Source organism: Clupea harengus, chromosome 1, assembly GCF_900700415.2.
Source record: "Clupea harengus chromosome 1, Ch_v2.0.2, whole genome shotgun sequence".
NCBI classification, from domain to species: domain Eukaryota; kingdom Metazoa; phylum Chordata; class Actinopteri; order Clupeiformes; family Clupeidae; genus Clupea; species Clupea harengus.
The window spans coordinates 27,861,478-27,933,288 of record NC_045152.1 but is presented as its reverse complement, the minus strand read 5'-3'; the positions used below and the strand labels follow the sequence as shown (position 1 = coordinate 27,933,288).

The following is a 71,811-nucleotide window of genomic DNA, read 5'->3' as shown; positions in this document are numbered from 1 at the left end:
TCTGGGCTTAGTGTATTGCAATAGATTTTAAGTTGAATCAACTTGGAATTTTAATGTTCATTGAACTTAATGCTTTAAGTGTAGTCACTATGCAAAGCAGTTGATATTGCAAAAGATTTTAAGTTAAATGTACTCAAGTTTTCATTAGACATTACTCAATGTTTTTTAGGCAACCACTTTCCTCAATTTTTTTAAGTAAACTCAACTTATTGGGGCTTACAGTGTACAAACACGACATGACTGTGCTGCGACATACAATAGGCTAGTCTGTGTCCTATTCCTGCAAATTCTACAAGTCCTCCTGGAACACCACAACTGTAATCATGGACGGATTAAGAAACGACGGGCCCCTGGGCCTGGAAATGTTAAAGGCCCCCCCTCCTTTGCGAAAAAAAAAATGATTGTGCGCCCGCAAAACACGCACGCACACACAAACACCATTAGGCGTATATATATATTTGACCAACAATGTGTTGAATTTAACGGTCGAACTGTAACATCCACCTTCGGTGCACTGCCCTGCTATTGTTTCTGACATTACATGTGACAGGGCAACAGCCGAGTGATTATTTTCCAAATTGAAACTGATTAAGACCTACCTGAGCTGCATGGGGCAGGAGAGGCTGAATGGGCTGGCTATCCTGTCCATTGAAAGAGCAAATCATGCATCACCACTTTTATGTTTGAAAGGCGTCGTTCGGCAGGTGTACTGTGCCTCTGGCTGCGCTCAGCTTGTAGGTCTTGACGGTCAGATTCTGCCCCTAAACTAGCTATATCGTATCGTCTCGTCACATGATCAAATAGAGACTTGACATTGGCGAACAAGATACATATTGTCCAGCAATCATCATTGCATATCTGTATATGACAAAAATAACAAATTAAATAAGAAATGATTCATTTAATTGAAACGGCTTTTTAATAGTTTCTATCGTGTAGGCCTATGTACGATAAGCATATAATTGTGTTATAGATTGCTACTGACGATTTCCCCCTAAAAATTATGAAAACCATGATAGAGACAGGTTTTCCATTTTGAGGGAATATATAGCATAAGGCATGGGTCGGCAACAGGCGGCCCGCGGGCAAATTGTGGCCCGCCAGTTCATTTTTTGAGCCCGTCAAATTATTCCGATCGTAACAGTTTTTTTTAAAGAGACAGTTTTTATACTACAACATTAATTCATGAAATAATACCCCGCTAATGGTTAGATTAACATTTTACTTTTATTTTGAAACCGGAAACTGGGTTTCCTGTCATTGACTTTTCTGAAGTTTTTTATCGCTAGATCTCACTACTGACAGATCGCCTGAGGAGAAACAGTGTGTTTTACAGTTATGGCTAGTAATCCTAAACGCCCGCGTCTATTCTCACTGGATGAGACAGTATTTATGTGCACCAACGATGACGAGCCACCACGTTTGGATGACAGACCATGTTGATGTCAAATTTCAAAAACGTATTAGAAATAGTAATATTATCTAGCATCCTCCTGTTTGTTCTGGCAAGGCAACCCTCTCGTAACGTCTTCGTATGGCTGTCACAGAGAAGTGTCGGTTGGTTTATAACTAGCATCTCTGAATTGACATCGGTAGATCAATGGAATTTAAATGGATCGTAAACCCATGACACTTTTGTTGGGGGACTTTTGAAGGACGTTCAATAAAGCGAATTTTAACGTTACCTCACTCATAGAAATGACAAGTCACTTTGTTACTACAAAGCAAGCACCGGTGTACGTCAGTGAGAGCTGTTTTTGTGCACCAATAATGACAACGCGGGTAATCGGCTGTGTTTTCTGTTTGTGGAAGTCAGAAAAAACATCTTTTAAAATTTGTATCGTCATCTCGTTTTGTAAGACTATTTTGCCAGCTAACCTGCTAGCTAGCTACCTTGTCTGAGGTAATGTTAGTCGATAGCGTGCTATTGAGTGCACCAGCCTCATCACTCCTTAAATTGAAGAGACATAGCCTGATCATTGACATTGTACCCTTTGCAAACCACAACAACTTTGTTGCAGATGAGACACATGGGCTTTCCATTAGTGAAGCCGGGTAAGATGAAGGCAAAGTTTAATAGGCTCTGTTGTCGTTGTCAACTTTCCTCTTCAGACCTTTTGACAAAGACATTGTATGCTAATTTCTCTCTGCACGCTATTTTCCCAAACAATAAACATTGTAAGGAGGTGCGTCAACCAACTATTTCGAAATAAAAGTAGTCTAAGATGGACTCTAAGTAGTAGCCTAGGTCTAATTAGGAGGCTCAATGTTGAAAAAACTTCGTCATTGCTATTATTCACAATAGGCAAGGCTATATTGACAGGGGGTTAAGACAGAGTTCGTTAAAATAATTAAATTATTCAAACAGACAACCAATGGGCTCATTCACATGGTTTATTATCATTAGTTATTTGTAGTAGACCTATCCATTCTCCACGTAGGCCTAGTTGTTGCGAGTGCACCTATCGCAGCGTCTTAATATGCAGTAACCCAGACTTTGGCCCGCCACCTAGTGGCGAGGAAAAATACTGGCCCGCGGCCCAAGTTACTTGCCGACCCCTGGCATAAGGGATAATCATTCTTGATCACTGTCACATTAAACTAGCGGCACTTTGACCTCCATATGTTCGGAAAAATTTAGAAAGCATGGTCTGCTTTGCTTATGAACCTTCCACGCTGGCTGCATTGTCTATAGGGCGTATTCACTCACGTGACCCCTATCCATAACAACAAGCTTTGGCGGCCATCTTGGGGTCCATGTACGGCATTGTTTTGCTGTGTTTTATGCCGCTCTGACCATCATATTGTGAAGGAGACACAATTTCAGTGCCTTGTAATTATGGTACTGTGCCTCATTGTTGGATGTGGGACTAGGACGGGTAAAGCGCACACACACCGCGAAAAGTTTAGGTTGTTTCGCGTCCCGCGTGTGATAACTAACCAGGGGGAACATGTGGAGGGACTAACATCTACTAGGCGCAGACAATGGATTTCTGCCATAAGTAGAGCGGATCTGACAGCGGAGAAGTTGGAGAATGAACGTGTGTGTGGTAAACACTTCGTGTCTGGACAGCCTAGCAAACAATGGGACCAGTTTAATGTCGATTGGGTACCTAGTCTCAACCTCGGGCACAGCAAGATAAAAGAGGCCGGAAGAGCCGAACGAGCCGAACGAACAGCTCGGCGCAGAAAACATCGTGAAGAACATCTCCAGCGTGATGTTGTCAAGAAAGTGAAAAGGTTAGAAAGTGAATCAAGGAAATGTGAGCTTGAAAATTCAGAAAAGCCTGTGTACGTGCCTGCTTCAAAGGTTCTCGCTGCTCCTGAGGAACAAGACAACGCTACTACTGGTACCAAAGAAACACGGACAACTTCACATCATGCAGAAAACCAGACTCCATCCAGTTGTACGGAACTCACAGGTACAAGCACTTCTGACAAATCTTCCCAGACATCTGAATTTAACTATCTGTTCAAGGAAAGCAAGATGCAGTCTTTTACTCAGGAGTATTTTTCAAACTGTCATGACAGTGATGACAAGGTACGATTTTACACAGGCTTGCCCAGTTTTGATACATTGAATACAGTTTTCAATTTGGTTGAGGCCCATGTGTCAAGGAGGGCCAAAACCTTAACACCATTTCAAGAGTTTGTGATGGTTCTCATGAAACTGAGGCTCAATGTGCCTCAGCAAGATCTGGCATATCGATTTGATGTCAGTCAGCCTACTGTCTCAAGGATTTTCTGGTCATGGATGATAGTGATGGATGCACGACTCTCACCCCTTCTCAAATGGCCTGAACGAGAGGAGATAATTCGGACAATGCCAGCATGTTTTGGTGACTTAGTCATGGCTGATCGTGGTTTCACAATTCAAGAGAGCCTTGCCCTACGCCAAGTGAAACTGGCCATTCCTACATTCACTCGTGGTAGCAAACAGCTTGACCCAGTTGACATCGAGCACACAAGAGGAATTGCCAATGTGAGGATACATGTTGAACGTGTGATTGGACAGTTGAAACAGAAGTACAAGATGTTACAGGAAACCTTGGAGATGGGTTATGTCAGCCTTACTGGTGGTTCCACAGAACCGATGGTAGACAGAATTATCAGAGTATGTGCTGTGTTAACAAACATGTGCCCATCAGTTGTCCCCTTAACTTGAATTGCAGATCCAACCATTACATGATAAGGACACTGTTTTTTATTTGATATACTGTTTTGAATTCATATTCATACTGTACAGATAAGGATAGTAATAGATATACTGTTTTTATAAACTATTTTTTATTTGATATACTGTTTTGATTTCATATTCATATTGTACAGATACAGATAGTAATAGATATACTGTTTTGATATACTATTTTTTATTTGATATACTGTTTTGAATTCATATTGTACAGATAAGGATAGTAAGATATACTGTTTTCTATTTCATATACTGTTTTGATTTCATATTCATACTGTACAGATAAGGATAGTAATAAATATACTGTTTTGATATACTGTTTTGAATTCATATTCATACTGTACAGAATAGCGCTAAATCAAGTTTTAGTGCAGATACTACCATACAAATTGTGACAGTGAGAATGCAGCAATGCATCTTGAATTCATTTCCATCTTTATCCAAATGACTTAGATCATTCATTGCCCCAAATAGTGATGGAATGGGGGTGAACGGGCACATGTTGACCCTTCATTTCTGTAGAGTTTTTTTGTAGTGCTTAGTCTTCAGGAACAAAACCTCACAACTCCAAGGTATGTGGGGAGGGGGGCACCTGCAGCACTGTATGACTTTATTTAGCCTTGCACTGTAAACAGGGGGAAGGACAGTAAAGGTTACTATGGTAACAAGAATTACAAACAACGACATTATCTCCAGGTTAACCTCAAATGTAAAATACAAAAACTTTCCCAACCACGACGTATTTCCCATCAAACAGTTTTCCCTTGACGCTTTGTACAAAGCCAGAGACGACGTAGTTGTAAGCCTGCAGACTTTTGTACGCCTTGAAACTTTCCTGTGTGTAAAAAATTGTCTCCAGTACTAAGTACGACGCAAGATCCATTGCCTCCACTGGCGGCAGGCGATCCGCGTCTAACTGCTCATCTTGAATCAAAAAAGGATCGATTCCAACCGCTGAAATCTTTCTTTGGTAACGCAGAAGGACATAAGGTTGCAAGCCTCTCGCATAATCAGACAGCGTACACGCTAGGTCAACTTCTTCTGACATTTAGTAAGTGGACCCCAAGATGGCGCCACGCGAGATGCTGACGTCACGTGAATACGCCCTATAGGAACAGAAAATCAACAGAGGCTGCATCAGGCATGGCCTAGCTTCTCCGTGTTCTTGAAAAACTGACAGTGGGAACACATATTCTTTTCCCTTTACATTACTCTTTGAGTCTAGCTTGTCAGGACAAGGCCCATTTGCACCTGACTCCTAGTTGAGCCACAGTAATGGCATCCTCCTCCTAAAATTCTCTCATTCTGAAACCAAACTGAAATAGGAGAGTGGTAAGTTTGTTCAGTTGCAGTGAAGCGCCCGGCAGTAGAAAACGGGTCATACACATACCTCATGAAAAGTAAAAGTCATCATTAAAAGTAAAAAACAAATAATGATAAAATAAATATTAATATGTATCTACTGATCTTTGCTTTAAATTCATTTTTTTGTATGATTCCGATCATTTTTATGATCAAAATCGCTGAATTTGACCATGTCCTGTTCAAACAGAGAGGCGACTCGCGAGGTGAGGCAGCGACGAGCTGCGCCTCATCTCAGATTGCGCAATCCCTCACACACTGGGTTGAGCGCATGACTTTTGCTTTCTCATTGTTTGTCATCACTGAAATATTTGTAGACACTTTTATTATATGTCGTTTGTATCCATATAATAGGTAATGTAATGTAATGTATTTCACGTATGTGAAGAAGCTATTTAGTCTTGCTGATCTGTCATAAAACCACAGTGAAAAAGCACATAGGGGAGGCAAACCTAACCTCTGCCTCAATGAAGGGGGTGTGCGATAGCCTGGAAAATGGACTTCCAATCCAGTGAAGTGATAGATAAATACATAATGGGAGACCAATGCCAGAGCTAAAAGGTTTGCTTCAAACGACAGGACAGAAGATAACTTTAGCAGCTAAACTCCGGACCAATCTCGGCTGACGGCCATGTCTTTTAAGTCAATGTAAATTTTTCGGCGTTTTCACGCTTAGATTTTTCAAAAGTTACCGAGAAAAAGATACTGTACTTATCCGATAACACAGTTATTGTAACCAGCATAAATAGTTGATGTGATTTGCGAGGCGTCTGTCAGCCAACTGTCTGACATTAGCACGTTAGCCTACGTTAGATAGTATAACGTTCTTGTAGCGTACCAACGTCTCACGTTACCGTAAATGCCATATTAAAAAGGCCGCTCGAAACCAACGCTTTCACCCGAAAGACATGTCTTGTAATACACCTGTCTATTACGGCATCGAGGCAGAAGACCCGAAATAAAAAGCGTGCCTGTCATGGTGACATGGAGTTGGCCAAACGAACAAGTTTGAAAAAAATATTCATGACAGCTTGCGTTTTCAGATTACTTGGAGGACCCCCCCCCTTAAAAATATTTTTATTGCAGATCTACACGAATCACACAAATGACCTATTTTGGATCAAAAACGGCGAATTTCGCCGAAAGGTGACGAGTTTGCACCCCTGCAATTAAAGCCATTAGCAAATGAACAAAATACACCTTTTTGAACCACAAATAAGAGATACATCACAGCGACTTCACGCAGAGGCTCTGGCTTAGGGGCCCTCTGAGCTCATGGGCCCCTGGGCCTGGGCCTGGTAGGCCCGTTCGTTAATCCATCCCTGACTGTAATGTGTAACCCACATCTAAACTTCACACTGACTTCAAACTCAGTAAGTAGCCTATTCTAGATTATTCTTCTATACAGTATGTAGGCTACATTATTTTAGATAGCTAGCTGCAAGCAGCTTCATTTACTTTAGAGCAGACATATGTGTGTTTGTTGATACTTGATATATTGAGTTGGGAGTGGGGTCTCCCACACTGTTTAATACACAGCCGGCACCTTTCCCCCTGTGTTTTGGGCTTTGGAAATTCGGAAAAAACGATGTGTCACTCTAATATCTTAGGGTACATTGTGCCAGATGTAAAATGTTATAAGAGAATTCGGTATTTAGCAGCTAAGTTATGCTAGCTCTCGTTACAGTCATTTTTTCATGTCCCCCCTCCAGGAATTACTCTCTGAAATGTTACCATGTGTTGTCCCCCCCTACAATGAAATGGGCTCTCCGCCCCTGGTGTTGGTGATTTGGTTGATTACATTACAGTTGATCATCTGTCCATCATCGTACAAAGCCCGCCTGACAATTTGATTGGTCCGAACAATTTTTTTGATTTTTGATAATTTCTCACCAACGGAGCAGTGCCAGACCGAACTTCCAGACCTCAAATGTTGTGGGCGGGGCTAAGTTCGGATGGTATCCAGGCTACATGGCTACAGTATCAGGTATTACATTTCGTCCCACCCAATCCTTCTACAATCACATTCATGTTCTTGAGTTTGCCTAAAACTATGAATGGACCTGTTAACAGGTAGGCTTATACCTTCTGCCTACCTGCACAGCGGAATACTGATTCAGAGGAATGAACGGACGTTTAGACGTTTGTCTCTTTAGCCATCAATGCGTGACATTATTTATTAAAAGTACAACATGCTGCTCTCCGTGAGAGTCAGGTAACAAGTAAATGAGAGAGGGTGAACATCCCCCTTTATAAGATCATCAGTCACACGTGACTGATGTCATATGAGGCGCAACAGTGCCTCCTGCTGGACAAATATAATTACATACATACATTCATACACTTATCCACTCTCAACAGGACCAACTGTGTGGGAGGGGAGATTACCATCCAGAATGTATTGTGAGATGCAGTTGAATATACAGTTATGTGCAAAAGAATAGCAGTCTCACATCACTAATGTGTTTAAGTACTGATTTTGGCAGAAATTATGATACAACATGGGAACTAATTAATGACTAGGTGCAGCAGAGCAATGGCCAAACAACAGACTTAACAGACATGACATGCATGCTGCTGATTCGGGGTAATTGACTAATTTAATGAAAGGTGTTCAAATGGGTGTGTTCAAATTAATAGCAGTGTGGAGTTCAATTAGGGAGGTCAATCAGTCGGTGAAGAAATGGTGTCAATAATGGCCCTTATTTAAGGAAGGAAGGCAGCAGGGGTTGTACCTGCTGCTTTTAGCCCTTGTCCAGTGGTAAAATGGGTCGGTCTAGACATTGCACTGAAGAGAAGAGAACTCTTATAAAAAAGTTGATTGGAGAGGGGAAAACTTATAAAGAAGTGGAGAAAATAATTGGCTGCTCAGCTAAAATGATCTCCAATGCTTTAAAATGGCAAAGAAAACCAGAAAAACGTGGGAGAAAAAGGAATACCACCATCCGCGTATATCGTAAAATAACAAGAATGGCAAAGAAACAACCAATGATCAGCTCCAGAGAGATCAAAGAAGATCTTCATTTGCCTGTGAGTACTTCAACGATCAGAAGACGCCTATGTGAAGCCAAACTATTTGCAAGAAACCCTCGTAAAGGACCACTGCTGAAAAAAAGACATGTATTGAAAAGGTTACAGTTTGCCAAAGAACACATTGACTGGCCGAAAGAGAAGTGGCGCAATGTTCTATGGACAGATGAGAGCAAGATTGTTCTTATTGGGTCTAAAGGCCGCAGACAGTTTGTGAGACGACCCCCAAACACTGAATACAAGCCACAGTACACTGAAGACTGTAAAACATGGAGGTGCGAGCATAATGGTTTGGGGATGTTTCTCATACTTTGGAGTGGGGCCCATTTATCGCATAACAGGCACCATGGACCAGTTTCAGTACGTTTAAATACTGGAAGAGGTCATGTTGCCTTATGCTGAGGAAGAAATGCCCTTAAAATGGGTGTTTCAGCAGGACAACGACCCCAAACACACCAGCAAGCGGGCAACATCCTGGTTCCAGACCAACAAAATTGATGTGATTAAGTGGCCAGCCCAATCCCCGGACCTCAATCCGATTGAGAATTTGTGGAGTGACCTGAAGAATGCAGTTTTTGATGCAAAACCCAAGAATGCAGAAGATCTGTGGAGTGTAGTCCAGTCAGCTTGGGCTGCAATTTCTGTTAGCAGGTGTCAAATGTTGACTCTATGCCAAACAGATGTAAAGCAGTGATAAAAAATAATGGTTACACAACTAAATATTAGTTCAGTGCTTAAAGTAGGGGCTAAATCTTCATTTAATTTTAAAGTTTATACTGTAAATATTCCAGTTCGTAAATGAAAATGCAGATACTGCTATTTTTTTGAACAGCCGAATAATCTTTTTCTTTATTTTCAGTTTAAAAAAAAAAAAAAGTTCATTTTTTCAATGTGGAATTGAATGTGTGCTGCTCCTAGTGCCTTTGTATGTATTGAAATAAATGCTATTAGGAACATGGAACTTTTTCTCTGTTGTTTTAAACACACTGCTATTATTTTGCACATAACTGTATTTATCAATAACAGTATATCAAGTAAGATGGGTTTTTTTTTTAATGAAATATGAAATATGCTAAGCATGCACTGTAAAAAATCAAACTATGGTTTGTTCAGTATAGTTGAAATTATTAGTTATAATAAAAACAAGAAAATTAATATTACTATGAATGTATGCAGAAATGCATGTTAGACCAACAAAATGCACCCTACTGATTGTAATGTTTTGCCCTCTGGCATACATAAACTTAACTTATATACTTTAGTATAAACTCAGGCTGACGACCGACTTCATTTCGTGCTGGTTTATTCACCGGGGTTTTTCCAACTGCCGTCAATACGTCATTCCTGAACGTACACCTTGGGCTACGGTGTGCACCGTGTGACAGTCACAACAGATATTACATCTCCCTTTTTCTAAAAAGTAAGTAAGGGATTGTCATCAACAGTTAACACACATTGACTCATTACATTCCATGAGATTATCAAATATAGCTATATACAGTATTACATTCACAGGGTACTAAAGGTAAGTATAAAACATTAATATTTCATTCCACATATTTCAGGAGGTAGCTGCAAGAACAAAACAGATTAGTGCAAACAGCTAAAAAGTGAGTAAGGGATTGTCATCAACAGTTAACACACATTGACTCATTATATTCCATGAGATTATCAAATATAGCTATATACAGTATTACATTCACAGGGTACTAAAGGTAAGTATAAAACATTCATATTTCATTCCACATATTCAGGGTTCCCACGCTTGCATTGAAAAAAAATTCCATGCTACCTCCTGATTTTCCAGGTACCATATCAAGTGATGATCTATAGGCCCCTGAAGCTTTCCGCCCCCATCCGCGCCCCCTCACAAACACACAACCCCCTAGCTAGGACACCTGACTACTTACTTGATTTAAAAGATGTGCCAGTCAAGTCTACATTGTAAATGCTTAGAGATTATGTCTTATTGATAATATCAATGCATGAAATAATGCAAAAAGCTGTAGATGAACAACAATGTATTGAACTGGAACTTTGAGACACATGAGCACTGGGATTGATATATGTTCTCTCAAAAATGTCTCACCCCAAATGTTCCTATTTAGTAGTATCATTTTTTATTTTTTTTTAAATGAAAAATCACAAAATAGCTAAAAATAGATATAAGAATGAATGTTAAATTGATCAAGACTAGACTGGTCATGTCAACTAGTATAGAAGTAATGTCACAGCCTAATGTGAAAATGTATTGGTAGTTAGCTAGCAATGCAAGCTAGCCAACACTAGCTAGTTAGTTAGCAAGCTGAATGTTGGTGTAGGTAGAGATAACGTATTTCCGGTGGGATCCGTACTGAAACCGGAAGTGGGTGCTTTACTCTGTTTGACTGGCTAATACCAGGACCTTTACTTTTTCGTAGAGAAATTGTGTCGATCGCCTGCCTTTTAAACAATCGTTTTTTGTATTTTTCTTTATTTCTGCGAAGTTATACGGCTCAATACTCAACTGACTTGTTAACCGAACTTTTACAAAGTCATACGACTAAACACACAAGTGATTGGCTGTTCAGATCAGATGACAAGTTTTAACCAACCAGAGACCGTAGTAAAGTTCCAACTTCCGGTTTCAAAACGGATCCCAGCGGAAATACGTTATCTCTACCTACAGTTGGCTAGCAAGATTGCACTGCATGTGCTTGCTAACCATCATTAATGAATCCAAATTAAAAACCTAAATGTGGTGAATAACACGGTTTTAGAAAAAGTCAATGAGTGAAATACATATGGGGATCAAACATAGTTCTAGTATTTTAAAAGCAAGGTAAAAATGACCTCAACAATTCTAGTGTAAGCTGCTAGCTAGCAAGTTGGAGCTAACTAGCTAGCTAGTTAGCAAGATTGAACTGCTTACTAACTAACGTTGATAACCCCAGGTTTACCACACAGTTAAAACACAGCTACTTACATTTGAGGATAAACTTGCATAAGAAATTTCACTGTAGATGTCAAGGCTCCCGTGTTGGCTGGGAAATGCATGTATTTGACCCTTCTATTGAGATTGCGAGTAACGTTTGTCGTTATTATTCCCGAAGTCCACCAATCCGAAACTATACTTTTAAAGTCCATATCACCAGGTTGCCTGCATCAAATTCCAACATACCAGATAGGATGCCAAGAGCATGCTCTACAACCTGGGATCATCCATTTCTATCTACAGTAAAAGCTGTTCACATGTAAAGGGTTTTTATAAACTCATCTTAATTCTGTGCTCAATAGTTTCATTTTAATACTATTTTACACATCATCCAATAAAATTTTCCAGGACAACTGTTTCAATTTCCATGTAAGTGTTCACTTTTGCTCAGTTTCCATGACTTTTCCAAACCTGGGAAATGAAAAAATAAATTCCATGTTTTCCATGGTTTCCAGGTACCGTGGGAACCCTGATATTTCAGGAGGTAGCTGCAAGAACAAAACAGATTAGTGCAAACAGCTAAAAAGTGAGTAAGGGATTGTCATCAACAGTTAACACACATTGACTAATAATATTCCATGAGATTATCAAATATAGCTATATACAGTATTACATTCACAGGGTACTAAAGGTAAGTATAAAACATTCATATTTCATTCCACATATTTCAGGAGGTAGCTGCAAGAACAAAACAGATTAGTGCAAACAGCTAAAAAGTGAGTAACTTCCTTTTTCTTTTCACAGGTCACATTTCAGGAACAGGTACGTATCTTTTCTTTTCACAGATCACATTGCAGGAACAGGGAAGTATTTTTTTTCACAGATCACATTGCAGGAACAGGAAAGTGTTTTCATTTCCTTTACATTTTTTTTTTTTTTTTACATTACAGGAACAGGTAAGTGAACACCTTTTTCTTTTTTTTACACGGAGGTGTTGCCGGTTGCGTCGGTAGGTTTGACCCTATTCGGTTAGGATGTGGTAGCTCCTGTCTGTGTGTGCAGGATGCATCACTGTTGCAGGTCTCCAGGATCCATCCTCCTGCCGGAAACGGATTGGTGCGCCTGTGGGCAGCTGGGGCAGGGGTTTGGCCGACCTGTTGTAGTATGCCTGCTGACGTTGTTGGCATACCTCTCTCCTTTCGTGTACAGCCTGTTGACTGGCGATCTGTGGCTGCAGGTGCTTGGCTGTTGCTGGCAGGATGGACCGCAGCCTCCTGCTCATCAGTAGCTGAGCTGGTGATTTCAGGTTGTCTACCGGCGTGTTGCGGTACTCCAGCAGGCTCAGGTATGGGTCTTTGTTCTCTGCTTTGGCTTTATCCAGGATGCTTTTGGCTGTCTGGACAGTTCTTTCCGCCAAACCGTTGCTCTGCGGGTAGTGGGGGCTTGTGGTGGTGTGAGTGAAACCCCATGACTCTGCAAAGAGACTAAACTCACCCGAGCTGTAGCACGGACCATTGTCGCTGATGATGGACTCGGGGATCCCGTGTCGAGCCATTGCTGCTTTCAGTTTCATGATGACAGCTGATGAGGTGCAACTGGAGAGCTTCTCCAGCTCGAAGAACCTGGAGTAGTAGTCTACGATGACAATGAAGTCCTGTGAGTTCCATGTGGATAGATCTGTGCCTATCACTTGCCACGGCCGCTCGGGTATGGCGCTGCTACAGCCTCTTCGATCTGCTTGCCCATGCCAGGCCAGAAGAGTAAGTCTTTTGCACGGTATTTGTTCTTTTCCATACCGCGGTGCCTGGCGTGTACGCGTCGTATCATGTCCTCCCAGAGCTTTTGGGGGACGATGATCCTCTCACCCTTAAACAACATGCCGTCCATCTGTGAGATTTTCTCTCTATGGTTCCAGTATTCCTGGATGCTTAGTGGGCACTGTTTCCTTGTGTCTGGCCAGCCAGTGAGTGTGGCTTTTCTTAGCGCGGCGAGCTGTGCATCTTGAGCAGTTTCATGTTTCATTTCTGTGAGCCTCATGTCGCTCACAGGCAAGCTGTTGAGAACCGTGTGTACTTGGGCCTCCATCCCTTCCTGCAGGGCACGGTCCTGGTATTCGATTGACTTACGTGAAAGCGTGTCGGCCACCGGTATCTCCTTACCAGGGCGGTGCAGGATGTCATATTTTTGTAGCTGGAGAATCATCCGCTGTAGACAGGGTGGTGCGGCCGCCAGCGGCTTCTTCATTATTGCCTCCAGGGCTTTTAATCTGATTCCACGATCACTCTCCTCCCGTACATGTGTAGCGCCCCCAGCCCATATATGTGGTACTGTCAGTGACGCCCTGAGTTCTTACTCTCTTATATGAATTCAATAACGTAATGTGAATTATGCTGTGAATATTATACCTGTACTGACTGCAATTCACCTTCTTGTAACCTAGACTAACTTCACTGTAATAAACCACTTAGTACAAAAAAATGCATAGAAACATGAATTTCCACCCTTAAGGTATAGTTTAGGTACTTGTATTGAAAATGAACAAGGCAGAGTATACAATAAAATACAATAGATACCACTGAATATAAAAATAAAAGTAGAATGCACTGTCATGAATTTAAATCAGATACCTTAACAAATGATAGCAGGTATCCTGCTTGTTTAACCAAACTGAACTGGTTACCTATAACCTCATACAAATCATACACAAGCACAGATTACATCAAACATTTAACTTATAGGGCCCATAAAGTGATAAACTAACCCGGCATATATCTATTTGAAAAACCCCAAACATGAATTGTTCCCGTTTCAGACCTGATGTTGTTGCTCGTGGGCGTTGTGGCCGTTAAAACGTAAATTGGCCTTTTCACGCAAAGCGCAGGAAAACAAAACCAGCTGGTAACTCACGAACGTGACGAGCTCCGGGCACAGAGGAATTCCGTGCACCGCCGTCAGTACCTGCAGCCAGACTCACGCGCTGTCCGCATGTGTGGCTTCTCTCCTGCTTGGCGATCCCGTGTCTCCTCGCACTGGCCGATAACAGTCCTCCCGTTCTGTCCACTCGCTGTACTTTCACTAGCCAGTTAGCACAAAACAGCAGGCTACAGCTAGCCAACTTCCCTATTGGTTTAAATATCATTTGACTGACAAAAGTCTATGAAAACTGTCCATAACTTCTCTTTGTAATTTATAATAGCCTACTTCCGTTGGTACACTATAAACTGGTTATCAGGCCGACAACCATACACATAACATACTAAAAAGGAATGGATATGGGTAGCAGTCTACTACGTGACCTTCTCTGTCGCTTGTCCGTAGCTCAAGAGAACGTGTATCTGTCGCTACACGATGGTAGTCCTTTGGGGGATAGTAGTCCCTGTCGCTACACGATGGTAGTCCTTTGGGGGATAGTAGTCCCTCACATTGCGCATGCTCAGACACAAACGGTTTACGGCATAAGGCTCAACATCAACATCAACATATCTGGCTTGTCTTAACGCATAATGTAGGTTTATTTAACGTAATATTTAATAATGTTGTAAACGGTTTAAACGTCAACATATGGGGCTTGTCTTAACGCATAATGTGGGTATATTTAATGTTATATTTAATTATGTTGTAAACGGCTAACAGCATAAGGCTCTACGTCAACATATGAAACGAAACTGGGGAGAGACCTTTTGATCCTCCACCTCATCTGTTTTGTCCACTGTGACAACATCTTCTTTGTTTTTAAATAAATGGTCATGTTTTCAAAAAACTGGCTTTCGTCGCTTTTCTCCATGATTGAAAACGGATCTGTCGTTGTGACGCATGCGCGCGCTGCTTCGCTGTCGACAGCAGTCGACTGTGTCGCAAAATGACGCATGCGCAATGTGAGGGACTACTATCCCCCAAAGGACTACCATCGTGTAGCGACAGTATCTCTTCCACCGGATTTTCCTCCATCCGTGAACTCTCACCTTCGCCACTGATTGGCCAATATGTTATAACAGAAATGAAATATTTTACCCACTTCATTATATTTAAACATAAGAATAGTATAAATTACGATCCTTTTTTAAATGAACATTTTACCTTATTATCAGAAAATAAAGCAAAAACAAATACATTGTCTGTCTGGTAAACAGACAGAAAAACCCAAAGGAAACTTAACCATGTATTTTCTACAGGGTTACACATGTATTCATGGAAGCGCTTGCATCCAAACACCACAGCGTAGAGCTCCTTCTCTATCTGTGCATAGTTTTCTTCTGTGCTTTTCAGTGATTTGGATGCGTATGCTATTGGTTTTCCTTCCTGGAGCATAACAGCCCCTAGGCCGCTTTTCGAGGAGTCGACTTGGAGTCGTAGCTCCTTTTGTGGGTCGAAGTACGACAGGACTGGGCCTGGGTGCTGTGTGATGAGGTTCTTCATGTCTTGGAATGCTTTATCATGGTTTGCGTCCCATGCAAACTCACTGTCTTGTTTCAGAAGCTGCCTGAGAGGTGAGTTTACCTGTGAGAGATGTGGAGCGAATCTGGAGAGGTAATTAATCATGCCGAGGACTGTCTCCAACTCTGCCTTGCTCTGCGGGGGTTGCAGAGCTCCCTGATCGCCTTCACCTTGTTAGGATCTGGTTTAATGCCGTCTCATGAAAGTGTGTGTCCGAAGTAGCTTACCTTGGTCAAGCCTATGCGGCACTTGTCAGGGTTGAGCCTCACCCCTCGCTCCCGTGTGCGGTCCAGCATCGCTTTGAGGCGCTGGTCATGTTCGGCCCTGGTCTGACCGAAGACCAGTACGTCGTCCACTATGGCCGTAACACCATCCAGCCCTTCATATGTTTCGTCCACGCGCCTCTGGAACTCGTCTTGGGCAGACACAATTCCAAATGGGAGTCTGAGAAAACGATATCTTCCGAAAACTGTGTTGAATGTTGTTAATAATGATGATTCAGTGCTAAGTTTAATGGCCCAATAGCCTGACCTTGCGTCTAATACACTAAAATATTGTGCTCCTGCAAGCTTTGTGGTGGCATCCTCCAGTGTAGGGAGGGGGTAGTGAGGTCGCTGTATTGCCTTGTTGAGAGCTCTGGGGTCTAAGCATACTCTGAGTTTTCCAGTCTTTGGTTTTTCAACTACGACAAGTGCATTCACCCATTCTGTGGGTTCTGTTACCTTGCATATGATGTTCTGTTTCTCCATGCTGTCGAGCTCATCCTTCAGTTTGCTGCGCAGGGCGATGGGGATCCTTCGTGGCGGGCATACCACTGGTGTTGCGTCAGTTGCAACTCGGCAGGTGCACACGCCTGGGAATTAACCTATCCCCTGGAACACTTCTGCGTACTCCGCCATTATGCTCTGTAAGGCAGCGTCTTTCGCCTCACTTACAGCCATCACTATTTTGACCACGTTCAGGTCACGGCATGTTTTCATGGCCATGACTGGTGGGGCGTTTGTGTCAATCACATAAAAGTCCAACATAAGTGCAATGTCCATGTATAAGCATCTGAGCTGGCACATACCTCTCACGCTCAGTGCTCTTCCACCATACTCTGTGAGTCTGTGTGCTGCTGGTTTCAGTGGCACATCCCTGAGCATTGCCTGAAACACGCTGGTGGGAATGGTGTTGGCTTGCGCCCCAGTGTCAAGCTTGAATTTCAGCTTTTGTGGAGGTGTGCCTATCCCCACCTCTACATAGGCCTGCTCATTGCTTTTCCCATTGTTCTCGACGGTGACGCTGTCTAGTTACAGCTCTGTCTGTTTGTTGCTCTTCCTCGTTTCTATTGAGATGTTATCAAAGTGCAGATCTGTTTCCTCCGTGAGGTCTTCTGCATTTTCTCCTACGGCATGCACTGTGCCACGTAATACCTCGTCGGTGCTTGCGAGCTAGATTTGCAAACTTTAGCAAAGTGGTTCAGCTTCTTGCATTTGATGCATTGCATGCCTTTAGCTGGGCAGATGTTATTAGCGCCGTGCAGCCCTCCACAGTAGCTACATGCCTTAGCGGCGCTGCTAATGTAACTTTCCCGCTTAAAATTAGCGTTCGGTGGCGTATGTGCTACGTCTCGTCTGTAGCTAGCGTTAGCTCTCCGGCTAATTTCGTGCACTGTTTCGTGTGCTTTGCTACTCTGGCCCAAAGACTTCAACTGCTGCTGGGCTAATTCGTGCGAACGAGCTATGTCTGGCTTTCTCCAGCGTCAGGTCAGCTCCCTGGCATAAAAGTTTTTCCCTTACCCGGGTCGAGTTGGTGGCGAACACGATGCGGTCCCTGACCATTTCATCACTAAAGTCATTAGGGTATACACAGTCTTTCACCAGTAGCTTCAACTCCGTTATAAATTGTTCAAAAGACTCACTTTCTCCTTGCATCTTTTCGTTGAAACGGTACCTCGCATAGATGGGGTTGGCTTTCGGTGTGATGTATGCCTTGTATCTATTGTAGTACGTGTCCAGCTTCTTGCCCTGATCCTCGGTGATTGTCCAAGTGTTGTAGACATCGCGCCCTTTTTCTCCTATCACAGCAGGAGGTAGCTGCACTTCTCTTCCTCGGTCTTCCTACGCAGGGGTCCCTTGAACATTAGCTCCGTCGTCTGCTGAAACCGTCGCCATGCCTCAGGTAAGTTGCTAGCTTCCCAATCCATCCTTGGAACTGCCACGCCATATGCATCCATTATGTTTTCTTTTTTTTTTTCTTTACGCGGTAAGTACTTTATCCTCTATGTCTGACACCATGTAATGTTTTGCCCTCTGGCATACATAAACTTAACCTATATACTTTAGTATAAACTCAGGCTGACGACCGACTTCATTTCGTGCTGGTTTATTCACCGGGGTTTTTCCAACTGCCGTCAATACGTCATTCCTGAACGTACACCTTGGGCTACGGTGTGCACCGTGTGACAAACAGTCACAACAGATATTACACTGATGTGTCAACATGCTTTGGAGAATAAGCTGAACTTAAAATGTGTCATTAGTAGAAAGCTGGGCGACGCACAGGGTTTCACTGATCTCTCAAAGGGGCTTCCTTCTCCTCGAAGATCTCTGCACATGGATCTCCCGCCTGGAAGTTTACAGATTTGACGACGTTCAAGCGTGGAAAAGTAAGTATTACTAGTGTTGAGTGTCGTTTTGACAATTTTATCTTAGTTATCAAGTGTTTTTGAAGAACTGAATGATTTTCACAAAACGCATTTTGGCTAAAATATTATTTCTTCAGATGTGCTAGTTCGAATAGCTCCGTCTGCTTTTGCAACGCCTCAATGTCAACGTCGCACCATGCTTCGGTCAATATAGCTTTTTCCACAATTTACCGTCGTTAAACAATTCTTTTCAGGGGATTTACTAGTGTAACAAGTTGGTGGCCTAACTGTGGTGTAAATAGGGTATGGGAATGCATGTCCATCAAGAACTAGAATAGCTAGCAGTTAACAGTAAAACCTGCTAAAGCTAAGGTTTCTCAGCTAACTTCCAACTAATTGTGTGTTATTGTATTAATTGTATTCGGTCTTAAAAAAATGTGTGTATCAGTCGGTTAAATTGAAGTAATTTTTTTTTGCATAATGTGGATACTTGTACAAACTCTTTGAATGTTACATTTATATGTTTCAGGTGAGAGAATTTAAGGGCGATTCTTCAACTACAGGCACTTTTGGCCTTGTGAAATTGAGGGCGGGAAAAGTGTTCAAATCAAAATTGTCACAGTCTAACAGGTTAATATAACTTGTCTATTTTTATGATCCATAAGAGAACGCACTAACATAACAACCCAAATTGATGTTTTTCTGACATTTTCCGACCCGCATTGAACAAATGTCATTTCCATCACATGTAAATATTTGATTATTATAAAAAAATAGTATGATATACATAATTTCTTAACAGTGTAAGACCACTTTCACACATAGTTTTACCAGTTTATACCTATATTGCAATTACTATACATTTGTGGATTAAGTAAATTAATTGTCATGAGGACCAAACACAAAGCGTACATCCACCAGTACCTGAAATATAATATTGGATTGGTTAGATACATTTCAGCAAATAACTACTTGTGTTATTACATTAAGTGGAACATTATCCCATAAACTATGCAGAAGTTTTTAATGAGTGATTATAATTTTGTAAATATTTTTAAAAAAGGTATGAGGTGGTGGAAATGACTGGGTGTTGTGGAAATGACTGGGTGTTGTGGAAATGACAATGAATGGACGTCCATGTAGAAAAACAGAAGACATTTATTTGAAACCTTCTGAAGCACACAATTCTATTTAACAATTGTCTCCTTCTTTTGCGTTGTTCTCGCTTTGACACATCTGCAATTGGCTTTACAACCCCTCTTTCTTTTTTCCTCAAGTATCTCTCCCTGTCTCTCTTCAGTCGCTCTTCATATTTGACAGGGTCTTCTTTTAGTCTGTCCCTATAAGCCTGAGATCTTTCTGCCGTTGACTTCCGCGGCATCTTAAAAATAGATGAAAATGCATTTCAACAAATATACATTTGAATAAATACATTAACATTGTACATTTCAATAAATAAATTACACATATGTAGCCACACAATCTATGAATTGCACCTTGTAAGCATAAATGTAATTTCCACCTCACCTTTGTCATTTCCACCCAAGAAGCTAATGTGTCGGAAATGACGGTGGTGGAAATGACAATCCTACAGTATTTTGTAAGAAAATCCAAATTAGCATCACAGATTAGCTATGAATTGGTATCTAGCATTTCATGCATGCAAAATACATCTATTTATGTTAAAAAATCTATTTATTTACCAACTCAATTGATGTAACGCCATTTTTGGAAATGACATACAATACAAATATTTTCATTTTAAGCAATATTTACCTTGACTTTTCTTCACAAGTTGGTGAAGAAATTCAAAATCTCCTCCATTTCAGACATGTGCTGTGATGTCACTGTTCATCTCCATAGAAACTACCCAAACAATCTTTCATTAAGACCTTTTAAAGAGACATTACAGTGTTGTGGTGGAAATGATGGCAATACTCTGGGACAACTACGTTTTGTATATAAAATCACAGTAATAGTTGTCTGACCTTAAATACCACAATTATGTTTTGATTTTTTTACTGATTCTTTATTCAGTCACATAAGAAAAAAAAAAGAAAAATCATTTTTTACACTTAATTTTCATTATTGAAGATCAGAAGTCTGGGTGTGGAACAAGCACAAACAGCAATATTTGCATCTATAACGAGGTTTAAAAAGGTGAAAAAATCATCGTAGACTACCGGTAAAAAGTCCCTAAAGTACTTTCATTGTAAAGTTAACTATGAAAGTGTGAATTTTCTAAAATGTAATGTTTTTCATGAAATATGATCAAAGGACATGAAAGTGCTCGTAGTCTAAGAATCGCCCTTAAACCCCGTGCATTGCAAGTTTTGCAGTTATTCTGCAGACCAAGACAGTCAGACACCATCAGCTTTACCACAGGAAACCTCAGCATTGGCCTTGTGTCCACTCTGACTGTGTGTGTGTCTTCAAAACCCAAGGAGCTTTAAGGTCACATCTTTCAAGATACCATCGCAAAGGTGCACCCATTAAGCATAAATCTAATTTTACATTCAAATGCGAATGTTGTGATTTTCAAGATGTTCTGAAAGAGATTTTTTAAAACATCTTGAAAACTATTCCATGTCCTTTTTTAGGTTGGGAGTTTAAAACAAACACATACTCAACATTCAGTTCACATAAAAGTAGAAAACACAAACAATACACATTGAAAGATTTTAGAACTGTGATTCAGCCTGTTGCAATTACTCGTGGTGACATTGCGTGTGAAAGTGTAGCCTCAACATCCTTTCAAGATGATTCAAGTTATGTGTTTGAAGAAGAAAGAGTAGATAATTTGGAGTATGAAACAATTGAACACAAAATTGCAAGTCTTTTTCTTTGTATGCAGACTGTTTTACATGTCTCAGGAAGTGCAGTTCAGAGAATAGTTGAGGAAATTCGTGATATATTGATATGCTCAAAATGCTATTGACTATGCTGTTGATATGCTATTTGTCAGGAAACTTTTCAGGAGATGGTGAGGAGACGACAGCTTGGCGGTAATGTAAGTTGCATGCATAGATGCAGACGCTTTGCAACATTACCTGTCGCGCGCTAATAGAAGTTAATAAGTTGCTAGTTAGCTAGACAACACTAGCTAGTTAGCTTGCATGCTACGTGACACCAGCGAAGTTGATGATCTCATTTGACGGGATGTGAAACGTTATGTAACGAGCCCACGCTATCTGTACATGGCTTACTTTTGCGTATATGGAATGTATATAGCTAAGCTAACTTGGCAATAACGTTACATACATTAGTCTAGAAATCCTAGAAGGGATGTTATTAAACTGTTAACAACAACAGTTAACCAACGTTAGCTTGCCAAGTTGCATTTCCAGAGTGTAGTTGTTCAAGTTCAAGGAAGTAGCCTACTGTTCAAGTATGAAAATTGTGACGTGAAAATATAAATAAATCTGCCATATTTGAAATCATTTCAATAGTGTTCATGAGTGAATGTCTATTTCTAAAATATGTCCCGTATCTACAGCAATAGCCTATCATAATAACAGATTAATTCTAGTACAGGAGAGACTTTTAAATAATTAAAAAGCAGAGGTGTATATATCGGTATCGGCCAAAATGAGCTTGTAAATATCGGCATATCGGATATCGGCTAAAATTCAATATCGTGCATCCCTACTACTGACCACAGAAGTTTGTATTTCAAACTAAATTTTCCTTTGATTGAGCCAGTGGAATATCTGTATAGACAAGGTAGTAGAAACACCTTTGTCTATGTACCATTGACGTCAGTGCTGGAAAACCTGTTGAGACGATTTGATTTTTCCGGTGCATTAGTTTTCAGACAAGAACACTCACCAGGTGTTTAGGTCTTACCAGGAGGGCCAGTACTTTAGGAGTAATGCTTGTCCTGATGAAGGTGTAGAAATCAGTCTAGCCCTGTACATCGATGAGTTCGAAGTGTGCAACCCTTTGGGCACATCACGAAAGATCCACAAAATAGTTGCAGTGTATTGGGTCATCCTAAATGTACCAACAAAGTTCAGGGCAGGTCTGACATCCATTCAGTTGCGAGTTTTAGGGAAAAGTGTTGACGTCAAGAAATTTGGCTATGAGAATTTTTTAGAGCCACTGATAAAGGATCTAAAGCATGTTGAGCAACATGGGGTGTTTGTGGAGGCTTTAAAGAGGTCTGTTGGAGCTAAGCTGTGCTGTGTCTGTGCAGATCATCTCGGCGCACATGGTTTAGCAGGGTTCCGAGAATGTTTCATTGTAGACAAGTTTTGTCGTTTCTGTTTGATCAGTCGCAGTCAAATTGCTACGGTCAAACCAAGTGAATTCCCTTTGAGCAGCACAGTACGTTTGTGGATGAGTTAAAGCAAAACCAAACTCTTAAGAGTGTAAATGGGGTAAAAAGAGAGTGTGTGTTAAGTCGTTTTTTTTGAAGGGGTTATTCCAGGGGATTTGGAATTTTGCCTCTCGGATTTCATTTGTAAAGGAGTTGTCACACTGGACAAGCTTAATCACAGCATTAGGTCATTCCCATACCAATACACAGACCAAGTCAATGTTACTAGCCTCAAGCCTAGGGGAACTTGGGCTAGTACAAACAGGTCCTTTACACTTAAGAAGTGAAGGACAAAAGCAGGTGTCAAAAGCATGGAGTTCCTTTATTAAATATCCATAAAAACAGGCTACAATAAAAGACAGGCTATCATCATCAGTTGCCCACAACCATGTGCAAATCACACTTTACAAACATCACTAAACACACGCACACAAACACCCTTCAACAAAGTAACACTTCAATAACCAGTCTGCTTGTTGTTAAAACATATATAGTTATTTGCAGCAGTTCAACTGAAAAGGAAAGGTTGGATTACCTTAAGAAGTGAAGGACAAAAGCAGGTGTCAAAAGCATGGAGTTCAAACACAAGCTCCCACATTCCTTCTCTTATCCCTGCCTTGCCGAGTGCCTTCAATGACCCCTCGCTGCTCCCTAGTGGACTGGAGTTAACCAGACCTGATTGAGTGCATGTGTGTCTGTGTGTGTATGTGTGTGCGGCACTACTGATAGCCCGTTACATCAACAAACCTAAGATCATCACTAAAGCAGCCCTTTCAAAGGGGTCTATTGGGTGAAATGGTCATGAGAATTGTGCGTTGCTGCGATTGCTTCCTCTCATGGTTGGTGGTGGTGTTCCAGAGAATGAACCGCCATGGGAAATATTAATGGATCTAAAGGAGATTGTTGAAATTGTTGTGTCTGACAAATTCACAGAGGAAACATTAAGCTACCTCGCATTCAAGTTATCAGATCATCACTTACTCCTTACAGCCACATTTCCTAGATTTGTCTTAAAACCGAAGCGTCATTTCATACAGCACTACCCACACCTCATTCGCTGTTATGGTCTATTGGTGGACCTCTGGACCATGAGGTTTGAGTCAAAGCAGTCTCTTCAAAAGAATATCATTGTGAAAATGATTGTGCGCTTGCAAAACGCACACACAAACACCATTAGGCGTATATATATTTTACCAACAATGTGTTGGATTTTACGGTCAAATAAGATACTAGCTATTGTATTGGGAAAGTAGACAGGTCAAAGTCTACTCTGTAACATCCACCTTCGTTGAGGTGTGCACTGCCCTGCTATTGTTTCTGACATTACATGTGACAGGGCAACAGCCGAGTGATCCTTTTCTAAATTGAAACTCATTAAGACCTACCTGAGGGGCAGCTTGGGGCAGGAGAGGCTGAATGGGCTGGCTACCCTGTCCATTGAAAAAGCAAATCATGCATCACCACTTTTATGTTTGAAAGGGGTAGTTCGGCTTGCAGGTGTGCTGTGCCTCTGGCTGTGCTCGGTCAGCTTGTCGGTCTTGACGTTCAGACAACAAGATACATATTACCCAGCAATCATCATTGCATATCTGTATATGACAAAAATAACAAAGAAAATATTGATAAATAAAGATTTAATCGATTTTTTTATATAGTTTCTATAGTTTATGTAGAATACGCATATAATTGTGTTATAGATTGTGAAGGGACCGGCATAGGTCATAAGAATATGCCATAGTCAATAATTCAATGATATTATACCTAGTTATAATTGTGACTTTTATTTGGATTTAACTAGCATGCAAACAGTTTCTGGGTGAATATACTCTTGGGCTGACCTGGGGAGTGAGGTGTGATATTAGACTCACCTCCCCCCCCCAGGTCGAGACAAAGAGCCCGGCACCCATGGCCCATTTGAATAGACGGTAACACCCCTAAACTCAGCTTTTAAGAGCAAATCCTACAAGGAATAGATCAGATATACTGAGGTGAAGTTCTGTGAGGGAGGGTGGATCCTCAGTCTCTGTCTCACAAGTGGTCGGCCGCCATTCTTCAAGAATAAACCTGAATCCTGACTGATCAAACCTAAGACTGAATCTTCAATATATGGTATAAAACTAATTACCATCAATTGCTACTGACGATTTCCCCCAAAAAATTATTAAAACCATGACTGAGACAGGTTTGCCATTTTGTGGGGAAATATAGCATAAGGTGTCATTAAGAATACAAAACAAACTCATCGTTGATCACAGTTGCATTAAACTAGCGACACTCTAACACTCTGACGGTCATATGTCCGAGCAAAGTAATAAGGCAGGGCCTACGAACCCTCCGCGCTGGCTGCATTGTCTATAGTTATGCCCCTGGCGCACCTGCACATTTTCTAACACAGCGCAGGTACACTCAATTAAAGCCAACAGCAAATTAACAAAATACACCTCTTTCAACCACAAATAAGAGATACATAACAGTGACTTCACGCAGAGGCTCTGGCTTAGGGGCCCCCTGAGCTCATGGGCCCCTGGGCCCGTTCGGTAATCCATCCCTGGCCAAGAGTACAGTACAATATATTACAAGCACCATTGATTTATGAGGATCAACCAGACAGATCAAAATGATCCTAGTCACATATCTGTTAAACTAATATGCCTGAATAAATGTTGTTTTGGGCTGTTTGATAAACATAGAATTATAACAAGTGATTAACCAAGTCAAAGACAAAGCAAAGCAAAACAAAACAAACATACAAACTGGATGTACTGGATCTGGAAACTGGCTGTAACTCGGAGCCTACGTAGAATATTTCCAGGGTTCAGAGAATATGACTCCATGATTTATACATTATTTCATAAAATAAATGGTACAAATGTCTGGTTCAAATATTATATTTGAGCCATGTGACCATAATGGCTCCTCATTTGTAAAACTCTGTAAAGTTCATGTGTTTCCCAAATATGCTGGCTTGTCTTCAAGCTGACAATATACATTATTAAAACTCTCAAAATGTAATTGAATTGTAATAGAAATACAATTACCATTTTTTATTAATGTGAAATTGTTAAAGAAAGTATTAGTATATTTTATCATGAATATCTTTTGTTTTAAGTTTTGTTCCAAAATGCTGTGTGCCCTGAGTTCTCCATGTAGATTGGACTTTGGAAGACAATTAGCAGAGTCAAGAATGTTAACCCAGAAACCTCACGTATATGTTTACATAAGATAAAGAGGGAATTGGGGGGTTGTGGAATGTCTTGTTGCTGGGCAGAAGTAAAGTTCAGCTAAAGTGCAGATATCCTAAAGTGTATCCCAGAATCCTGTCTGCCATCCTGTGTAAACATTAAGAGACAGAGTCAGGGTTGGGGGAAGGTAAACATTCTTATATCCTGGAACCAAGGACGGGATGGTACAAGATGGGAGTGTCATGTATGAACTGTGGACATTGCCTTTGCATAAAGTCTGTTACATGGTACCAGGGAAGTCAGTGATGGCTTGAACAGCGTTCTGAAACCACTGCATTCCTATTGTGTGAGTGTATGTTGATGAGCGGTCTGGAACCATTCACTCCTCTTCGCCAGAGTAAAAGTCAATTATTTATTATATTCTTGGTTGTGTGAGTCTTAATTCTGAGGTTAATACAGTCCTAAAAAGGGTGAAATAATTCCCTAACAGAAATGTATTACCTTATATATTATTCTACCTTGAATACATTTCACATTAATCTTTAAAGAGACAGTATGCAACAATTTGCCAACCTGCAACATCAGTACCAGTACCTTTTATCAGTACCAGTTTTTTCATGCCTTTTCAGTAGTTATATTGCTAGTTTAGTGCCTTAAAAAACTTCCCCAAATCCCTGCTGTATATATGTAAACATTTTTTGGGTTCCAATACAACATAATAAAACATATTTTGGGTATGGAAATCATGGTTCCAAAGACTACATGCCTGTAGAATAATCCATCCATCACCATTCAAAAGCAGGAGCTAAAGTGGAGATCATGGAGTGACGAAGGAATAACAACTATTGGGGATATTACTTCTGATACGAACGTAAAGCCTTTCAAACAATTGGTAATAGAATTCAATTGAACTAATAAGGAACTTTTTAGATACTTTCAACTGAAGAGAGGGATAACAGATAACTTTGAACTGTTATCCAGCTCTTCAGATGCTCCAGCTATTCAGAGACTATTCTTGAATCCAGACGAAAACAAGAAATGAATAGGGAAAGTGTATAAACACCTTGTTGAGGTACAGGAAAACAATTATTCATTGCAAAACATATATGAGGGTTGGAACAAAGATCTTAACATAACTAACTCTGACAGTATATGGAATTAATTTCAATTTAACACCAACACGATCACCACCAATGAAAATCTGTGGCTCATACAATACAAGCTCATGACAAGAATATACTGTATTACACGAGATCAAAAATAAATACATTTGATACCTCTTTCTCCCCTGTTTGTGTCAAATGTGGCATATACAAGGAAACAATTATACATGCCTTCTGGGAATGTGAGAAGGTCCGCAAGGGATGGTTAGAGATTCAAAAATGGATGACCACTACTTGTAGAATCAAATTTGAATTCACAGTCATGAGATGTATTTTCCAAAATACAGATACATTTAAATATCCCATTGGATGGATGGTCATATTTTCCTCTTTGGTGTATAAAAAAAAAAAGTTAATCTTGGATTGGAAGGGCTCCGAGGCCCCATCATTACAGCTATGGAAGGGTCTAATGAAATACTATTTAAGTATAGAAAGATCAATGTTCGAAGACCGGAACAGAAGGCGACAATTCAATAAGGTGTGGCAGGACTTATATGAAGCTGTGTAAATTTAAAAGCCAAGCAATAGGGAATAGGTGTGGTGGCTGAGAGCTGGGAACCAAGTGTGTGTGTGTGTTGAGAGGGGGGGGAGGGTGTCTGTGTTGCGCGTATGAATGTGTGAATATGAGTGTTGTTAAAACCATAAGGATAAAATGTATAAACTGTAAAATATTACAAAGTATGCTGATACCTGTATTGCCTCTTGTATGCAATAATACAAATAATTATATATATATATATATATATATATATATATAAAAAAACTTGAAATATATCAGTCTGTGTATAATGAATTTATATAATATATAAGAATCGATTGTTTTTTTTTATCGAATTATTGAAACAAATCAACTTTTTGATGATATTCTAATTTACTGAGATGCACCTGTATATGATGAGGTGAATGGAAGGCATATGTCCCTGTAGCGCCATCTGCTGTTTTGCTCGTACAAGCGTTTACATTGCAACACGTACAACCTGATCCACAAATGACATGGTTGCTGTGTACTTGTATACAAAAATGTGTTCCGCTTGTAAAAGCGGTTATACAGACATGCAAAATGTGGTTTATTTTTTTTTTTCATTCTTCCATTCACATTTGTTGCATTTGTCCTTTATTTGCTTGAGAGTAACATATTTATTTGCAAAACAAATGTGTTGTTTGTGTTTTGTATTTGTAAAACATGGTGTGCATATTTGCAAATACGGACATTTATAAATCATATTCTGTTTGCAAATCGTGGGGTATTTGTCAAACTTTTTCGTCTCTAAATTGATTCTACATAGACCCATTAGATGCTACAAAAATGCAAGACATATATGCATGCCATGACATTTGTACTATTTCCAGATTATCTTATTCTCTCTTATGACCACCTGATGGGGTTTGGGCAGCTCGTTGAAGCATTACTGCAATTCATGGTTCGAGTCACCAGAGCAAGAACCGCAAAAGGTGACTCTGCAAAGCCAAGTGCTGCCATGGATGTTGTATGTTATTACAATTGATTTTTGATTTGATTGATTGATTGATTTTACCATGTAACCGTTAAATGTCATACATTTTACACTATCAGCTTATTTTATATCACTTTGTAGAAATATACAGCTTATCTAAGAATATTTTAAAAATATTTCCTATATCAGACACAATCTTTACAGCCAGTAGATTAACTGTTCCTGTTCTTCAACTACCTTGGACTGAATCAGAGGGATATAGCTGACCGGTGTTGGGTCCATCAAACTAACTAGCAGGGTCATTTTGACCTGGATTATTTTTTTGTTCTGTTTTCTTGGTTTACAATGGATTTGGATGTCCCAAGAAAAAATGGATGAGAATTTGCCAGTGGAGTTCAGAGATTATTGGATTAATGGAGACATACACCTGATTGATGGATACTTAAAGAAACTGTACTTTAGGCCAGGAAAGTTTCGAGCTATAGAAAAAAAAATCAGATATTAAGATCAGATATTAAGATTACATGTGTGACATCCCTGCCCTATATGATTGGATATAGCCTGAATGATTTACCTTGGGTTTTCTTCTTTAAATAGCCAAGAAAGCAAAAAAAAAAGAGTGTGCACTGTGCTCCTTCAGACGTGGCAAGACAAGTTCCACTCTTACAGTCTGTCTGTTGTTTTGCTATAAACACCTCTGTCTACAGGGCAAAAATACACGGGACTAGCTTGGGCATCCATTGAAGCTCCACTAGTAGTTACAATGCTAGTAGTTTTCTTTGATGACCCCCAGTCAGACGCCATCACCTCTGTTGTAGTGCATTAGAGTATCCCTTCATCTCAAACATTTGCTTTTGTATCTGTCAGAAACTTTATGTCTTCCTGGTGTTATGTGCCTTAAAAATGCTCTAATCAAGCTACCATTGCAAGTTTTGTTTGATTTGCCAAGTTCAAATAAAAGTGTCTGAGTTGAGTCTCAAGTTCCCAGTGTTCAAGTACAAGTCTGAGTCACCAAACTAGAGTCAGAGTTGAGTCCCCATTACCTGAGTCAGAGTCATCTAGGTTGAGTCTGAGTCGAGTTCCAAGATGTGCTCCACTCTGGCATAGTCAAAGCTGACATACTTATAAAAAAGGTCTACATTAAACCTGTCGCCATTTCAAACGGGGGAATAAATACTGTGTGTAACACAATAGCCAATCAAAGGCACTCACAAGCGTCCAAGTCCTTGTCTCCAACTTCCAAGTCGGAAAGCAGATGCTCAAGTCCAAATCTAGTCAGGACTTGAGTCAGACTCGAATCTCAATCCTAGACTGGAGTACTGCAACATTGGCTGGCGGACCTTGAAAAGATAATGCTTCTGGCAAAGAGACTGAATAAAAACATAGAATTTTAGGCTACATACATATTAAGTGGATCTGGACCTGTGTTTTGTATGTCCTGTCATGGCCCAGTTTAAGCTTTCTGGTAGAGGCAATTAGGCTTAGATTTGATATGTACTGGTAATTCAGTCCATGGTGCAGTGTAACACTCATCATGAAGTAGTCTAAAAAAGTTGTTTTTGCTTTTGCCAAACGTGATCACTGGCTAGTCTATTTTCTTCTCACAATGATTGACAGATGGGCCAAGACATTACATGGTCAGGTTGCTTAGCCCCTAGATGCTTTGTCCATTTATGGACAACATATATAGAACAGATAATAAAGATGCATGGCAAGTGTGGGAATAGACTTTACTCTTTTCACTCAGAATATCATGAGGGTCACTTTAGTGGTCAAAAAAAAAAAGTATAATTCTGACAACAAACTACTCATTAAAACGATCACTTTTGTGTGATAATGAGATAACACTGGCACCCCAGGTATGTTCTGGGATTTGGAAAAGTGCAAAACTGCTATGAGAAGAACGAATACCAGCTACGTCAAAACAGTTCCCTAAAGTGCACTTCAGGGGTGCAAGTTCAAGTGAGTAGTTGAATAGCGTTTAAATGTGCAATGTGCTACTAACTGACTTCAGATCGTTAGCACGTGAGCTGGTAGCTTATTTTCCACGAAGTCATATTTTTGACTCAAACAGCTGATCACTGTTTATCATCAACAGGACTAAGACTTCATTTATATGAGGCATAATGAGCAAAAAACAAAGGACAACAAGTATAGACGAAATCGAGAGGCGTCTCAAGCAGGTTTGTAATGTTAACTTCACTAGCTCATTAGCTAGATAGCTAAATTAGCTGTATGACCGTTGGTAAATCAAAGTTCATTATACGCTGATGTCGGTTTCTCTTTTTTCAATGGCTAGGATCGAAAATTACTCTCTGTTATCACTGATACCCTCGAACGGAATGACCAGCTCACCATGGGGATGGTAGCGATAGCTAACTTTTCTTTCCTCACATCCTTGACGTAGATTCGTGATCCTTTGCTATAATTGCATGGAATTGTCTGTGTTGCCAAATATTTTTATGTTTGTCAGGAATCCATCTTCTTCTCAATCGATGGTCGACTGGAGAGACTGAAAAATAAAAAGATGCCAATGTTTGAGGAAACAGAGAGGTTGGAACAACTGAAGTTGAATACAGACCGAACTCTGGCAAAACTAGACCTGGTCATTAGCCATTACCACGTCATTAGAACTACGAACTGGATCATTTGTCAAGGGTATAAAAAAGTGACAGTAGCCTAGATTTAATTTATTTTAGATTAATGACTTAATGACTGTTTTAGAAGGTAATATAAAAGGTGTAATTGTCTGCTGTCATGTAGACCTACAGGACGACTGAAAAAATACCTGGACAGCTTAGACCAGATCAAGAGAGCTGCAGAATATTTTGAGGAAGTTATCCCTGAGGGCCCTGAGCTAAAACCTCTGGTAATCTACTTTTGGTTTATCTCAGTGACTTACTGGCATTAAAATTAAGTGCCACAAGTTCTGAAGTTAAATGTTTTTAGGAACACCAATTTGAAAAAAGAATCCTGCCAAATGGTCAGGTAAATGTGTTGGTAGCATTGTAATTACTCGTCATTCACAACATGATGATAATAATCAAATCTTGATTTATACTGATAACCTTTTTATGACCTGTCACACAGAGGCTGACTCTGAATAAAGCCAAGCAGCAGCTACAGTCAGAGTTCCACAGGTTGCTGCTAAGGTGCAGTAACCCCACCACTCCAATAGATGTCCTGAACCTGATTGGCCCAGATGAAGTGTTGGGCATTCAGAGAGATGATGTGGGCATTCCCAGCCCTGTACTCCAGGAATTGGTTTCCATTTCCACCTGGTGTTTGGAGGACCACTCCAGCTTTGGTAATGGGATCCTCAACCCTCTTCTGCACTCACTGATCGAAAAATGAGTAAAAGTGACCCAAATGATGCCAGTGTTTTTCAGTTCATCTCAAGAGATATTAAGATCACTAATAGGATCATTGTTATTGTTTTTGTTTTTTTTGTGTCCAGATTACTTGCTAGAGGACATTGAAGAGGATTCTCCCTTGGCTTCCAAGTGGAAAGGTGGGAAAAGACTGAAAACATGTTCGCTGGGCCGAGACACTTGGGCTAGTCCTCACAAGAAGAGGGCAGCATCATGGTTGGGCAACAAGCTGAAGACCCGCTCATTGGACCGACCCCCAACCCTGGGGCCTCTGCCTTGCCGCAAGGAAGACTGTGAGTGCCAGAGTCCAATGTAACCACTGACATTCATGTCTGTTCACAGTGTATTGACAGTATATTTGATTTGTTATAAATGCCTGTGTTCCCAATAAAGCCCATTATCTTGCTTGCTCCACCCAGATTAGTCTCTAAAACTGTACATAGTGTAGTTTTAGTTGAATAGTTTGATACAATACATTTAGTCATGAATGATATTCAATTGAACTATTTTACCAACACATATCTTCTGAACTTCTAATCATATTGTTGTGATTAGTATCAGGTCATTGAATTTTCCAAATCAAGGAAAGCATTCAGAGCAAAGGTATGTGTTCTTAACATACAATACAAGCCCCTCTCTCATTACTTGATTTCACCCATCTGTATTTGCCAAGCAGCTGAACTCCTTGAACTGCCAGACATCATTGAGGAGGAGATTCCCTTAACTGCCTCGAGCAGACTAAAGACGCGTTCTCTGGATCGCACAGATTCTCCAAAAACTTTTAAGGCACCTCTACCGGGAAGCCCCTTCGTGAGGAAGACTGTGTCGTGGATGAGCAACAAGATGAAGACCCGTTCACTGGAACGGCACCCAGGAATGGAGCCCCTGCTTCAGCCACCTTTCAGTGAGTATGAGAGGAGTATGGTTGCTCCACCTTTCAGTGAGTATGAGAGGAGTATGGTTGCTCCACCTTTCAGTGAGTATGAGAGGAGTATGGTTGCTCCACCTTTCAGTGAGTATGAGAGGAGTATGGTTGCTCCACCTAGAGACAGTTTTATAGGGAGACAATCTTGTTACTGTAATGGCGCTATATAAATAAATAAAGTTGGATTGCATTGAATGATGGTGATATATCTTTTTTCATCTTTTTATAATTTATTTTTAGTCTGATTTTCATGTGGGTAGTAGTTTGAGAAGTTATTTAGTTTTTTCCTGAGATCGCTCTTCTCTTTTCTGTGCAGACATCTTTGCAGTGTACTCCCAGGCACGGTCGTGCTGCCTGGAGAGGTCTCTGAAGGTTTTCAAAGATCACTTGCGCAAGAGGAGCACTTCCTCCGCAAGCCTGCACTCGCTGTCCTCCTCGTCTGGCCCCACCTCCCCTTCCTCCTCCTCCTCCTCCTCCTCCTCCTCCACCTTCAGCTCTGTCAGGGACTCTCTCACAAGAATCTCCAAGAGACTAGGTCAGACTTAATGCATGGTGTTGTGAAGTCAATGAACAATGTAGAAATGATCCCAAGGCCTGCATTCTTCATTGCTTCATTCCACTGAGACTTTGCAAGAATACACAAAAAGGATAATTAAGGGATGTCATCTTGAAACTCAAGGTTTTGTGTTCTTTTGGTGACTTTCTTGACCATCTAAAGGGAAGGAGGGTTGGTGTGAAATTGACGTTGATTCCTACAGTCAGTGCATCACGGCGTTTGGTCTTCTGGCCAATGTGGAGTTCTCTGCGCTTGCCAAAATCTTTCCTCAGATTCACCGGAAGAGAACTTTTGACCCTTTGGTTCAGGTAAGGATTCACAGGGTGGTTGAAAAGGAGGAATAATTTACTCGTCTTAGATTATGCTTGTATTATTGTAGGCGTTGTATGTATTGAGTTACACTGTCAGACAATGATCTTACCATTCAGATACAGCATGTGTGTGATTACTGTCTAAAAACATCCAACAGCTTTAGATTATGTTATGCACTCCTTCTCTCTCTCACTCTCTCTCTCTCTCTCTCTCTCTCTGTCTATCTATCTATCTATATATATATATATACTATATATAATCTTATCTTTACATCCATCCATCCATCCCTTTGCCTCCCTCCCCACAGAAAGCTTTGGCTGTCCTGATTGAGGATGGGGAGTATATCATCTTTGCTGTGCGCCATGCTGTGAACGCCTACCATGATTACAGTGCCCTGCTTACCGTCCTCCGTGCACTTCACGCCCTGAAAGCTGCGCAGCCAAGCGTCAACAAGGTGCTGGAGGTGAGCAGTTCATTTGCAGTAATAAAATGCACACCTTTCAGTTCAGTTGGGATTGCCTCTCAGTTTATGCTTATGTGATTTTAGTACACATCCTGCAAAACCAAGGACAAGCTGCCCTATCTCATTAAATCCATGGGAACTTTCGCTCTCAAAGTCTTGGATAGGTATCCAGGTAGCATTATGGTATGTTGTCCTAAGATTTTCTGGGGGTGCTGTTGCGAGTTTCTGTACTTTGCATTCTATTTAATATATTCTATATTCTATAATTAAAAACGTATAATACATCTTATGTTATGTCATTTATAGGAAGAATGGAGTAAGAAACGAGAGATGCCTGAGGGTGGAACAGTTCATGAGCTGACCAGCAATGTAAGATGGACACTTTGTTATCAGGGAATCTCTCATTTCAGATGGTTCTTTTAACCTCAGTTAGGTTTGAGGACTGCATGCTTTTCAGCTTGGGTCTTCTCATTGCTTTCAGGTTATTCTCTTCCTGAGCCAGCTGGCCCTGTTAAAGACAACAGCAGAACTGTTTGCCTCCAGGGGTATGTTCACAATGCTTTTATTTATTGAATTTTATTTTATTGTAGTTTGGCATGCTCTAATCGGAGCTACCTCAGTATGGAATTGTCAAGGTTGTTCCTAGAAGCGTCAGTCATTGCCAGTGTGAGTTAAATATGTTTTGGTTGTTGCATGTTGCAGAGTCAGGCAGTGAGACAAGGCACTGTGAAACCCCAGACGATGACATCAAATATCTGAGACCATTCATTTGTATGTAACGTGGGGTCTTGGCAGTTTTTCACATCCATCTTAAAACACAAACAGTGCATTCCTGGTTTTCAGAAACCATTCAGTCCAGTTACTCAGAGACTGAGTTTTACAGCATCCTCTTCATGCTCTGGGTTTTCAGCTGAGGTGCTTGAGCAGGTTTTCCTGTGTTTGAAGAATATGGCCACCATGTACGAGGACCCTTCTTTGAGAGCCATCTTCCTGTTCAACAGCTACAACTATATTCACAATTCTGTCTCAAAGTAAGCCCCAGTCCATGCTCTTTGTCCTGTATCCTACTCCACGGCAACCAAATTTGTCCAAAGGATGGTTATATTTACGTAACATTCCACTGACATTAATTTGCGTGGTTTTTTTAGTGGTTGTAGAACATAATGAACAGAAGGGTTTTCATTGTTATTCATTGTCTGACATGACGGTAACTTAACTTGAAGGACCGCCGGATGAATTGTAATATAATAGGCGCAACAAAATAGAATGGATCTGAATATGATAACATGGCCCACTAGGTAATGAAGCTGATTCAATAAGGCCAGTCTGACATTAACTCCACTCTGATTGGCCACGGAACGAAATGTAATTTAATAGTCTCAACAACAATAGAATAGATGTGAATATGATAAATTGGTGGACTAGGCACTTCCATTGTTGGTTCATCCTCTAATATTCCAGTGATGTGGGAGAGATGCAGCTCAACAGCGTAGTGTGTCCCCCAGGGTCCAGCTGAGAGGGGTGTGGGAGAGGTGCAGCTCAACAGCGTAGTGTGTCCCCCAGGGCCCAGCTGAGAGGGGTGTGGGAGAGGTGCAGCTCAACAGCGTAGTGTGTCCCCCAGGGCCCAGCTGAGAGGGGTGTGGGAGAGGTGCAGCTCAACAGCGTAGTGTGTCCCCCAGGGCCCAGCTGAGAGGGGTGTGGGAGAGGTGCAGCTCAACAGCGTTGTGTGTCCCCCAGGGCCCAGCTGAGAGGGGTGTGGGAGGACGGTGCTGAGCAGCCACAGGCTGTGTGGGAGCAGAGGATGGAGGAACAGAAGCAGACATATCTACTAAGGTGACAGGCCAGCAGAAAGAGAGATAAGGAGAGAGTGTGATTTTTTTAGATCATCTCTTTTATGGAAAGGTTGGTGCGTGTGTGTGTGTGTGAGTGTGTGTGTTGACATTTGTGTATCTTACAGCTGGTTGAAGGTTTCTGAATACCTGATAGATGACGGGATGCCCCCTCTGCAACCAGGCTCTAAGGTTGGGGAATTTAAAGTTGTGGTGTAATGGACAGTTTAGCATAACTTTGTAGATTTCAATGTTTTTCCTGACTTTCATTGCTTCTCTTTTAGCTAAATGAAAAAGAGCGTCACTTGATCAAAGGAAAATTTAAGGTATGAAGAATGCTGTAGGACTGTAAATTCCCCTCTTCTGTAATAAATTCAACACTGATATAACCTTTCAAAGTGGATCTAGGAGGTACCACAAATACAGTACACAGTGTGAATCAGAATTTGGATTCACTTTTCATAATTATTGATGCAGTTTAAAAAGAAAAACTAGAAAAATGAGCGATGTGCATTAGATGCCAAATGTATTTGACTTATCCTGCCATCCCCATCACTTCCTTACCGTTAAGAGTTTTAACGACGGCATAGAGGAGCTGCTCGAGACGCAGAGGGAGTGGGCCATCCCAGACCCAGACCAACGGGAGGCCCTCTCTAAGGCCCAGGTCTTCCTGGTGGGCCAGGCTTATAGAGCCTTTCTGGAGAGGTGAGCCCTATTGTCAAGACCATACACATAGACGTGTGTGATACTAACATTGTTTCTAATGACTTTCCTCCCAGTGTGGTCAGTGATGCAGTGATTCTGTATAGAGGTGTCCATGTAGAATTTGTAATAAAACAGAGATGCCTAGATGTTGCTGCCCAAGTGTATATGTTATATTATCTAAAACTGCCATTTTCACCTCCGTTCATACCTGTACATAAGTCTGGATTTAATTAGCAGACGACCACATGCTATGTTTTATAATATGAGAATGCTGTAGGTCTCTTGCATTGACTGAAAGACTTTGCGTGGTTCAGATTTAATGCACACCTTTATTTTACATAGTGGTAAAGAAAAATGGTTAACCCGTGTCTTACAGAACTTTCTCCATCTTTACACAGGTACAAGCAGGTTAAGTTCACCAAACACCCACAGAAGTATTACAAGTACTACCCTAAAGAGGTGGAGGAGATGATTCAGAAGTTCTTTGACACCCTAATCTAACAAGGGACCTACTGTTGTATGCCATCCAGCATGCCCTGCACTTGGATTCCACCTACTGTTCATTTGTTATAATTGGTGTTTATTTGCAATATTTTGCATATTCTTTGGTGAGATCTGCTAAATAAACATCTATATTTCAAAGCTTTTTGTTAAGTACAGTATGTGTCCTTGATTCATGCTTAGTAGCATCTAAATGTATTTGGAAAGCAACGGTAATAGATCAACCAAAGGAAGTAAATATATGTCCCAATGGGACTTAGTCATCATCTCTCCAGAAGTCAAGGTTGTTTGAATCGCAGAACTCTCCTGTAGCTGTCGCCACTACGCCGATAATGTACAGCACACAGACAGAAATGTAAACCAGGAAGCCTATTCTGTCCAACTTCTCCGCATAGGCCTTTGCCTTGCTCTCCTCCCGCTCCTGCCACTGCCTGCCCTCCAGGAATCCCATCACTCTGTGGAGAGAGTCATCCTTCATCTCATGGTCGTTGTCCTGTGGCCCACCAGTTGCTTCTCCATCACCTGTATGAAGATGGTTGTTGTCACACTATTACCTGAGCTGTTGTGGTCAGAATGGTGTGTGTAGAAATAGTGACGTCCACACAGCATTGGTGTAGACTTTAAAACTCTAAGCCCATTTCATGCCGATGAAGTAGGTTAATAGTACTTCTCAGTTAAGTGGTTTGGGCCTCTGCTGATTTCTTCCACTTCCCCTAACGGGCGATATATGAATTCACTGTACCACGCATTGTACCCAGTGTATTAGTATATTAGTGAAGAAAAGTGCGTCCTCACCCTTCTTTCTCTGGGGATACTCGTGGTTGTCTTCAGTAACCTTTCCACCTCGGCAGAATTTGAAGCCGCAGCCCTTCAACATGCCAGAGAGGGCCAGAGAACTGAGCATGCTCAGTACCAGAAGGAGGAGGCAGATGAGGAAATGGTACCCTGTTTGAGTACAGCGAGCAGCTTAGAAAATGTATTATGAGTGCACACACTCACACAATATAAATTTAACATAAAACTTATTATGACTGTATGAAAAGAAATCTGCCTCCTGAACCATTTACAGAACATGTATGTATGTAACGAGACACTCCTGAACTGAGAGCACCCTTTAAAACCTTGCTGTTTCGTATTTCACATTTCATATCATAGAGGTAGAGTATACTTTCTAAGTGGTTTTTGCATGTAGTAAAACTCTGGTCAGTTTTGTGGCGTAGCATGCATACTCACTGATCAAGGGACTGCAGTCGCCATTGTCAGGGATTTGCTCCGTTAGCAGGTTGAGGAACATGGTGAAGCTGAGCACCAGCGTGACCTTAAAGCTGTTCCGCTCGCCGCCCCCGAGTGGCAGCATGCAGCTCATGATGTCAGCCAGGATGATGAGCAAGCTGGGCAAGAGCAGGCCCACCACAGGGTTAAACGGGCTGATGCTCAGCTCTACCTAAAGAGTCCAGACAAAATATTACCAATAACATTCCATAGGGACTATTCTAACCACCTTATGCAGCACAGATCTAGTAAAGGATTTTTGGGAATAAACCTTTGCCATTATCAGGCTATACAATTATTCTGCATTTTATTGCGGTTTTGTGATAGAAAGTGTAATATTACCACATGGAGTATGACATTTGACTTTGTGTCAGTGCAGAGAGAGAGAGACATTGTGCCTTTGGGTTTGTGAGTTTGCAGTTGTGTGTGGCTGTTTTACAGAGTTGCAGGGGGAATGCTCGCTTACATTGAGGTAGTTGCGGAAGCCGGAACCAGTAAGAATCACACCCTGGGTAACCCACTCTCCAGCGCTTCCATTAGCCCAGTTCAGGTTTCTGTCACGAAAATTTAGATGCATGCCACATCCTGAAACCGCCACATAAACATGAAAGGACGAGAAATGGCATGACAGAAGCCCCAAAGAAGGCAACCCATTTGTTAATTGTATGTATTAGAGGTTACAAGTGATACTACTACTGCTACAACAACTACTTCTGTTTCTACAACCACCGTTACTACTACTACAACTACTTTTTCTTCTACAGCCACCACTACAACAACTACTACTAATAATAATAATAATCACAGAACTAACAATAACAATACCAAAATAAACCACAATAATAGTAATGTTGTGTATAGTGTGTTTCATATTTGCCAAAGGTAATTTGGTGTGAGAGAGTCATCTGCCTGGGCGTGCAACGGTGTAAACTGCAGGCGGATGTGGAGTCAGTGCCCACCGTCCTTGTTTGTCCAGCCGTTTAGGGCCACAGGGCAGAAGTCAGTGATGAAGGGATAATTGAAGAGATTGATGTTGCATTTTACTGTGATGTACATATTGATGGTATATTCAACATTTCCATTGTACTCCACCACCACGTCACTGAAGGTGGGCTTAGTTTTTACGGCCACTCTGTGAGAAATGTAAACAAGCTGATTATTCCACTGATGCAAGGTGTGTACTCTCTTAGATGGAATTTTCCAAATGATTATCAAGTTCTAGTTATTGATAAATGTATGTGTGTGTGTGTGTGTGTGTGTAGTGTAAATGTACTCACGCATTGTCCACGGTGAGGTCAGGGGTCCAGATCTTACTGGCTGGAAGAACCAGAACTGTAAAGTTGTGGACTGTCTTGTTCCACACAAAATCAGGATCGTTCCATCTCTGTTCCCAGGACAGAGGTTATTCAAATCAATTCAGCTTAATTTATATAGCGCCAAAACAATACAATATTTCTCAAGGTGCTTTACAGGGCCTGGGCCCCCTTTCCTCATGACACAGGCTTTGGGGTTAACATGGAATAGTCTAACAGCACAGTGCAACATGGGCAACACAAGAAGAGAGAAACACACCACCTACCATTTTCAAAGTAAGTTGGCTAGAGAAATGCATCATTTTTGTGTCCTTAGTATAAACAGAATAGGAAAAAACAAGAGTCATTTGCATCGAGGTCAGTAAGTACATCTCATAATCCAGTGATGTGGCACTTTTTTTGTAAAGCTTTGTACTTGATGATGATGTTTACCGGGGAGATAAAACATACAAGGATAATAACACTCACCACATTTATGGTCTGATAGTAGAGGTTATATATATCGACAGCTATGTGACAGTGGGGGGACTGTGGCTGAGTGACAATGCCCATTCCAGCCAGCTTTGATGCCAAACATCGCCTACTAACACACGAGGTAGCATTGTCTGCTGCTGCTGTAAAATCAACACACGTGAACATGGGAGAAATACACAGCAAATATCGAAGCAGCATTTTTGGATCTATATAGTGTATATTCCTTGCACTGTAATTACACTACTTTAGTTCTAATAATGGTTTAAGTGCTCCTAGAACTACAACCAACAATGATTGACCATTAATAAATATTGCTGTTATTGTTGCATGTTTTTATTAAAACATACACTACAAATTATGCATTTTTCTTTCCATCGTTTACTAATTGAAATAATAGTCTCACCTAACACAGAGAGGCACAGAAGGAGTCCCCCGAGAACCTGATGCAAAGAGTCCATTTTCAGACTCTCCTCTGGCAGTTATCAACAATGTGGCTTATTGGCTTAAAGATGAATTCAAATATGCGGAGGATGTTCAGGTTGTCTCTGTGGTCCACCTCGACAGGTTTTCATTCACCTGGATGGTGCAGTGATAGGTTCCAACAGATAAGGTGCTCTCTGTCGCAGGGTGCAACTTGCGATGACAATGATCATCTGGAAACTTTTATAAGGCATCCCGCACAGACAGCTCCATAATATGTGTGTGCCAAGCAAACATTCACCACGCACACACGCCAAATGTGCTCACAAGGCTTCAAATGATTCGCCATTGACATGCAAAGGTTGCGGCTTATGATATTCTAAGCCTTAAACCTGATCCATAGCTCACTGTTCCATGGCTGCATTGTTACCCTCAGCATTCAGTCTTCATTTGTTTATGTTTCAGACTAAACACAGGATATTATGTACAGAGGGCTTCTCCACCTATTGTTGGTCAGGAAGGGAGCCTGTGTGTAGTTTTAGTACAGCTAGAGACACAGGCTGCCACATAATGCATTGAAACCCCTGGCTCCTATATTTTGTTTATATGGCCATCTCTGCAGTTTGTTTGTTTAAGATACTTAAATGATAAGAGCAAATTACAGGCTCAGATTGCCATATGAGTAGGCTTATTTTGACAGGTGGATGTGGTTAAGGTTTGAGTGCCAGCTTAGGTTACCTGTGGCAGAAGTCGTGAGAAATTTTGATGAGGATGAAGTTGTGTAAGTTCACCTGGTCTGACACTGAATACTTTGCCTTGAGCCCATTCCCTTCTGCCGCCCACCATTACACCATTCTTACACAATGATTACACTCTATATGTTCCATCCAGGTCTTTCCTTATCCTTTTCCTGATCAAGTTTAGACTTAGAGCACAAGCCAATTAAGAACTCTCATTTGAATGTGACTGTGGTTTTGGTTTGTAATCAAACAGCTCATATAAGTCACATTGCAACCAGCTTGGAAACACTTCAAGTGGACTTGAGGTGGCCATCTTGCGCTATGAAGAATGTGAATACTGTACCAACACAAGCCGATATCTTGGCCTTGAACTTTCTAATGCCTATTGTGACTAATTATACTTTGATAAGGAGGATATCAGCACCCCAGTGGATTAATTAAAGCCCACAAACCCCAGTGACAACCACTGGTACTGGAACCCAAGTAGCCCTTGTACAGGTAGTCTACTGCAGTGTTAGTGTGTAGAGGTACAATTATGAACTTTAAGAGAGCAAAGGGAGGTGATGAATTTGCAAAACTGTTCATTAGTCCGCTCAGATGTGAACTCAACTGAACTGTTTCCCTATAATAATATTGATGTCATTTTTATCCATATACAGAATTCACATATGCGCAAACAGTGTGTTGTACCAACAGATAGCCCTTAAGCCTTCATAAAATGCTTATTTAACTTATAGCAGCTGTGCCGTTGGGACACAAAAGATGAAAATGGATATGGTATTCAGCTGACACTTTTGTCTAAAGCAACCTACAGAACAAATTTGAAAATCAAACAAACAAAAAAATAAACCAATATGAACAACAACCAAAGCATTTAGCACAATATAACAAAACGCTTATAACAGTATTATATGTCAGATTATAGTAAAAGTAACTCATTATTTACTAACTTACTACTACTTACTAACTTAAATTGTAGGGCTTGTGACAAATACATTAGAATGACAGATGGGTTCTAAAGAGTTCAGTCTTTAAATGCTTTGTCATACTCTTTGAATGTAGGCAACCATGGCTTTCACTTGACTGGACAGCACTAGGTACGTTATTCCACCACGAGGCACCACTGTTGAATAGAGTCTTGATTGCCGTCTCTTGCTGTGGAGAGAAGGCAAAGACAACAGATGTTCTGCAGAAGAACGAAGTGGTCATGTTCTTCCTAGATCTAGATAAGGTGCAGTGCACACAATGAATGGAGACCATCAACTCATTATGAATATTAATTCATATTTTAAAAGCAGTCTGTGTTGTTTGCCTATGTGTGCCGGAATGTCAGTGGGTCATTGGTGTCCGAGAATTGCTGCTGTGTGCCTTGTTATGTGATATATATATTGCTCCTCCAGCAGGTGGTAGGAGAGTAAAACCTTTCTTGCGTAGGGCAAAGTACGCAAAGGCTGACTGCTGCTGCGGTGCAATTACATTTGCGTTTTCTTGCGGAAATGCATCTCTAGTATTTTTTTGTTTTCCACCGACAAATAATGTTTGTGTCTCTAGTGGTGGTTTTGCAGCTCCCATCATATATGTTTATTAAACTCTAGCATGTACAAGTCATTGGATGATGGATCCATTTGATGGATGTCCTGGTTCTAGGTTACAGCTGTTTTTGTTGGATGAAAAAGCAGTAGGACGGGTAATGCGTCAGTCATTCCTAAGCTGAGTGATTGACTGGTCCGAATGAGTGACTGGTCCCCATTGCAGAGAAGTTAAAGAATTTGAGCTAATTTGAGTTTACATATATTTATATATATTTTATAGGTTTGGATGTTTTTTACTCGGGAGACTGAAGGGGACTGAGTGTTCAAATGTTTGCAACAGGAGTGAAATGTTTGTCATGGAATGTGATGGACCATTAAGCTTGTCTTCAAATGTGGTGTAACAGAATAACTGACAATTTAACTTTCATTTTTAGAACAGCTGTCCAGCCCACATGTAAGGCCCTTGCTTGCTCATCCCATGGCTGAGTTATAAGTAACATGTCATGTTGTATAACTACAAAGTTCTAAACATGGAATAAAACACAGTTTTCTATTCTGTAGCATTTTTTACCGGATGTTGTAGCACCATGTTGAATGTTCCATGGTGTTCGTGGTGGCGATTATCTTTTATCTGAACACGAGCAGTGATTGTTGTCTATACACTATTTTGGGACCCCATGTTAATTCTGATCTCCTGATGTATTTTAAAATAAAATTATATCAGGCGATGGATGGTATGGCATACAAATACTAGTGTCATTAATATGTACACTGCTAATGACATTATGCATAGTCAATTTTTTTGAGTAAAAGTACAGCCTTTGACTCCAGCTCGCCAGGCTGACTTTTCATGATCTGACCAGCACTTGATCAACTTCAAGTACCTTCATCACTGATTACTGATGGTGTTGAAAATAAACTGGATTTAGGTGAAAGTGTGTTACCCACAAATGTCAAATATAACCATATGAAACTATTTGCATTTCAGATTGCCCACAAGTAGGTTGCCCACAGTGATGGCGGACAGGCCTTATTACCGAGTTTATGTACTGTGCTTTGCCTGTAGGCCATTAGAAGCAGAAACATTGACTTAGGGATTTTGCAACATTAGGTCTGTCAGTAGGTCTGGCTTGAGGACAGTTATTGTGTGTTTTTCCCTGTGCAGTAAAGCTTTGATTCTCACTTCAACAACCAGCCAAACTACACTAAAGTAGCACTCTGTACATTACTCTGAAAAATGTTGTGTGCTCTTCTGTGGTCTACAACCGAAATAGATAGTGTATTTCCAGCATGTTCCTCTTTTTATGGCGCCTCACCCAGCTCAATGATTGGACAATATTTTAACACATAAAAGAAATGTCACAGACTTTCGATATTTTTCCCACATGAAAACAGAACAAAATGTTTTTCTTGCATATTCTTGCAATTCACAGAAAATAAAGATTTCCAAAAATATATTATAGATGTATACAGATGTGTATAAGAAATACAAAAGGAAACTTTACCATTATATTTCCTACAGGGCTTCATGAAGAATGGTTAGCAGAACTGCTAAGAGTGAAGTCAAGCCAAATTCATTTTTTTATTGTTACACTGAAGTGATTCATGTAAAATAACCGTAACCGGTCTCTCTGTGTGTACATGAATTCATACTGGCCATGGCGCTGTGTCAGGCAGGGATCATCTGCCAAGGTATGTCAATCAAGGGTTAACATAACAACACAAATACTGACAAGTGTTCATTCATTGCTCAATAAATCAATCAGTCCATATGATAACGCCACCTGGAGAAGATTGCAACACCTTCAAGTGAAACATGTGTATTGTTCAGCTAACCTACTACAGTCTCAACAATCAGCCAAGGAAGTGTAGATGATTTCTAAAACATGAATCTGCAAGTTACACAAAGGCCAAGTCTCTATGTGATGGAGATCATGCCAAGTTTTGAGTTGTGAATTTGTTTTGTTTGATGCCAGCATCTGTCTGCCTGATTGATTTAGTAACTTAGAGAGAGATGTTGAAAATCTGAGTGATTGAATAAGTTATCTAATCACTGCTCTTGGTTCTTATCTATTTAAAAACCAAGCCCTATAGAAATGACTTCAACAGGTGTGGCTATATTCTTAGAAAGGTATGCAGGTAATTGGGAATCCCTCTGTCCTACCAGACAAAATTCAGGGCAATTGTTTTGACATTGTTTTTTTTTTTTGTCAAGTAGAAAGAAATTGTCTCTCTATCCTACAATGTCTCTCTTTTCTAATATTATCATTTCCTTATGTATACTCTTTGTATGTGGAATTGTCATTGCATTGTAAAGCACCTTGTATTGCAATTCAGCACAAAAGTTATAAAAAGTCATAAATACAGTTTGATTTAATTTGATTTGATGTGATAATGGAAACAGACTGACAGAGAGGTCTGAGTAGGACACACTCACAGCCAGCACATGACGTTGATGAAAACCTGACAGTAGTGAAAGGATTTCTGGTTCTGAAAGAACTAAACACTGCATGAATGCAATACGTGACAACTAATACTGGTTCAGATTGTGGAATGTTAATTGGGGTAAATGAGCAAATGGGCCTATAAGACCAATGGTTTTGAACACACAGACCTATTATTGTCTCTTCAAATTCTTAGAGTTCATTTTCACATTTGATAACATCAGAGAGTAATATTATTGGAGGATGTAGTGAGTTATATAATAGAACCACAGTGTTAGTAATGTGGTAAACTAAACACAATTTGAACATTGTAGAGTAAATGGTTCTTGACATACAGCAATGTAATTGTTAGAGCACCCATTATTTACAGAATTTTGCATTATTACCTTAAGTACTATTATAGTGAGCTGTAGCACATAGCTTCTACGTGCCATTCAATTTCATGAAGATCAGCCTAGTAAATTTACTTCACACTAGTAAATATGGATGCTGAAATTTGATTGCCTATTGGTTACTGACATTTGATTGGCCGGTGGCAGTAATGTTGAGTCAGCCAGTTGGCAGTTTAGGAAACTAGTAGTAGTCTAGTAGTTCTAGAGATATAACAATGTTTCAGTTGTAGAAATCTCGAATCTTTATGCATGTGTGAGAGTGGAAAATGCCCTCACAAATTGGCCTGTTTTTTATTAGTCAACGAGTTTAGTAATTACGTTTATTAATTATTAGTTCATTCAGAAAAACAGAAATCCAGAAAAACGGTTTTACTCTCATTAGGCTACTTGGGAGGCCGTTTCCATGGAAGCAAACATGTCCCGCCTGTTTAGTTAAATCCAGTTTTACTTTGGTTTTAGTTTAAGACATTGGGAGATCTAACACATCAGATCTAACACTCGCCTTGTCAACTGTACTCTCCCACTGGGTGCCGTCTGGTGGTGGCTACACCATGTGGCAAAAATCCCAAGCAAGGCTCTTTCCCTCAGTAGTGCCATGGTGATGGAATAATTGCCCAGCTTAGCGCTCTGCAGCAGCTCTCTCACTCTTCAAAAAGCAGCCGAAGATCTATCTCTCCAACCACTTCCTATAACCTTGAATCTTTTTTTTGTTTTTAATCCTTTTTAATCTTTCCCATCCGGAATTCATGTCCAAAAAAAAACAACATAATTAGCGTGTTTATTTATTTAGCATGATGAGAACACAAAGCAAGTGAAGGAGGGGGCAAGAAGCCCCAAAGGGCTTATCAAGTCACCTTCCTTCCTTACTACACTGGAAAAAAACAATGACAATCCAAATCATTTCTAACAAAATAATAAAATAAAACATAAAAAATCCGAACAACGCACATAGTGCATTTCTGATGTTTCTCTTAAATTGGCTGTTCTTGGCTCTTTCTTTTGATATTTGTCCTTGATCTGCTCCTTGCTTGCATTAGACCTCCTTTGTAAGTCACTTTGGATAAGCGTGTGATAAGCAAATCACTAGTTGTAACTGTATTGTTACTGCATAGCGTGTCTCTGATTACTTTGCTATGCATAGCTCCATACCCACTGGCCTCTGTTACAGGGACATTTTCATACTAAACCATCCTTATGTGACCTAGTTGGAAAAGCAATAAAAAAAACCATGCTCTTCGGCCTCTGATCTGAAAACATTTACTAATGGAAGTCTGTTATGTACTAGCCCTATAGGCCTGCTGTAGGCAAAACAGTGCAGCTTACTGTATATACTGTATATCCAGTCATAGATATAGGAAATTTACTCACACAGCACACATAGTTTTTGAATACCTCACTGTTGCATTTACAATTGTACAAATCTGTCATGCATAGTTGAAATAAGTGCTTGTTCAGAGTAAAATACTGTGGTAATTTTGGCAAAAACCTATGCACCGCTGAACATTAGTTTTATTACAAGTATCCATTCCTTTTTTCACTAAACAGCACCCCTTCTTAATGACCAAATAAAAATGACTATCCTAAAATAATGTTATCTTATCATAATGTAAACTCAATTGCATTCCTTCCAGCATTGTTTCGAACTGTTTGTTCATACTGTTTGTTTGTTTGTAAAATTTGTTGCAATAATTGTTTAATTGTTTAATGACTGTGTGTTTTGTATGTTTTTAATCAGTCACCAATTTGTATAGATACAATGACAAATTGTTGGTATTTTCAAGTGACATTCACAAAAGTGAAAACAGACAAAAATGAAGCTGCTTTCGTGTGAACAGATGCCATTTACAAGCCTCTATAATTGTTAGAAACATACAAATTATAAGTAGCCATGCATACATAATCATTTCTTACAATAAATTAGCTGTATGTATATTTAGTATTATATGTATAGGTTGTTATATGTTTAGCACATCGTATTGTATATTTATGTTGTATATTTAGTAAGGTTATTTAGGTTATTATATGTTTATATGTTTATTATGTGTAAATGATGTTCATAGTACTTGTGCAGAGTGTACGTCATGGTTTGTTATGTTATATTATGTGATGTTATGGTATGGTAGGTTTGGGCGGCGCCTTGTCATAAAAATGTCAGTGCCCAGTCTGACCCTGTGTCATTTTGTGCATCTGACAAATAAAAGACTTGTAACTTGTAAGCTGTAACAATTATACGTTCTGACCTTGATGTTGAGTAAACATACAAGAATACCATCAGTTATTATGTAATTCTTGCTTAACTTTCTGAAAGTGGTTCAGTGTGACACCTTTCTACCCACATTCCACAGGTTTATGTCTATTGTCTTTGAAATGGATTGTCAGATACAAAATATTTTAACAACTTTTTGTCAGCATGGTCCGTACTAAATTTCTTGAGAATCAGAAAAACAGCCTGTGATTAGTTTGTTTAGTTTCACTTTCTATTTTTGGAATAGGGCGGGAAAATGTGGTTGGTGGAAATTGGGTTTCACACATGCTGGGCACCCTCTGTGTTCAAATACAGGCCTGATTACATTTAATTTGTCATTTGTCTTTCACACTGAGCACCAGCAACCAACCCACTGATCCCATTAAATACCCATGTCAAGTAATATATCTTACATATTAAGTATTACTGTGCCAATTTGATTGTTAAAGAATGTTATCTTTAAAGAATGCACTATGGATGTTTGAATTTTTCAAACATCTATTTTACCTACTGTACTTACTGTATATCTAGTAAAAGTAATTCTCGTTGAAACAGAATGGCTTATTCATTTATGATTTCTTTACAAAATTGACAGTTTAGATATGCACCGTGTTGAGTTCAATAATAATTGAATAGAAAATACGAAATTAACTCCATGATTGTTTTATCAGTCAACCATGGATGTCCACTCAAATCAACCACTCAAGTCAAAAAGAATAGGCACAGCCTCATAGACTGGCCTCTAACATGGCAAATCAGGTAGTATTGTGCCAAAACTTGAAAGTATTCACCACTACTGTTGTAAACGAGGGACATAACTTTCCTCACATGACCAAGGGTTGCATTATACGTTGGGTGTGACTCAGACTGAGGATATAACCATCAGCTAAAAGGGACAAACAAGGAGATACCTTTTTTTCGCCTGGGGTAAGTCGAAATGAGCTTTTAGGCTAAAAACATGTGACTTGGTTATAGCTTGGTTTCATTCATCATTCTCCAGTCAGCTGGCTTATGCCTTCAACCTTTAAATTCCAGACAATTAGCAAAAAATTGAGAACGTGTTGAACAAGGTTAGTCAGATTATCTTTTTGAAATCTGCTAAAAGAGTCCTGTCTGACTCTGTGCTATAGGCAAAGTTCAAAGTTTGTTTGATGGTATTAGAACAAAAGACTTAGGTGATAAAGCATTTAGTAAAGGTATTAAGTACTGTACAATTTTCTACAACTTTATTAAGCAGCCATGGAGCAGCCATATGATTATTTCCAAGGATGAGACTGCTTAATATCTTTACAGTCAGTATTCATGTGCATTGAGATTCCACTGACAGTATTTTGTAACAAATCATGGGCGTAACAATTACGCAACACTTGCATTAGTGAAGAAATTGAAACATGTCACATTGTCATAAAACCAGCGATTATCCTTTCCATTGACATCAATCTCTCACCCTAAGATCTGAGATGTGCCGCTGCAGCTCACAACAGTTCAGAAAAAGGTTTTTCCAACACTGGGGAAATTAAGGTGTGTCATATGGCACTGCTTTGCAAGTCTTTTATTATGCAATTCACCTCCAAACCAGCTGGCATTTTCAATACCTACCTAAACTGGTTGGTACATACAGCTCTCTTGCCATTAGTTACTGTCTAATACAGATAGGTCTCTGACATTTTGACAATTGTAAAAAAGCCATTTGTACCTGTCTCACTATCACTTCTTTACTAATCTTTTTTAAATGGAGATATGGTTGTAAAAGTTTGTCTGTGAGAGTGGTGAACGTGCCTTTGTTGCTGTAATCTCGTCTAGGTCGTAATTTACTTAGTTGGCTGTGCGGTACCTCTGTGATCTCATTCCTATCAGAGTGGGCATTTATTAGCTTCCACTAAGGAGCCAAGAGAACAACAACAAAAAAAGATCACAAAAGTTAATCATAGTGCTCTCCGTGCTGGGTTTTGATGAGGCAAAGGTTAACTTGTTTACCAATGAACTGTGTGAATTTAGGTCAAACTGTGCTAAATAACTCCTATTACCTTCAAGAAGTGGCCCGACAGGTGTAATAAGGAAGGACCTCTGAGTGTGGAAAGTTTTTATGTCTTCATGGAATGACTATCTTGAGCGGGACCAGGTGGTATCATATTTACCAGAAGTATTGACTGATTGGTGCAACCAACCCTCATAAAGGTATAAACTAATGAAACCCAACACAATTAGCTCCTCTCAAGGTGACATGCAAATATTCCAGAGATGGTGTGACATTAGACTTTGAAATGGGACTTTGCCTTCTGGCCTGGACTGCCCACTAAAAAGGTCAGTTAATTTGTTATAAGCAGTTCAGCCAAAACAGGGTAGGACCTCAGTCTGTCGCACCAGTTCAACTCCATCTCAACAGTAGCTCTGCTTTGAAAGTAAGTGAGCCAATTCACCTTCACTGGCATGTTGACTAACAGTAATGTTCATTCATAAAACAGTTGCAGTGCTATGGGTAATGTTTTCTTTGCCTTTTCCTGCTACCAAAAGCATTATGCAAGGACAGCTGTCTGTGTTTTTCTGAGCAGACTATTTCAGGCTGACCCACTATTATGTCAAGACAGTTTAATGTAAGTGATGTCATGGCTTGGTTGATTTTTTTGTGCCATTTGGAATCATTTACAGAACTCTACTTTCACCCCTCTGTGGAAAGGCTTTCATGGTTGGACATCATTTGTGCCTTCTGCTGGACATCCTGGGTGATCCAGACTCCAGCCCCGCTCTGACAGTTCTAATGCGTTTTGCGCTCACCGTTCTGAGTTGAACTGAGCGACCCTGTTCAGCGCGTCCAAACGCCTCAGAGGTTTCCACGGCATCCGTTCGTTTCCATTCAGCCCCTGACATCAGCACATCTGTGGCTTTACTGGACAGGTAACTAATGTTTATTTGTCCTGATGATCATCATGCTAAACAAAACAACAAAAAAAAGAGAGAAAAAATATTTGTTTTATTGATAAATCACATCAGCTGTTACATTCACTGAATCCTTAACAAATAATGTATCTGAAAATTGTCTACATCAGTCAGGCTTTGTCCCTCTCAGCCAATGACCGCCTCGGGCCTTTGAATTGCGTGGTGTGAAAAATAACACATGGAAAAAAACAGGCGCACTTTGTTTGTGTTCCTGAATGAGCCCTAGCCTGAGCATTCCAACAGAGACACAGTGATAAGACACTCCAGCGCTCAGGTGGCTCAATAAAGTAATAAACCAATCTAAATAAAGCAAAGGCGGGGAGATGAAAACACAATGTTCGGGGTTAACAATAAACAGAAGTGCTTTGGTCTGAGGGGAGAATCCTTGTTTTATATCGAGAGCTCCTGAAATCTTGGGATTGTTCGACAAAAAAAAAGAAAGTTATGTTTGGTTTGATTGAACGTTTGACAAGTTCAGTAGTCTTAGAAATATTTTCAGATGATGTTTACAGGAAATAGTTGTGGCTGAAACACAAACTGTCTGTACATTGTAATATCATGTGATGCATGCAAACATCACCAATGCTCTGCATTTTAAGACCTTTTTGTAGGCATGCTGAGACCTATTAAGGTTAAAGATTTACTGCTCATGAAACTTCTGAGAAAGCTTTGTGAAGGTAGTTAGAGGGCAATTATTTACATATTCGAAACCAAAAAAAGTTTCATCACTACACCACGTATTATATTTGGCCCTTCCTCTGAAAACCTAAGGTGAATCTTGAAAAGAAAACAACATGGATAAAGATTGCCTTATTGAAATTAGAGGACACAAATGCACCCCTGCACAGGGTACAATGAACTGCCTGATTCAACACAGTCACATAAACCTAAGCATGTCAGTTGAGTTATCACAGGTGGAACTGGATGATCATATCATTTACTTCATAGCAGTCTCAGGCATCTTCTTATGTGACCAAACAGGACTATCAAAGATTTAGTTCTTTTTTTATATTCTGGGAAACAAGAGACGTCAAAAAACCAACCACTTTGGCCTGGATATTAATGACTGTTGGTTGAAACCATAATCATGTGTTCCCTTTTCAGTTCCAGTTGATAGCGGTAAATGACGTGAGAGCGTGAGGCCATGTCTTCCCTGAAGGAGCCCATCCGTGGGCAGAATGTCAAAATAACACCAAAGATCAGGGAGCCACGTGCGAGACACATGGTTTTTCCAAACCTTCTCCATTTTTCCGTTAACAAACGCTCGCTCTCCTTTGTCACAGCCTCTGGATTGCCTTTCACATTTGTGTTGTTCAAGGAAATATAAATGTGCTTTCCAAGAAGTACCGGGCTAAGCATAGATGTCTACTATGTCGTGCTGTCGAGGCGATTCGGTTTAACTGTTCGCTGGCACTGTTTCAACTGGCCTCACTTCTGGTAACACATAAGCTGGAAAGATTGAGAATTCCAAGCGCCCATGACTTGTCAAGTGTAAAATGATGTCCGCAGGGTGTGTGTGACCGCAGAGCGTGTATGTTTTTTAAACACCATTAAACACCTCAGGCTTTTACATACAGGTGACCTATAATGAGGAAAAAGTTCTGCTAAACTCTCTGCGTCTGACACCCTGCGCTGCGCTTGACCTGGTTACATCAGGTCCACATGATCCACGTGACTGGCTTAATTAGTTGACGTGTGCCATAATGGCAGTCATGGATCACTGAGTGATGCCCTTGCTGAGTCCTGTGCATCAGCAAGGCAGACCTTTCACCATAATCAGGTCTCATCTGACTCGGTAAATTGATAACACACTGATACTTATTTGATTCATTCCTGGTAGAACATAGCATTCCAAAAATTAAGGCTTAATACAAACTACATGCAATGTTGAAACCGCAATTGATTCTTACATAATCAAAACAAAAAAAGCAAATGATCGTGCAAGACAAAGACAGAAAGAGATATCGCACTGAGAGTCAGAACAATAAATAGGATATGCCTTATGCAAGTGTATCCTCCTATACACCTCCTACACAGATGCTTATATCTTCATACTACTTGGCCCGGTCAAGAATAAGCCATACAGCAAAAACTTTATGTAAATAATGATGATAGCAGTAAGGACTTGTTGAACTCCTATCACAACTTCATGATCAGCCTGATGTCTTTGATGCATGCCTGTACATACCTTAATAATTCTATATCTCACATGTGTCTCCTGTGCTTTAACGCAGCTCTTAATGTAACTGAAGCTAAAAATGAACTACTTAAATCAGGGATAATAATTTGCATTACGTTTCCCATTTCAGAGATTAAACAGCACCATGGTGTTGCATGGCGCAATCGAGATGAGCCCAGAGAGAGACTCCATTATCAACACCCAAGAGACCTTCATTCCCAGAGCAAGGGCAAGCAAGGGGAGGGCTGCGAGGAGGCAGCGCTACATACAGAAGGATGGTCACTGCAACATCGCCTTCCAGCAGACCTCGGGCAACTGGGGCCACTACATGGTGGACATATACACCACCCTGGTGGAGATCCGATGGAGAATCATGTTTCTGGTATTCTTCCTCGCCTACATCATGTCCTGGCTGATCTTCGGGCTCTTATACTGGCTGATTGCTCACGTCCACGGCGACCTGGGGGAGCCCAATGAGGCCCCGTGTGTGGCGAATGTGCATAGTTTCACCGGCGCCTTCCTGTTTTCCATGGAGACCCAGGCGACCATCGGTTATGGCTTCCGCGGCATGACGGAGAACTGCATGGTGGCCATAGTAGTTGTGACGGTGCAAGACGTTCTGAGCTGCTTCATTGACACGGCCATCATCGGCGTGGTCATCGCCAAGATGGCGTGCGCCCGTAAGAGGGCGCACACTGTAAGCTTCAGCAAGTGTGCCATTATTAACCTGCAGAATGGCGCCCTCTGCCTGCAGTGGCGTGTTGGGGACTTCCGAGGGAACCACATCCAGGAGGGTGAAGCCCAGGGCCAGCTTGTTCACCACAGGCTGCTTCCCACGGGGGAGGTGATTCTCTCCCATCAGGACCTCAAGCTCCAGTGCAAGTCCATCACGCTGGCCACACCTGCCTCAGTGGTCCACAAGATAGACTGCGACAGCCCCCTGTACAGCCTTAGCCCCCAGGCCCTCGCTGAGGAGGACTTTGAGTTGGTGGTGTCCTTCACGTACACGGACGACTCGGTGGGGATGCTGCGGCAGACGCGTGCCTCCTACACCCCCGAGGAGATCCGCTGGGGTCAGCACTTCCAGGACATGCTGAGGCTGGGCAGGAAGCACTACCACGTCGACTACTCCCTCTTCCACCAGACCACCTGGGTCCAGGTGCCCATGATGAGCGCACAGGAGAGGGACCGTAACCGGGGTCTGCCACACAACGGTGAATCGGTCGCGCCAGTCATGCGCCGTAAAATTCAAACGTGCCAGAGGGAAAAGTCTGACACTCTTGTGCTTGAAGAGGCCTGGCTATAGTGCTCACACATTTACACACTGCATGACACATCATCTCTAAGGGACTGCTGGAAGTATGAGGTAGTGTCCTATATAGTACATACTTCTGTACTCCTAAAAATATGTGACCCACAACCTCAATGTTGCCAGTGCCAGTCTCTGCATGCACCATTGGACTAGTAAACAATCTGGGAGGATTCTGCAAATGTAGGTTACTGTTCATCTGCAATGACTACAAAGTCTGCAAGCACAGAACAATGCCAGGATTATAGATGACCATGTGTATGGAGGCACCTGCTGACTGACACAGCAATGTATTGTAAATTATGTGGCAAAAGATTGTAAAGAGGCCTATGTTAGTTCATATTTTTTTTTTTTTTTTAATAGTGACTGTATAAAATAATACCGTATGCATACAATCATTTTAAATACATTTGACTCTTTTCATATATTTATTAAAATATATTTGTTAACGTTTTCAATAATATTTGTTCAAATGAATCATTGCCAGAGCAACATATATTTGCAGACATTCAGAGAAAGTTATAGCATATACATTATAAAGTCCTACAAAGTCATTGGTAAGCTTATTTTATGTATATCGAATGTGCATATAATATTTCTTTCGGTCGTAGGCCGACAGCAGACAGATACCTGACATTTAAATAAGATTCTGGCATTACGCTTTCAATCATGTTCTCTGTTGGATGACCACGCAAAGGGGCGGGGACAGGCACATGCGCTTTTAAAGTTGCACTCCATTGGTAAATGTATCTTCCTTAGAGCGTGCTGAGGGGGTGATGATGGGCGTTCGTGTGATGTGCACTTGCTACCTCACAAAATACAGCAACAAGTCAGAAAACTATATGTGGATACATATACAGAGCTGGGATGTTTCAGAATAAAACCACAGAGATGTCATTCTGTGACCTCAACAGGTAAGTGCAACGTCAGTACCGCGATGATGTAGAAGTCGTAACTAGAAGTCGGGAAGGGATCAAAATAACGGAACCAAAACCTTTTGAAATGTTCTTAAAACTGAAACCAGCGTTTGGGTCTGATCGAGCGTTAATAAGGATGAATCATTTCAGTTCGCAGTATAGATTTGAATGGAAAGGAAGAGAAGGTTTTTATATAGGCTCTTTATTTATTTGATAAATCCATACAAAATCCAACAATGATATGTCAATAGTTTAAAAGGCTTATTTAACTTCTGAAGTTTTTTATTTCATACAGTAGTTGTCATGCATTTCTTTGAAAAATGTTCTACAATAGCTGTAATAATAACCCTAATCCAGTTAGTATAGTTACTGCTGTACTATTTTTCTGTAATCATTTCTAAGAATTTTCATTCATAACATGAGGGCACATGGACAGCAATGAGTTCTGCATTCTAAACTGACACATGCCATCCCAATCTTTGGCAGGTCATTTTCAAATGGACAGCAAACTGCATATTGGGCAGAATTGTATTGATCTCCCTTGTACAAAAAATAGAGCAGCTTTATGTAACAAGTTTCCATCTTGTTCTGCAGTGTGGCCTAATTGCACAAAAGCAAAACAAACAAACGTGGGATGCGAGTGAATCCTGTGTTATCATGGTGTTGAGCTTGTGGAGGATAAAGACACATGTTACAGTTGAGGGCTGGTTCATACGAAGCTTGTTGCTTTTTAATCCAATGAATGGCTGGAGTGATTCTCTTATGTTGTCATTAACTATGAGTGGTGAAGTTGTTCCCTCTGGCATCAGCCTCTGGACACAATATTATAAACTACTGGTACGGTCAGACGACTATTTGTTGTAGCTATTTTCCTGTATAAGTGTTGAGCAGTTGTGTTTTTTGATCATTAGCCTTCAACGGGGGACGTGGTTATAAATCTGTAATCTCTATCGAGTTGTAAGTGTGACCAAGAATGGTTTCTAATTACATCTTCAAATAGTGGCACAGAGTAACTGGATCTGGCCGCGGATACTTAGCTATAGCGGGCCCTGGTGCAGGGAGGACGTGGCAGGCTTGTCCCTTTAGACATAACTCCGAGTCAACAAGCTCCTGGTCCTCCCTGAAGAGCCACGGTCACATGTTTAATTAGGGCTGTTTCACAAGTGCATGTGCTCCTGAGCAGTGTGCTAAAACCAGGCAGGATTACATCAGTGGATCAATCAGGCACAGCGATTAAAAATGTCAAGTGAACTATTTGTATTAGACAAGTTGTTGGTTTTATTTGATCTTAATCGTGAAACTGAGAATTATGGCCTTGATTTCTCACCTATCCTCTCCAGATAATTGTAGCATAATAACACCTGAGTCTTCCTTGATATAAACAGCAACTTGTGATCTCTTCACAGGTTTTAGGGGTGAGGAAACCACATCCTTTGTATGTTTAATTAGAATCAGGAAATTAGAGCTCAAAATGAGCGCAGTGGGTGTTCCGTATGATCCACTCAAATGACTGTAGTACCATTAAACAAGAGATTATCTTGACAACTCAAGGGGCCAGCAAAAACAAATTGCCCTGTGCAGAGACCTGTCATAATGTTCCAATCCAGATAATATATCTCTCAAACGTTTCCTCATGTTCTGCTCTGCGCTAATGCTGGAATATGCACTGGAGAATATTGTTTGTGGTTCGGAGCATAATGGGCCCTGCGGTGCATTATAATAGCCCTGGAGTCTGAGTCGATTGTTTTTTAATTCGGCCACTCTGTCCCCCTGTTATGTGATGTAATATCTCAGAGCAGAATGACCTATCATTTTTGTGTAGCTGCAAGGATAGCAGGATGTGATTGAACTGGTTACACATCAGTATGTTTGCCTTGGGTGAAAATGGTGACTGTCTGCTGTACTCGTTTGTGCATTAAAACGCAGCAGATGTTCTGTAGAAAAGCCCTGTGGGTGTTTTGGAAGTTTCTGTGTCGATAACCTTGTATCTCGTAGCTTTGATAAAGGGTTTGAGCCTCCTCTGCTGCTGTGCTTGCCTTCGTCACTGTTTCCTAATGGATTGCGTTGACCAAAACCAATCTGTAATGTGACCCTCTGTTGTCAATCAGCAGCAAAATGAATACAACCTTGTAGCAGTGGGACTAACTAACTCTGTTCTATAAATTATGTGAGTGCTTCAAATTAAAACATGGAATAAAATTGCCGTTATTAACACATCACGTATGTCCAGTAGTCATGTCTCTTGTATTCATTTGAAATATGCTATCGTATGTCATTAAATCTTAACTGAAGAATGCATTATTTAAGCGGTGGGATACCATACACCCAAAGTCACTGATCTTTTCCTCTCGTTTCTTCCAATTAGTGTAACATGGCGTTTCTCTCTGTCTGTATTTTCCACAGGGCACTCCGCCGATGAGGTCTGAGGCACTCATGAGAGAGACCTGATCAGCCCTCGCTGCCACTGCTGCTGCCGCCACCGCCGCACATCCCAGGGGGCAAGCAGGATCCCTTCAAGCAGGATCCTGTTCCTTCCCACTTTTTCCTGTGCGTGTTGGTCCTCGGCTATCGTCCGAAACTGTTTCTCCAACGCTTCTTCCAAAAACTCAGACTGTTTTCCAAAGCAGACGTGGCCCAGCCGCCACAGGCAGACGTGATGGGGAGTGTGCGCGCCCACCGCTACAGCATTGTCTCCTCGGAGGAGGGCGGCATGAAGCTGGCCACCATTGCCGTGCCCAACGGCTACGGCAACGGCAACGCGGGCGGCAAAGTGCACACGCAGCACCAGGCCCAAAGCCGCTTTGTCGACAAGAACGGCCACTGCAACGTGCAATTCATCAACATGAGCGAGAAGGGCCAGCGCTACATGTCCGACCTCTTCACCACCTGCGTGGACATCCGCTGGCGCTGGATGCTGGTCCTCTTTTGCCTGTCCTTCCTGCTCTCCTGGCTGTTCTTTGGCTTCATCTTTTGGCTCGTGGCGCTGTCGTACGGAGACTTAGAGAGGAGCGAGCAGTTGTGCGTGTCAAACGTGGACAGCTTCACAGCAGCGTTCCTATTCTCCGTAGAGACGCAGACCACCATCGGCTACGGCTACCGGTACGTGACGGAGGACTGCCCCATCGCCGTCTTCATGGTGGTCTTCCAGAGCATCGTGGGCTGCATCATCGACGCTTTCATCATCGGCGCCATCATGGCTAAGATGGCCAAACCCAAGAAGAGGAACGAGACGCTGATCTTCAGCCACTACGCCACCATCGCCATGAGGGACAACAAGCTGTGCCTGATGTGGCGCGTGGGCAACCTGCGCAAGAGCCACCTGGTGGAGGCGCACGTCCGCGCCCAGCTCCTCAAGTCCCGCACGACGGCTGAGGGCGAGTTCATCCCGCTGGACCAGATGGACGTCGATGTGGGCTTCGACAGTGGCATCGACCGCATCTTCCTGGTGTCGCCCATCACCATCGTCCATGAGATCGACGAGGACAGCCCCTTTTACGAAATGAACCGGCAGGAGCTGGAGACCTCCGAGTTCGAGATTGTGGTTATCCTGGAGGGCATGGTGGAGGCCACGGCCATGACCACCCAGTGCCGCAGCTCCTACGTGGCCAGCGAGATCCTGTGGGGCCACCGCTTCGAGCAGGTCCTCTCAGAGGAGAAGAACCACTACAAGGTGGACTACTCGCGCTTTAACAACACCTACGAGGTGCCCAGCACGCCTGCTTGCAGTGCCAAGGATCTGGCTGAGAAGAAATATGTGAGGTCGAGCTCTAACTCATTCTGTTACGAGAACGAGGTGGCCCTGATGGATAAGGAGGAGGAGGAATTGGAGGAGAAAGACGACGACGACGACGAAGGAGCAAAGAAAGTCGGGGACAAGAGCATAGAACTAGAGGGCACAAACATGGACACCAGTTCAGATTCACTGTCCGATCAGGACACAGTGCCTTTAGAAGCAAGGCCACTGAGACGAGAGTCTGAGATATGACAGCTTGGTTGCACAGGGGGAAAAAAAAGAAAAATGACACAAAAAAGTGTACATAAACAGTAACCAGAAGTGAATCTGGCTGGTGAAAGGTACAACTGCAGCAGGAACAGAACTGACATGTCAGTGTCATTCTCTGACAGGACATTCTGGAACCAGTCTTTGCAGAATGAAAACCCAGAGATCCATGGGATTTGCATGATTACCTGAGATCATAGTGCATGAGGCTGACCACAAGATCGTGACACAGTATAACTTGCTCTCCTCATGTCACTCTGCTAGACACAATGTCACTCTTTTGGTTGTTGGTTTAATGCATTCGGGTACGGTGCTGTTGCAAACGCTTCGACATCTTGCAGAGTAACAACAGAAAGATGGGTTGGGTAGCATGCAATCTGAATGTCGTTCCGCATGTTTTTGAATAGTTTATAAAGCTGCATTCACACATATTTTTTTGTACTGTTTAAGGACAATTATATTCTCCAGTAGAACCGACAGATAATGAGCAATTTTGTGTGTGTGGAAGGTGGTGGGAATGTTGACTGTCTTTTACCATTATCATTTTGAGAAGATAACCACAAACAGAGGCACGCTGTCCTTTGACAGATACTGTGCTTCACTAGTGGTGTGCTCATACTAGAGATAGAATAACTGTCTGAGTGATGTTCCTGTCAGTTTTAAATTGATCTTTCTCTCCACACACTGAATGAGCCTTGGCTTGGTTAGGTTTATGTTCACAATGCTTAGACCCCTGATGCAATGCTCTGATTGCCAAAGCTAATTGTATTGTATAACTGGTAAGAATATAGGAAGAGGTGCACACCTTTAAAGTGGGTAGAGTTACCCTAAAGGCCCCAAAACCAAGAAGTATTCAAGCAATCTTTCTTAAGATTATTGTGAGCTTTGCTGTCCCCTGTTAATGAGCTGGTCTCTTAACATGCACCTTAATCTGGACCTTTACCTTCCTCAAGTTTGTTTGTGTGTGTGTGTGTGTGTGTGTGTGTGTGTGTGTCAGTGATGCGCAGATCAACTCACAAGGGACCCAAACTTGCTCAATGCTTTAATTCGACCTGACCACAACTTGAACCGCTAATATTTAACAAGGCAAAATTATGCCTGAACCCCTACCCAATCCGTGCAGACTTATTTACATTAATTCATACATTTTTGCCTAGGTCAAACTTCTACACTTAAACCAGAACAGAATGCCCTCTGTCACATTATAGCTATGCCTACCTAGATCATTCATGACATCCTTTGGTCAAACAAATGCGGCACAAACACTAAACATTATCTTGAATTTGATAAGGATATTAGGCTATAAGGCAGTTTAGCCTCCAGATATCCTGTGGGAAGATGATGAAATAGTTAAACGTTGCACAACAATGCCTGTGACAATGCTAGCAATATTTTACTGAGCTACTTATCATTACATCCAATGTCAACTTTGTTGATAATTATCCCTGGCCTACAACTTCCTAAATTCTCAAGGCTTCTCCAAATACTTCACACACTTTACATTTCTTTGTTGTGAGTACCCCCTCGAAAACGAGATGCTGCATCTCAAGGGGTTATCCTCCAAAAAATACATTTCAAATTTCTTTGTACACTCCTGCTTGTCTCGCAGCGTCTCCGTCTCGCTCATGCAGCTGTCAGTGGTAGCCTAATAAGCCTGCACAGCATCTTCTTGCGATTGGATTCATTCAGCCAATTATGCTTTTGTAAATTATTATTGCTTGAATATTGATTTCAGTCTTCAGGCGATATTTGACTCATCTGCCAAAATTTCATTTTAACTGACCGACCTGCAAATAACTCAAATATCATCACCTCTGCCAAAGAGGTTATGTTTTCATCACATTTTGTAGGTTTGTCTGTGGGTTTGTTTATCTGTTTGCTGTCAGTAGGATTACGTAAAAACTACCAGGCTGATTGTCATGAAACTTGGTGGAGGGGTGTTGCATGGACCAAGGCGCGATAGGGCATTTGGCCTTGGCAGAGGTCTGCTCTCGTCTAGCGCCCTCCTAGTTAGAAATATTTTTTTTTTGACTTGTAACTTTAAGTGTCCACTGGCATCCGCTCATTTTGGATCATGCTCATCACTGATGTGTGTCTGTGTGTCTGTGTGTGTGTCTGTGTGTGTGTGTGTCTGTGTGTGGGTGTGTGTGTGTGGGTGTGAGTTTGTGTGTGTGTGTGTGTGTGTGTGTGTGCTTGCATGCATGCACACTCTAGTCTGGTCCGTCAAAGTACTGTTGGCATGTTTATGTGTGCGGCTGCGTTTGGTCCTGCTCGTATGAACTGTGCATTATGCTACTCAACCCATCTTCATCTTGTCTAAGTATAGCATCTTTTTTTGAAATGTGAGCCTTCAGGCTAGTCTTCATTGCTCTTGAAAACAGCCACCAGTGGGAGGCTAGGTTTCGGCATCTACAGAAAGAGAGAGGGAGAGAGAGAGAGAGATAGGGAGAGAGAGAGAGAGAGAGAGAGAGAGAGAGAGCAGGAGATGTCATCTATATGGGCATTAAAACCTTACTCCCTCAGTGGGCTGGATATTTAAGGCTGGCCACAATCGCAGTGAGCAACTCGTGCAGGCGTCTGATGTGCAATACAGTCTTGGGGCAGTCTGTCTCTGAGCAGAGCTTCCTGTGCAATCAAACGCCCCAAGCTGGGCTAATGAATGTTTCTAATCAAGTGCTGCTAAGTTACATATTGCAAGTTAAGGAAAAACAAGGATGCAAGAGCCAAAATGTGTTCTTTGTCTATTTTAGCAATCAAATTAAACTCATATGAGAGAGAGAGAGAAAAAAATAACCTTTTTCAGCATATTAACCACACAATGGTGCACTTTCTGATGACAATCTTTTGTCCCATCAATGAATAGACCACATTAGAAATTATTTTCTTATTGAGCCAAATGTAAATAATGAGGATAGACTTTCCTTCTGCCTGTTACATAGTTTTATAGTTAAAGTGTCAGATTCCCTGACCTGTCCTTGAACAGGATGAAAGGACACCAGTCACTTGTAGTCTAGTATATTTATATAAGAGTACATTGACAATGCAGTATTTTTTATCCATTGAGAACCTGTGTAGCTTCAGATCTGGGTCTTTCTCTGTTGATGGTCTTGTGAAGAGAAAACACTCTGAATGGGCCTGTGACTTCTACAGCCGCTCTGTCTTCTTCCATGTGTCTCCAAGACAGTAGGCTTCAAAGCCAAAAGCAATAGAACACCAAGGCAGTGTGTGTGTATCTGTGTGTGTGTGTGTGTGTGTGTGTGTGTGTGTGTGTGTGTGTGTGTGTGTGTGTGTGTGTGTGTGTGTGTGTGTATATCTGTGTGTGTGTGTGTATATATCTGTGTGTGTGTGTGTGTGTGTGTGTGTGTGTGTGTGTGTGTGTGTGTGTGTGTGTGTGTGTAAAAGAGAGAGAGAGAGAGCAGGGTTGTAGGTGATATTTTGTATTGCTTGGGGGATGACTGAGGATGCCAGATGTTTCTGTCATTAATGGTAAATAAACAAATACATAAAAAGCCCAAGCAACCTCTGGCTCATCCTCTGAAAATGTCCACTCACTGTTTTGGTTCAATTTCTTCTTTAAAAAAATCAGTCTTCCTTTTGTTCTGCACAAGCCAGTGGTTGTACAGTTTTTATATTGTGCTACATAACAAGAATAGTTAATATATTGCTGTTGATGTTAAATACATAATGTATTATTTTGTTTTGTTTTCCAATAAAACCAAAATGAATAAAAATTCATGGAATCCCATTATCTGCCCATGATTCTGACAAAAAAGCCTTATAGTCATATAAAGAAAATCAGAATCTAAATTTACAGCCATGTTTGCCAAATTCTTAAAATGCAAATGTTTTACTTTTAACAACTATACCATTGTCTCCTGATACTCTCATGTTATTATTAATTTGCATTAAGAATTAATAATTAATTTGCATATATTGATTTGAATTAATAATTAAACCGAATTCTGTCAGATGACTCTGTTATTCCTAGATACAGAGGCGTATCTATAATTTAGGAGAAGGTTTAGCTGTATGATTTATCAACCAGTATTTTTTGCATTCTGCTAACAATTACAGATGTCGCCCTTTGACCTCAGTGTGGGGTCGAGAAAATGATGGGGGCAAACATGTCATCAGCCGGTTCAAAAAAATCCCACACATGTGTAAGCAAAACGTCAGCTGTCCATACTTTTCCGCATCGCCGAGCTTGATCTTTATAGAGGAGTTGTAAGAGCTCATGGGTCACTTGGTTCTTTCAAAGATACTCTTAATAAAAGCAGCTTTTGCTTTGATCGCGTTTTGTCCTCTGGACTCTGGGCGGACACGGCTTACGTAACCCTTGTGATTTCACCAAGGATAGACTGTGCTGTGGTTATTAATGGCTAACAAAGGGACGGTACAGAGTGGAGAAGTCTGTATTGTGGTGAAGGGGGCGAGCTCAAACACGCCCACACTCACATGTGTGTGTGTGTGTGTGTGTGTGTGTGTGTGTGTTTGTGTGTGCATGAGACCTGTGCCATGTGGATACGGTAAATAGTTAAGATAAAGGGCAACATGGCTTGCTTTAGAACAGTGGCCGCTTCCCAAACAGTCCCAGCACAAACAGAAGTTGGAACATTGATCAGAGCAGGGCTGTGAAGAGCGGATGTGATTGTGTTCTACTTATAGACTGCATTCGGCCGCAGGGCTTTTTCCACATTATCCAATGAAGTGTCCTCTAATGCTGGGATTTAGTTTGTAAAAGGTGGACGAGCTCCCTACAGTTCAATCTGTTTTAGGATTCAGCCATGTTTGAAAAGGGCATGAATGAGGTTAAATATTTACCTTGGATGATAATGGTATGAAAAAAAGAAGAAAAAAAGCTTTGAATTGAATTGCTCACCAGTGTTTGGAGCAAATTAGATCCTCAATATATTTTCCTACTTCCCTAAATGTGTAGGCACCATTAATATTCCTTTAAATATTAAAATACCTTTACTATATTTAACGTGCTAAACATCTTAAACATCTTAAACATCTGCACCAAGTGATCTCTGGATGCCCAAGTTAACAGGTTGTCTTTTGTGTGTGTGTGTGTGTGTGTGTGTGTGTGTGTGTGTGTGTGTGTGTGTGTGTGTGTGTGTGTGTGTGTGTGTAAGAGAGAGAGAGAGAGAGAGAGAGAGAGAGAGAGAGAGAGAGAGAGAGAGTCTGTGTTTGGGCTAGTGCTTGTGTGTACTGTAAGATAGGTTTGGAATGTGTCCAGGTCAATATTTCCTGCTTACGTTTCTCTGACGACTTCAGTCAGTTGGCTGACTGGGCCAGCCAAAAAATAATTGGGTGATGACTGCACGTAAGCAAACTGTCATCACTTGCACTGATACGCTTCACTTTTGCAAATTTTTCAAATCATGTCGAAGGGTGACATAATGGTGACTTGATACACAGACTCAGGTTTGCTTGGTTGCCTCCCTATAGAGGAGGAAGGTGGTGTCTGTGGCCAAGCGTGTGTGTGTGTGTGTGTGTGTGTGTGTGTGTGTGTGTGTGTGTGTGTCTGTGTGTGTGTGTGTGTGTGTGTGTGTGTGTGTGTGTGTGTGTGTGTGTGTCTGTGTGTGTGTGTGTGTGTGTGTCTGGGACCAAGCCTGCCTTGAAGAGCCCAGATAAGGGAGCTTGCAGAATGAGGTTGCGCCAGAGAGCCCACACTCCTCTTTCATGCTGAAAGTGAGACGCGACCCAGAGATTGGAAACTCACACAGACCTAGTTCCTCTGCTTATTTCGGAAAACGTCCCCATTACTTTCTTTTCAGACCAGATGGGGGTGAGGGAGCACAGGGCTGTTTTTCTTCTTTTCTTTTTATATTTCGTCTCTTTACCAGACGTCTCATGCACATCAGAGAGAAGTGGAAATGAGGAACGTCTCAGAAAGTGGGAGAAACGTTCTGTCTCAGCAGCGATTCGGCACTGATACGTATCAGGTCTGGGCCAGACCAGGGTCACATCCGTTCTGGAGTCTGCCCAGATCTGGGCCAAATCAGCCAAAACCTCCCAGGCCCACTGCTACTGCCCATGCCACATAGTGAGAGCTAAATGCTATCATTTCCACTCATGGCGGCCAGACTGAATTCTGTGAAGGCTGAGTGTATGGAGGTCACTGTGTACATGAACTATCGTGGGTGTTTTTATTTTTTCTCTCCACCAGTCACCCATTTCCCTGTGCAGCTCTGACCTTGTCCTCACCTAGTCTATCATTCTGCTCAGCACATGCCAGAGTCTAAGTCTCTAAAAGGCTCAGTGAATCAGCAGGCAATTTAGACTCTTTAAACAATTTGATGCATTCAGCCTTAAAAGCCTTTCTGAGTAGATATTGTTTTTCTTTTCTGCTCCAGTGACCTCTGTCCGGTTTCGAAAACATCTGCTTTACTTCAGGTTCATGGTGGAAAGATCAAAACAGGAGGATTTTCCACATCTCGGGAGAAACGGCCAATGTCTGCACAGTTTCTGTGACTGACATATCAGCACAGAGACAATCCAAAGCCTTCAGGCCTGATGAGACAGATCCGCCACCCCAAATAGCCAGTCCCAGATTTACAGTGAACACGTGTTCATGTCTTCATGTGCACATGAGTATACTTGACTAGAGTATTTGCTGTTGTTGCAAGTTGTATCATTTTTTTTTATAATTTTAGAACACGTGGGCCTTACCCTTTTCCCATAATGGTGAGAGTACAGGGAAACTGACTTGTTTAGGTATGGAGTTAAGCAGGTGTCGTAGAGATCTGGCCATTCAGCGAGGCCAGTGGTAAAAGGATATTTTACCCCCCCCTATGTATAACTTAAATCAAACCTGTTTCTGTCTAGCGCCATTAACAGCTAACAGGGTCTCAAGGTGCTTTACAGATCCCAAGGTTTGAACTCCCAACAGCACACACACAGGTGGTAATCAATCACTGGACTAGTGCCTGCATTAGCTGAACTTGGGGTCTGTGATCTTCTCCACTAGAGGCAGTTGGGGCACTGATTGTCACCCGAACTAGCTGATCTCAAGCATTTTAAAGCCAGTCTTGTAAGCTATGCGTTTTAAAGCAGTGATTCGTTGTATCGGGTGTGTGTCTCTCTCTCAGAGAGGGAATCCGCGGCCCCATCAGTCTATAACAAATGAAATTGTCTGCCCACTCTGGTCCTAAACCATGAGTCTGAAAATAGCTTGATGGATGACATTCTTCCATCTTCGCAAAGGCAGAATTAGAAATAAGCCATGTAGGTTGTAAGGCACGGATAATTGCAGAATCCGGATCATAAAAGAAATCCCTTCTGCAGTGGGCGATCTGAACATGGCTTAAGGACTCTCCCTCAACTGACCAATACGTTTCATGCAATTAGCCTTATGGTTTTACATATATGCAAGTGTTTCTCCAAATGTCATTTTGTGACAAAAAAAGAGGACAGCTGATTCAAGATGGGCTGAATTTAGGATGAAATGTGATGCAAACATGTGGTTAGGAATTTCTGCCCAATGAATAAGCTTTCGAACAAGGGGAAGGTCTAAATGACTGAGAGGCTAACCATAAACCACTGCTTTAAAAAAATGGTGGTGGTTTAATGGACAGGGAGTCCTCTTTTATTCTCAAACCTCCTCGGATAACCTCAGTAATGTGAATCAACTTACAGACAAGCATGGAAATACCTTCACCGTGGCCTCCTTATGATGGTATTTCCATCAAGGGTATTGAATGTGATCCATGTAACCCACATTCATACATATTAATCACCCCATTTCATGATGATGATGACCCAATGTCTGACTGTCATAGTAGAACATATAACTCACTGGACATGTAAGGTGAACTAAATGGGTCAGTTGCTCTCTACTAATAGATCTACACACCAGGCTATCTGTTTTATCGTACTACATTGCAAACTGGCAGGCCATCTCGTATAGTTATCATAAGGCTTGTGCTTTTTTTCTGCTCCTTGGCTGCATGCGCACTATTAGGCCTCTCACCTGGAGGTATATCATGACATCATATCTTAAATGACATCATCATCATCATAGGTGAAACATGTTTTTGTTGTCAGAAAATACATCTGGATCTAGAACACTGGAGCAGTGGTTTCTCAAGACTCCAGTGCAGTGTAAAACATTGTGTCGGGCCTGTTCCAGCATTTGTTTTCAGTTTACCTGCATTGAAAAGGACTATTAAAATCATTGAAAGAAAGAACCGAGATACGCATCATGTATTAATGCCTAAAAAATTAACGCAATTTATGATGTGAGAAATCCACCAATTGCATATGAATCTGGAGATTACATCATTTTTGACTGGCTGCATAGATTGCAGTAATGCTTTGATTACATAAGGTCACTGGCTGGTCAAACCGGGTCTGAAGCATGGCGTAGTGGATGGTATGCAGAGGGGGCACAGGACCCCTGGCCGTGACATTTTGACTGATGAGGGCCCGCTGTGTGGCGTGCGCTTGTTGACGGAGAAATCAGCTGTCATCTGCATCCCTGGGCACGTCTTCAGCAACGATCGAGTTGCATTTCACCTTTGAGACACACATCTTGCAGAAATGCTAAACCACTTAGTGATGTTATAAAAAGCACCCTCTTCACTCTGATTCAGCTGCTGCTTCACACATCCACCTACACCAAGAAAAAAAAACATGTTCAGTATACATACACACCCACACACAGAATTACACTTCCTATTGGTCTTTCTCTCTCATACAGACACACTCAAACACACACAAACACATACATACACGCACACCCTCTCTGTTTTACTGCTGCAGCCCACATATCTGCAGGAGAGTTATCCCAGACACACATTACAAGCTTTCTGCTCGGTCACCGTACCCCAGCCTTAAACGATGAAGACAGTGTGGAATTGGCACAGGGCTGGGGTAAGAACCCTATACTAGTTGGGATCCCGTACTCAGATAACGTCGGCCATCAGAAAGGCCATAAATTAAGGCTTCGGTTAAACATTCATAGAATTCATAATGCAGCCGCTGCTTCATGTGAATTATTTACTTTGCTTGTCATTCAAAGGCCGATATCATAGTCTATGATGGTGGATATGTATCAGGATAAGTATCACTCACTTGAAGAATTTAACAGGTTGTGAATAGATATTTGAATAAGGTTGTTTTGGCCGACTGCACCAGGCTTTGGACAGAGCCCATCCTCGTACGTGTCCCCTAGTAACTGTCTCTCCCCAGCAAGTCAGTGTCCTGCCTGCCAGAATATTCTGCTGGAAACAGCCGCTGTTCTGTCCCGTGAATGCTGCAATGTGGCTCTGGGAGAAATTATTTAAAACAGGAAATTTTCCTCGATTTGGCCACATGCTCTTTAGGTCCTTAAATAAGTGAATGGCAAACTAGGCGACAGGAAGAAATGGTTGTTCCCTTTCAAGGGTTTTTGCCCCAGGCAATACATGTATGCACATGCCTCCACCAATAGACACACACACACACACACACACGCACACACACACACACACACACACACACACACACACACACACACACACACACACACACACACACACACACACACACACACACACACAAATCCAGCCAGCACATTTGCCCCTGACAGCTGTGGGTCTTATGATACTCAGGGGAGAGAGAAGGATAATTGAACAGGTATGTTGGAAACAATACAGGTTTTTTTCCATTCACCGTGCCTGCTGAAAGATAATATGTATATTTGTTTACTGTGGTTGTGTCCTATTGCAAGCAGAAGAGTCCATGGCCTGACATGCTTTCCATAGCCAAACAAAATCCATTTATACCCACACCATATATGTTCTCGCTCCCAACTTTTCAGAGGCCTCCACCTACTGCCCAAACACGCCGCGTCAAAAGATTTAGTTTGATTCGTTTGTTTGACTGGAATCCGTGCACCCAGGTTGCTAATGCGGTGTCCGCGGTGCTGAAACCTGAGTCTTTGAGCCAGCGCTGGGGAAGTGTAGTCACATTCAAGCAGCACGTAAATAAGAGCGGGCCGTGCTCCTTACACTGCTCTGAGTGGCAGACGGTCATGTTAGCCATCCTTATCCAGCTACACTCCGGTTACTCTAGCAGATACTCACAAGGGCTACCTGGGCAAGGCAGAATCATTACTGTGCTTCATACAAGTAGACTGGATAGGGTCTCCCAGTACTTGTTTTTTTAAGAATGGGTTGGATACCATGATGGTGCACGTGACAAAGTGGAAGAGCGCTGAAGGCCAAGAAGGCATTTGGTACTGGTATTGTTTTTGGCTGGTTTTGGCCCTTCTCAAACCTTTACCTGTCTATTTAGGTCTATTTATGGTGTCCACGACAGTTGTACTCTGACTTTCCATTCTTAACTCTAGAGTGAAGAGCTCTAACTGCTCTTCTCAGTCATCTCTCATGGGTCCACTCAGAGCCACATTTAGCATTAAACGAAATGTTCGTCTAGCTTTGGATACGCCGTAATAAGCTGTTCTGCATCATACGTAAATGGAACCATAGCTCCCATTCTCAAGGTCAGGTCTTGGTTGCAGATGATTCAGTTTCCTGTAAAAGGGAGACACAAAGGGACACCCTATGTGGCTTTTAGATTGAAGAAATTAGGTGCTGTGGCTACGCTAACATGACAAATCTGAACAATCTAACAAAATAATAATAATAATGTAGCTGTGTATAAGAACAGAGCATGAGGGATGGGAGAGGGAAAACAACAGCTGCTCAGAGGTGCCATTTAGGAGCTCCTTGAATGACAGATGTTTGGCTCTTGCTCAGAGCCTTTCCCTGCTCCACATGATATCATGTCCTACTTATCTCCAACGGTCTCCTGAGACCGTACCGAATAAGAGCCAACCGCCTGGTGCTGTGAGAAGGGAAACGAAAGAAATGCCTACTGACTTTACCCCTTTCAAATGAGAAAATTCTGTTTATTACATCTGGTATGAATTTACAAATTTACTGGAAACAACAACAATATACCAACTGTTCTCTTGATGGGCAAGTGGTGTGAGTATACACATGAATGAAGGTGACACTTGTTTACCATAGAGGAGCTTTCAGTTCCTTTGGGCCAGTGTATCTCTACACCTGAAGAATACTTTGAGCAGGCTGTCATTGTTGCTGGGGCCCTCTGAGGTTTCCAGGGTAACATCCCGGCAACCATGCACGTCAGCCCTTTACCAGTAACACCTTTGGGGAAAAGCCAAGGAGGTGAGAACGAGTAAGTGAGGGAGAAAGATGTTTTTAGATTGACAGAGTTAAAAAGTGTGAAACAATATTGGCTTCTGCAATAATTAGATTTCAGCATGATGCAATCATGAGTCATATAAAGCTGAAACAGAGAGTGAGAACAGAAAGGATCTAGAAATGATCACATAGGTGGGCAGGGGAAGGAGTCTTGTTTCTATTTGTTTCCAGGATGCCATCGTTGTGATGTGTTTCCTGAAGCTTACCTGCATTAGGGGTTCTACCTGCACTATTATTTCATCTGAACAGTGAGCTTAACCTATAGGTTTAGTAAGAAGGTTCCAATTTTACTGTAAAATGAAGGATTGAAGCGTGGCCAATACTGTTTCCTTTCATTTTATCTGATTAAATCAGCGGTTTGACCAAATTCACTGAATTTGGCCCACAAACAACAAAATTGCCATCAAGGACACATTGAATCATGAGCCTGGGTGGTAACACAGAAAGTTATGATTGTACTCACATTATGTGTAATATCACATTTATATTAGTGAAAGTCATGCTTTGATGTTTGAAGTGTTTATTAAGTTAGTGACTTAAAAATATATTAGACCATATTCATATATTGGCATGGCCATAAACTACAACTAACAAAGCCTGTCAAAAAGTAAAGAAACAGAAGGCTATTTTAACCCTCCAGATGGAATGTAGTTACCACCTAGACCTGTTCTTAATGCAGGTAGGCCTATGACAGGGGTGACCATTCAAATGGGATTGATGCTGTGACCAGAGGAACGGCCTGCTAGATCACCGGAGTGTGATGGAGAGAGACGATCCGTCTGTTCCTGTTAAGGTTTAATTCACAGACAAGATTAGACGATCCAATCAGCGGTGACACTGAGCCCAAACCTCCGCTGAAAAGGATACTAGACCACTTAATCGTTCTGCTGCCATGTCAGGAAAATAGAATCTGCCGACGGCAACAGATGGTTGATATTATTTTGATGCTGGGATTATGGGTCCTCCGAATGTCACCCAGTGAGTATGAATGTGACTAAGGCATCGCGCCCGGACCGCGCTGACATATCTAAAGCCTCCCGTGGTGATGGCCAACTCAGGGGAGAGCAAGTAAACCCCACTG

General features: G+C 41.4%; 4 protein-coding genes across 6 annotated transcripts; 3 read left to right on the top strand and 1 right to left on the bottom strand.

The window, feature by feature from the left end:
* The first annotated feature begins 30,743 nt into the window (after window positions 1-30,743).
* Window positions 30,744-37,444, top strand: LOC105894946 (exocyst complex component 7-like). 2 transcript variants are annotated; one of them, XM_031570897.2, is made up of 20 exons: window positions 30,744-30,861; window positions 30,978-31,043; window positions 31,152-31,336; window positions 31,442-31,547; window positions 31,769-31,985; window positions 32,136-32,342; window positions 32,726-32,953; window positions 33,291-33,509; window positions 33,693-33,838; window positions 34,150-34,305; window positions 34,390-34,488; window positions 34,612-34,674; window positions 34,787-34,850; window positions 35,008-35,076; window positions 35,216-35,336; window positions 36,043-36,138; window positions 36,263-36,326; window positions 36,419-36,460; window positions 36,706-36,839; window positions 37,238-37,444. In XM_031570897.2, exons 1-20 carry the CDS (start codon window positions 30,805-30,807, stop codon window positions 37,338-37,340), a joined length of 2,442 nt encoding a protein of 813 aa, XP_031426757.1. In that variant the 5' UTR covers window positions 30,744-30,804; the 3' UTR covers window positions 37,341-37,444. The 2 variants fall into 2 exon arrangements, with proteins under 2 accessions (XP_031426757.1, XP_042565041.1); XM_042709107.1 differs by lacking the exon at window positions 36,043-36,138.
* Window positions 37,445-37,596: 152 nt separating this feature from the next.
* LOC105894947 (zinc-activated ligand-gated ion channel-like) lies at window positions 37,597-40,224 on the bottom strand. Its single transcript, XM_012821505.2, has 7 exons — window positions 40,192-40,224; window positions 39,890-39,996; window positions 39,572-39,744; window positions 39,079-39,197; window positions 38,574-38,784; window positions 38,136-38,285; window positions 37,597-37,862 (listed from the first exon to the last, which is right to left on the bottom strand). The coding sequence occupies exons 1-7, from the start codon at window positions 40,222-40,224 to the stop codon at window positions 37,597-37,599; spliced, it is 1,059 nt and encodes a 352-aa protein (XP_012676959.2).
* Window positions 40,225-49,087: 8,863 nt separating this feature from the next.
* Window positions 49,088-55,058, top strand: LOC105888478 (inward rectifier potassium channel 16-like). 2 transcript variants are annotated; one of them, XM_031574580.2, is made up of 3 exons: window positions 49,088-50,574; window positions 50,850-51,067; window positions 53,419-55,058. In XM_031574580.2, exon 3 carries the CDS (start codon window positions 53,434-53,436, stop codon window positions 54,592-54,594), a length of 1,161 nt encoding a protein of 386 aa, XP_031430440.1. In that variant the 5' UTR covers window positions 49,088-50,574; window positions 50,850-51,067; window positions 53,419-53,433; the 3' UTR covers window positions 54,595-55,058. The 2 variants fall into 2 exon arrangements, with proteins under 2 accessions (XP_031430440.1, XP_031430431.1); XM_031574571.2 differs by having other exon boundaries at window positions 50,822-51,067.
* Window positions 55,059-55,194: 136 nt separating this feature from the next.
* LOC105894957 (inward rectifier potassium channel 2-like) lies at window positions 55,195-59,534 on the top strand. Its single transcript, XM_031574562.2, has 2 exons — window positions 55,195-55,511; window positions 57,918-59,534. Exon 2 carries the CDS (start codon window positions 58,171-58,173, stop codon window positions 59,497-59,499), a length of 1,329 nt encoding a protein of 442 aa, XP_031430422.1. The 5' UTR covers window positions 55,195-55,511; window positions 57,918-58,170; the 3' UTR covers window positions 59,500-59,534.
* The last annotated feature ends 12,277 nt before the right edge of the window (window positions 59,535-71,811 follow it).

What these genes read in the sequence shown, in the direction of transcription:
- LOC105894946 (XM_031570897.2), top strand. Translation starts at nt 30,805, where the DNA reads ATGAGCAAAAAACAAAGGACAACAAGTATAGACGAAATCGAGAGGCGT. An exon ending in CCTGCTTCAGCCACCTTTCA is followed by an intron (nt 32,954 to 33,290) that starts GTGAGTATGAGA and finishes TTTTCTGTGCAG; the next exon opens with ACATCTTTGCAGTGTACTCC. An exon ending in CTTTTGACCCTTTGGTTCAG is followed by an intron (nt 33,839 to 34,149) that starts GTAAGGATTCAC and finishes CCCTCCCCACAG; the next exon opens with AAAGCTTTGGCTGTCCTGAT.
- LOC105894947 (XM_012821505.2), bottom strand. Translation starts at nt 40,224, where the DNA reads ATGCATTTCTCTAGCCAACTTACTTTGAAAATG. An exon ending in GCCAACTTACTTTGAAAATG is followed by an intron (nt 39,997 to 40,191) that starts GTAGGTGGTGTG and finishes TCCTGGGAACAG; the next exon opens with AGATGGAACGATCCTGATTT. An exon ending in GACCTCACCGTGGACAATGC is followed by an intron (nt 39,745 to 39,889) that starts GTGAGTACATTT and finishes CATTTCTCACAG; the next exon opens with AGTGGCCGTAAAAACTAAGC.
- LOC105888478 (XM_031574580.2), top strand. Translation starts at nt 53,434, where the DNA reads ATGGTGTTGCATGGCGCAATCGAGATGAGCCCAGAGAGAGACTCCATT.
- LOC105894957 (XM_031574562.2), top strand. Translation starts at nt 58,171, where the DNA reads ATGGGGAGTGTGCGCGCCCACCGCTACAGCATTGTCTCCTCGGAGGAG.